Genomic DNA, 70,762 nt, shown 5'->3' with positions numbered 1-70,762 from the left:
GATACCCACTTCATCAACTGTCTGATTGGATTATTTAAGAGACCATTAAGATTATTGAAGATCCAATAAAACAAACTGGGATAGAAGGCCTACACATGAAACTCCACACATTGTCATGTAGCTATACATAGCTTTAGGATTTTACTATCAAATCATTTGACAATGATTCAAATGATTCAACATGGATGCAAGTGTGCGCCTACCATCCATACAAAATGCACCTGTGGATATTTCCGAGGTGTAGGCCTTTACTCCAGTAAATTACTTTGATCTAGTTTGGTCACAAATATAAATTTAGAGTTACATTTTTCCATTTATTTTATTGGGGAAGGGCACCTAAGTAAGCATTTCATGGTAAAGTCTATACCTGTTTGTTGTATACAGCACATGTGACAAATAACATTTGATTTGATAGTGCAAAACAATGGAAAATCCCATTTGATGATACTTTTGTGTATATAGTGTATGTGGACACCCATTCAAATTAGTGGATTTGGTTATTTCAGCCACACCCGTTGCTGACAGGTGTATAAAATCGAGTACACCGCCATGCAATCTCCATAGACAAACATTGACAGTAGAATTACTTTATTGAAGAGCTCAGTGACTGTCAACGTGGCACCGTCATAGGATGCAACCTTTTCAACAAGTCAGTTTGTAAAATTTCTGCCCTGATAGAGCTGCCCCGGTCAACTGTAAGTGTTGTCATTGTGAAGTGGAAACATCTAGGAGCAACAACGGCTCAGCTGTGAAGTGGTAGGCCACACAAGCTCACATAACTTGACCGGCGAGTGCTGAAGTGTGTAACGCATACAAATCATCTGTCCTCGGTTGCAACACTCACTACAGAGTTCCAAACTGCCTCTGGAAGCAACGTCAGCACAACAACTGTTCGTCAGGAGCATCATGAAATGAGTTTCCATGGACAAGCAGCCGCACACAAGCCTAAGATCATCATGCGCAATGCCAAGCGTCATCTGGAGTGGTGTAAAGCTTGCTGCCATTGGGCTCTGGAGCAGTAGAAACGTGTTCTCTGGAGTGATGAATCACGATTCACCATCTGGCACTCTGATGTACTATTTCTGGGTTTGGCGGATGCCAGGGGAACGCTACCTGTCTTCATGCATAGTGCCGTTTGGTGGAGTAACGTTTGGTGGAGGAGGAATAATGGTCTGGGGCTGGTTTTCATGGTTCGGGCCTGGCCCCTTAGTTCCAGTGAAGGGAAATCTTAACGCTACAGCATACAAAGATATCCTAGACGATTCTGTTCTTACAGCTTTGTGGCAACAGTTTGGGGAAGGCCCTTTCCTGTTTCAGCATGACAATGCCCCCGTGCACAAAGCGAGGTCCATACAGAAATGGTTTATCGAGATCAGTGTGGAAGAACTTGACTGGCCTGCACAGAGCCCTGACCTCAACACCCTCTTGAACACATTTGAGATTAATTGGAACGTTGACTGCATGCCAGGCCTAACTAATGCTCTTGTGGCTGAATGGAAGCAAGTCCCCGCAGCAATTTTTCAAAATGTAGTGGAAAGTCTTCCCAGAAGAATGCAGGCTGTAATAGCAGCAAAGGGAAAACCAACTCCATATTAATTCCCATGATTTTGGAATGAGAGGTTTGATGAGCAGGTGTCCATATACTTTTGGTAATGTAGTGTACATCGATCTAAATCAGGATTGAAATTTGAATGCATGGGGGAAGTTAACCATGCGGGGATTAACCAAAGATCCTTTGCATTTTGCACAAAGAGAAAATGGGGCTAATGTAGCTGATTACAGATGAGCAGCTATCAGTCTCACAAGGCAGGTGTCGTTGTTTTATGACAAGCTCGAATCGACTGTGTATAGGGCTAACCCACTATCAATGGGTAAGCGCAGTATTTCTAGTCCGTTAGGTTTGATCTGTCATGAAAATTAACAGTAAAGAGCAGTGGAGGTTATATGCTTGTGAAAATAAGATGCCCCCGCTGAGTGAGTGATGACAAGCCGTGGGGAGGCTGCTGACATTGACGATACAGCAGTGACTGACTAAAATGGGAGCGCGGCGAAGCAATGACAATCGAACCGTATCAATGGGGGAACCAGCGATCTGGTGCTGAGGAGAACGGAGCATCATCACCGACCAAAACACCAGCCTACAGCATCTCAACAGAATCCGACACATAACAAAGATGGCCATTTCAAGGTAAAACGTATATTCTCAGTGATATTTTTGTTGCTGTTTGGAAACAATGAAGAGCAGAAGATACACTATCAATTGCATGTCTACAATTGATTGTATGGGGACATCAGTGAGCAAGGAGGAACAATGGAAATTCGGAGGGGGTTGTTTGAATCCTTTACCTTCTTCATTTCAATTCGCCTATGTTTAAAATATATATTTATTTGCATTTAAAGTGGCGTATGTATTAATACTGTGTCTCGTGAAATTGTGGATTTTGGTCCGTGAGATCAGTAGCCTAATGTGTCTGGTGATTGCGTCTCAAATTGGCACAGGCAAACTCATTGTGATACTCTCTTTACATGTCTAATGCAGCAGTTACAAAGAACAATTGCCATAAAACAAATTATACAAACCACCCAAAAAATCAATATTAATTCCAGGTTGTAACAAAATAGGAAAAATGCCAAGGGGGGTGAATACTTTCACAAGCCACTGCATGTGTGCAATGGTCTTGCAGCTAAATGAATGAATTCAGTGTGAAATGAATCCGCCTCAACAGTGTAGTCCTTTAGAATTAGAGTGTGACATGTTATGATGTTTGAAAGCCCGTTTGAGCTTGTGCTTTTCTCTTCTCTGTCATCCTCTCCTTCAAGATGGAAATTCGACTGACAGATAAAAAGGACCTGTGAGACGTCGGGTGGAAACTGGGGACCCTGTCGGAGCTACAGCCACACATGCTGTCTCCCTCACCCCACCAGCCTCAGCATGCCCACTTCCGAGGCGCCCAGTGTGGGCAGTAACTCCAGCACCGTGCCCTGGGACCCTGGTTCCTCTGGTCCTCCTGGCCCCACAGATTGGCCGTCGGTGGCCAACAGCATAGTGAAGATGGTGCTGATCTCAGCCATTGTGTGTGTGTCTCTGTTTGGTAACGTGGTGGTGTTGTTGGTGTTCCAGAGGAAGCCTCAGCTCCTCCACGTGGCCAACCGCTTCGTGCTCAACCTCCTCCTGGCAGACCTGCTCCAGACCGTGCTGGTCATGCCCTTCGCCATCGCTGCCACTATGCCCGGCGTGTGGCCCCTGGACGCCCGCCTCTGCCAGGCCCTGGTGGTGCTCATGCACCTGTTTGCCTTTGCCGGGGTCAACACCATCATCGTGGTGTCGGTGGACCGTTACCTGGCTATCATCCACCCACTGTCCTACCCCACCCGTATGACCCCTCATCTGGGCACCAACCTCATCGCATGCACCTGGGTGCTCAGCCTGCTCCAGAGCACGCCACCCCTCTACGGCTGGGGGGCCATAGACTTTGACCGCAGGCATAACGTGTGTTCTGTGGTGTGGTCCTCTAGCCTGTCCTACTCAGCCCTGGTTGCCACGTTCTCCTTCTGGCTGCCTGTGCTCATCATGCTGGGCTGTTACTGGATGGTGTTCAGGGCAGCAAGGAGGCAGAACGCCCTGGTGCACCCCATCCAGACCCACTCTAAGTCCCAAACTAACCAGCCTCCGGACCCCCAGGCCCCCTGCATCGGCAGCCCTCAGCGCCTGCCCCAACAGCCACCCCCACCCTTGGACTCCTTCTCAGCCGGGGGGTACCCCATTCGGGGCAGGCACAGACGTTTCCATTACCACTGCAAGGCAGCCCGGGTGGTGTTTGTTATCATGGCATCGTACATCCTGAGCATGGGACCTTACAGTGTTCTCAACACGATGTCCATTCGCTCCAGTGCTGCTGTGCCTCCATGGCTGGCCTCCCTAGCCCTGGTGCTCTTCTTCTTGCAGTGCTGCCTCCACCCCTACATCTACGGCTACATGCACCGCAGTGTGAGGAAGGAGTTCCTGGCCCTACTGTGTGGTCCACTCTGCAGGCAGGGCCTTCTCTTCCACACCTCTGCACAGGACAGCTGCTTCACCGTGACCGACGGACGATCCACGCAGCCCCATCTGCCCAGCCTGGCTGCCCGCGTCTGCCACCTCCGCACCTGGGAGGAGGGCACCACCACGGAGGCTACCTCCTCCACCATGGATAGGAGGTCCAGGGACAGCCGCAAAGACACCACCTCCACCAGCCTGAGCTCTGAGAGAGAGCTCACCGTCCACACCACCACGTAGTAGACAAGTCTACAGCGAAACAGCCTGGGAGATGGGTTGAACTGTTTTTCGTGTGGCAGTTTTCCCCTCCAGTGAAGACATGGTTATTCAGCATGGCTAAACTTGAGCAGATTTGCCTTCTGGTCTACAGGGTTTTCCATTCTGACAATAGCTATGTTTCCATGAACTTGTCCAGTAATTTTTTTTGTTGACGTTTAGAAAGTTTGCATAGTGAGTTTCCATTTAAAACAAACTTATGTCGATAAAAACAGCTGTACGTAATGACGTCACAACGAATAAAACACGTTTTCGGGAAAAACCTATAGTGTCGAATAAAAATGAAGTGGTTGAAGTGCTTCCATGACCCGTTTAGGCAAATTGCGCATTAATAAATTGTCGACAGCCTAGAATAATTGGGTGGTGACACTTGCATCCAGCCAACCAGAAAATCTATGTGAAGCAATTCAGCCATTCTTGAAAGTCGGGCCAAGGATCCTGCAAAGAAACAATTTTTTTATAGTTAAAACATTGATTTAGCAGGCTGTAGGCATTTAGAATTCAAATGTGGAGTGGCGCTTCATAGTGCGTGTTGAAATCAAAAGTATTTGGCAATACATTTTTCAGAAAAACACAGTTTCTATCATCATTTTTTGCAATAAAGAAAGTTTGACAAAAGAAAACTCCACCCCTGTTGAATGGATAAAAAGGTTGTCGATCTGAAGAAAATGTCTCCTATATCTGCCGTTTCCATTACACATCACAATGAGACCTGTCCTGCAGTGTTTTCCTTGAAAAGCCATTGTTAGTTCTCCTACTGTTCAGTTATGGTTGATGCGTAATTTTGAGTGTTTTCTACCCTCAGAGAAAAATCTATGTCAAACATCCACGAAACAGATCAGTACTATCATATCAAATTGAAAGAACATGCCGCAAATGTATTTGACTGTTCTAACCGTTGTTACAGACCACAAACTCCTCATGGTGACAGCTAATTATGTTTGTCTCCTGTGAGGAGTATTACTACTCACCCTGCCTGTAGTGCAATAATATTGTAACTGTACTGTATAATATAACACATGATGTCAAGGAAGAGATGGCTGAGAGGGACCTAAATGACAGGTGATTCATGTAATTCATGAATCTGATTCACTAGTTTAGCAGCAGAATTATCACAACTAGCTACCTATCATATGCACAGTTGTCCTTCTGCATTTCCAGAATCTCATCTACTATCCCCATTTATCTCTGTGCCCCATTACTCAGTAAGATTATCTCTGTGCCCCATTACTCAGCAGTAAGATTCTCTGTGCCTCATTACTCAGTAAAATTATCCCTGTGCCCCATTACTCAGTAAGATTATCTCTGTGCCCCATTACTCAGTAAGATTATCTCTGTGCACCATTACTCAGTAAGATTATCCATGATTATCCCTGTGCCCCATTACTCAGTAAGATTATCCCTGTGCCCCATTACTCAGTAAGATTATCTCTGTGCCCCATTACTCAGTAAGATTCTCTGTGCCCCATTACTCAGAAAGATTATCTCTGATTATCCCTGTGCCCCATTACTCAGTAAGATTATCTCTGTGCCCCATTACTCAGTAAAATTCTCTGATTATCCCTGTGCCCCATTACTCAGTAAGATTATCTCTGATTATCCCTGTGCCCCATTACTCAGTAAGATTATCCCTGTGCCCCATTACTCAGTAAGATTCTCTGTGCCCCATTACTCAGAAAGATTATCTCTGATTATCCCTGTGCCCCATTACTCAGTAAGATTATCTGATTATCCCTGTGCCCCATTACTCAGTAAGATTATCTCTGTGCCCCATTACTCAGTAAAATTATCTCTGATTATCCCTGTGCCCCATTACTCAGTAAGATTATCTCTGTGCCCCATTACTCAGTAAGATTATCTCTGTGCCCCATTACTCAGTAAAATTATCTCTGATTATCCCTTTGCCCCATTACTCAGTAAGATTATCTATGTGCCCCATTACTCAGTAAGATTATCTCTGATTATCCCTGTGCCCCATTACTCAGTAAGATTATCCCTGTGCCCCATTACTCAGTAAGATTCTCTGTGCCCCATTACTCAGAAAGATTATCTCTGATTATCCCTGTGCCCCATTACTCAGTAAGATTATCTCTGATTATCCCTGTGCCCCATTACTCAGTAAGAGTATCTCTGTGCCCCATTACTCAGTAAAATTATCTCTGATTATCCCTGTGCCCCATTACTCAGTAAGATTATCTCTGTGCCCCATTACTCAGTAAGATTATCTCTGTTCCCCATTACTCAGTAAGATTATCTCTGTGCCCCATTACTCAGTAAGATTATCTCTGATTATCCCTGTGCCCCATTACTCAGTAAGATTATCTCTGATTATCCCTGTGCCCCATTACTCAGTAAGATTATCTCTGTGCCCCATTACTCAGTAAAATTATCTCTGATTATCACTGTGCCCCATTACTCAGTAAGATTCTCTGATTATCCCTGTGCCCCATTACTCAGTAAGATTATCTCTGTGCCCCATTACTCAGAAAGATTATCCCTGTGCCCCATTACTCAGTAAGATTATCCCTGTGCCCCATTACTCAGTAAGATTATCCCTGTGCCCCATTACTCAGTAAGATTATCTCTGTGCCCCATTACTCAGTAAGATTATGCCTGTGCCCCATTACTCAGTAAGATTAAGCAGCCTGCCAGTGTTGCCAATAAACTCAGGGTGTTATGGGGACTGTGGAGTGCCCATGCATGTCCTTGAAGCCTCTTGAGCCTGTGAACACCACTCTCTCTGCCCCTGTACCGTCTGGTTCCCTTTCAAAGCACCTCTTGTTACTGAGCTGTGCAGTGTCTCATTGACTGTTCCCATCCACTACCAAGGGAACTGCTCTAGACAGCCTTCTGAGAGGTACACTGTTCATGTTTGCCTTAGCCAGTTTGGCTCTCTCATCTCAGAGGTTCAAAGGAGGCCGGCTGAGAGCTCTAACAAAATCCCCATCTTGCCTGAATGCGGCCATGCGTCATGGTAGGGCTCCACTGACTCCATATTTGCCCACTTTGCAGCTTCTGTAAAGCGTAGATAGTATTAGTATACCATGTCAGTATTGGTGTTACTTTATCTTTGCACTTTAGCAGAGCATAGTGCATTAAGTATCCATCGATATGAAACAGGTTGCAATGTACTGTAAACCATTACCAGGGATTTTATTCATGTGTCGACCTCAAAATATTGGTTAAAATATTCAATACGGTAAAATGTACATAACTCATACAAATGTGTGCATATTGATTCGGAAATGTATTGCTCAAAGCCATGATGAATGTACAGTATATGTAGAGATCAGTCTCTGACCATGGTCTTGAGGAACCATAACGGTTGGTTTTCATAGTACCTCAAGTGAAATTGTTCAATCTAAAGCAAGCTCGTCACAGACCTGTTGGTTACCAAACTGGAGCATGGTGCTGATATTGTGTTACAGTAGTTCTTTTCAGCATTGGTTCTTCTCTGTTCTGAGTGGAAGTCCTTCAGCAAGTGTAATCTGTATGCATGTTGAGAGGCTGAAGTGTTACGTATGAGTGAAATAGACTCGAGTGCTGAGAACCTCAATTTTCAGCTATTTTGTTTAAAAGGTAGTTGACTTGGAGAGAGTTGACAATAGACACTATTGTAAAAAGTACTGTGTGATATGTTTCCTGTTGAATATGTCATAGTGAAACTAAAGTAAACAACATGTTTTATATGCAGTCCTTATTTAAAAACTAGAGATGTGTGGATTTCTATTGTGCTTTTTTTTTATAGTTCAGAATTTTCAACATGGTCCGAGGATGTGTTCATTTATAAAAATTAATAAAATGTGAGTTGACAACGCTGAACAGAACTCCTTTAATGCAATGTCAGTAAGAGTGATGCTTTTCCTTTAAAGAGGCAATCCGGCATTTGAAAAACAAAGAGGCAACCCAGTCAAGTGTTTGATTCTTGAAGAATATATGCCTGTATATCATTCATTTAAGTAAAAAAAAAAAAATGTATGTACCAATCCCGGGTTGCCTCTTTAAAAAGGTGGGAAAATGTTCAAATGACATCACCAATTCCATCTGAGTATAGAGAAAGTGAAAATGCAGTAGCTCTTGCCAATGAATCAAATGTATTTATTATTTGTAAAAACATTATCACCTTAGGCGATGACTCCACACTGCTAAAAAGAAAGAGCTGCAGTAGTTTTATACATATTAGTTACAGTAAGTTACCTAATAAGAAATACTGTAATGCATTTGCGTAAACTACCAACTTGCTTCCTCCTGTGCCGTGTGAGATATTTAAAAAAAAATATATATATATATATATGTCGATGAGTCATACGCTTGGGCTTACATTTCCACTGTTATAGCAAATTAATCTACCACGTGCTTCATAACCACGGTTGCTATTTATTCTTATTTTCATATAAACCAAAATAATAAGAGAACAAACAGATTATATCATGGCATGGTCATTTATACGGTAAACTATAATACAGGCCATTAATGGTTAGGATTCTATAGCCCCAATCAACACCTGTCCAAACAGATATAAAACAAACATTCAACATTTTATTTTTTAAAAAGGACAGTTCCATATAGGTCACATTTTTAAAGTATCAACATTTATATATTCTCATTACAGCAGAGTTTTTGAAAAACAAAACACGTAAATAGATGTTTGGGGTTCTGAGAATATAAAAGCAAAATAAAAGTACGTATTTGATTTAATTTAGAAAGGGAAAATAAAAGCATTCCAGCTCATCCTTCACCACCCACCCCTATGTAGTCGCCCGTTCAATTAGATGTTTGGAACTAACCTGGAGGATCACGGCGCAAGTCAAATCAAACATCACTTCATCTTAGGCAGACGGTAAAAGCAAAAAACAACGACAGCGACATATCAAGTTTCCAAGCTTAAAACAAAGGAAGGCCTTCTTCAGGTCTTTTCTGAGATATGGGATGGTTTCAAGTCAGAGTGTATTCAAAGGGCTTCCTTTCCTCATAACGGTCCACTGTAAAAGCGCTGCACTGGGAGAGCAGGGAGGCTGGCCTCCTTCCTTTAGTCCACCTTGACCACACTGTAGATTTTATTTACAAACCAGAAGCAGGCAAAGAAGCCAATGGTACCTGCGAAGAAAGGACAGGGTTTAATTTCTAGAGGGGAAAAATTGTCTTTAGACACACATTACTGCTGTATACAAATTACACAGTGTACATTACACGCAACATAATACATACAAAGGGTCACGTTAGGACACCGAACTTGAAAAGAAAAACATTGAATTTGTAATCTTGCCAGAACCCACATCAGCCTATTGAAACACCTGGGTAAGGCAGGGAGGTAAGGCGCGTGTGGCTTTTGAATGGGATGCGGTTTCATCGACACAGGGATGATTTTAGCAGTGAGACGTGGGGCGCCGTGGAGCGCAGGGAGGAGGGGAGCAGAAACGAATGAATAAAAACACAAAACTAATGAAAGCTCTCAGGGCGTGGCACTTTAGGAGCATATGCTCCCAAAATAACCCTGGCGTCACATCTTGTAGCCGCCCGGCTCGCTATCTCACTCAGCACCACCAAATTCTCCTCCTTTAAAAGACTGATCAATTCCGACTGAAAGAGGTGGCTGGAAAAAAGAAGATAAAGCCACAAGTCTGCCAAGGCAGTAGGCACCAACCAGCATTCCGTTTGGCAGAAAGAAATCAAGAGATAGCTCAGTTTGTTTCAGCTCCTCTCTGGAGAGAACCCAGTAGATAAAATGTTAATTGGGCAAAATCCCAGGAGATGAAGAATTCGTCAAACTCAAAGCCTGTATCTGACATCTCAATGGGGGCCGTACAAGAAACTCCCGGCTTTAGTTTTGATCAAAGTTTAGAGGAAGTGAAAAGAAATAAGAAACGTCTTTTCTTTTTAAAAAAAAGGCAATTAGAAATAGGGCAGATTAGGATTATTCAGATGAAGACCCTGAGCGGCCGGGGGAATGAAGATCTTTTTATTCGATTTATTTTCGGTAGCGATGATCAGCCCTTTCCAATACTGATTATCCCAGTCTTAAGATAGGGTCTGACACTGCTCCAGCAATACAGGCTACTTATTTGGCCTTAAAATGCCAAGTTCCTATGAGGATGTCATCATTAAACCATAGGCCGACTATGGAAAAAAAAAAAACGAATGGCTTCAGTAGTAGTTTTGTATCGACTTTCCTTACATGGTGTCCTATTTCACATACAGTGGGGCAAAAAAGTATTTAGTCAGCCAATTGTGCAAGTTCTCACACTTTAAAAGATGAGAGAAGCCTGTAATTTTGATCATAGGTACACTTCAACTATGACAGACAAAATGAGAAAAAAAAATCCAGAAAATCACATTGTAGGATTTTTTGATGAATTTATTTGCAAATTATGGTGGAAAATAAGTATTTGGTCAATAACAAAAGTTTATCAATACTTTGTTATATACCCTTTGTTGCCAATGACAGAGGTCAAACGTTTTCTGTAAGTCTTCACAAGGTTTTCACACACTGTTGCTGGTATTTTGGCCCATTCCTCCATGCAGATCTCCTCTAGAGCAGTGGTGTTTTGGGGCTGTTGCTGGGCAACACGGACTTTCAACTCCCTCCAAAGATTTTCTATGGGGTTGAGATCTGGAGACTGGCTAGGCCACTCCAGGACCTTGAAATGTTTCTTACGAAGCCACTCCGTTGCCCGGGCGGTGTGTTTGGGATCATTGTCATGCTGAAAGACCCAGCCACGTTTCATCTTCATTGCCCTTGCTGATGGAAGGAGGTTTTCACTCAAAATCTCACAATATATGGCCCCATTCATTCTTTCCTTTACACGGATCAGTCGTCCTGGTCCCTTTGCAGAAAAACAGCCCCAAAGCATGATGTTTCCACCCCATGCTTCACAGTAGGTATGGTGTTCTTTGTCCTCCAAATACGACGAGTTGAGTTTTTACCAAAAAGTTATATTTTGGTTTCATCTGACCATATGACATTCTCCTAATCTTCTTCTGGATCATCCAAATGCTCTCTAGCAAACTTCAGACGGGCCTGGACATGTACTGGCTTAAGCAGGGGGACACGTCTGGCACTGCAGGATTTGAGTCCCTGGCGGCGTAGTGTGTTACTGATGGTAGGCTTTGTTACTTTGGTTTTATTTGCAAATAAATTAATTAAAAATCCTACAATGTGATTTTCTGGATTTTTTTCCCTCATTTTGTCTGTCATAGTTGAAGTGTACCTATGATGAAAATTACAGGCCTCTCTCATCTTTTTAAGTGTGAGAACTTGCACAAATGGTGGCTGGCTAAATACTTTTTTGCCCCACTGTATTGGGTGTGTAAGACAAGGCGCCAAAGAGGGCTGTTACCATGTCAACCCTTTGTCCATTTCTAACTGTTCCACACCACAGTAAGGACTGAGGGAGGCAGCTCTGTTCATCACAGCATTGTTGTGTGTGGACACGAAGTAAACGCCCACATTGCTCTCATGGTACACAGCTATATATTTTGAGTGCCAGCGCGGGGAAGTTGCCATAACAGCCGTAGTCAGGGAGAATCCATGGCAACTGGTAAATTGGGCGCTGCCTCACATCAATTTCTAGGAGACGAAAGTCGCCATCTCTAAAATGAATACCTTTAGGATGATTAACCACAGATCAAGTACTACAAGCAGCAATGCCTAATACGTCCGTTACTTGTTTGCTGATGACCTAAAAAAAAAAAAAAAGAGGCGTGTGCTCCGTTTTAACAGTGCTGATAAAAGCTAAAGTCCAGTCAAATGTCTCACTGAGGAGACCAGGGGAGGGCCTGTTGATCTTGGCTAACATGTCAGGTCTGATGAACACTATATGTGCACATACTGTACGTTCGGAAAGTATTCAGAACCCTTTAATTTTTCCACATTTTGTTACACCCTTATTCTTAAATTGATTAAATTGTCCCCCCCTCTATAAAAAAAAATATATATTTATGGAAATATCACATTTACATAAGTTGGATGGGGAGTGTTGCTACACAACAATTTTCAGGTCTCACCAGAGATGTTAGATCGGGTTCAAAACTGGGCAACTCAAGGACATTCAGAGACATTCCAGATGGACAACCATCTCTGCAGCACTCCACCAAATCAGGCCTTTATGGTAGAGTGGCCAGACAGAAGCCACTCCTCAGTAAAAAGCACACGGTGGTCAGCTTGGAGTTTGCCAAAAGGCACCTAAAGGACTCTCAGACCACGAGAAACAAGATTCTCTGGGCTGATGAAACCAAGATTGAACTCTATGGCCTGAAAGCCAAGCGTCACGTCTGGAGGACACCTGGCACCACCCCTACGGTGAAGCATGGTGGTGGCAGCATCATGCTGTGGGGATGTTTTTTCAGCGGCATGGACTGGGAGACTAGTCAGGATTGTGGGAAAGATGAACGGATTAAAGTACAGAGAGATCGTTGATGAAAACCTGCTCCAGAGCGCTCAGGACCTCAGACTGGGGCGAAGGTTCGCATTCCAACGACCCGAAGCACACAGCCAAGACAACGCAGGAGTGGAACAAGTCACTGAATGGCTGGGCCACTCAAGGACACAGCCCAGACTTGAACCTGATCGAACATCTCTGGAGAGACCTGAAAATAGCTGTGCAGCGACGCTCCCAATCCAACCTGACAGAGCTCGAGAGGATCTGCAGAGATGAATGGGAGAAATTCCCCAAATACAGATGTGCCAAGCTTGTAGCGTCATACCCAAGACAAGGCTGTAATCGCTGCCTAAGGTGCTTCAACAGAGTACTGAGTAAAGGGTCTAAATACTTACATACATTTGGATTTGTTTTTTATTTTTAATGCATTTGCAAACATTTCTAAAAACCTGTTTTTGCTTTGTCATTATGGGGTAGTGTATGTAGATTGATGAGGGGGAAATGTCAAGGGAACTGAATACTTTCCGAATGCACTGTATAATGCACGAGCAGGAACATGGAGGTGACCAGAGAGCAGGGCTGAGTGCTGTTACGCCACAGCTCCTCTGACCAGTTCCCCCCCATACGGTTGAGTGAGAGGGGTTTACTGTGTAGAACAGTCAGTCTGGCCTTTCTAGACCTGACAGAGGGGAGCCTTGTCATGTCACCTCCCTTCTCTCAGCATATGCATGAGCTGCTCAGTGCCAGACTTGGCACAGGAACCAGGAAGAGGCAAAGTCACTAAATATAACCGATTCAAAACACTGGTCTGTTTCTCTGCAGTATAAATTACCACATTTATACTACATTTATACTACACACTATTCCTTTAACATTATGATCAACCATAAAAATGTCCTTTATTTAGTCTGTTTCAAGGATCCACTCCAGCATCAAAGACAACTTAAAGACGTTGCTGGAAATCAGAGACATCTGCAGTAAAAGTTTTAAAAGGTTACATTTAGCACAGTGTAGCTGTACCATGGCCTCATTTCTATTACAGCATATTGGATGACTGTCATTCATATTCCATTCACCCAGTTCAATGTAACATCGATATATTTAGGCTACTACATGATACTCAAAATGTCCCTATACCCATCATGAGGTTGCTACAACCTAGCCTATGAAAAGTTTACAACGTAGGTGCACAGGTCGATAGAAAAAAAATGTTTAGTAATCAAGGTTACAGTGACACAATACCGCTTTGCACACTATTGCCTGCATCTAGCTGATCTTGGGTGTAATCATTAGCCCAACTGTTGCAAACAAGAGTTTCTATTGCACAAATTTAGGTATGTTTATCCCCGTCTCATTCAGTTTGCTTCCATTTAATAAATGTTTATGTTTCGGCAGAATTAATACACCCCTGATCACAGTTCATTTTCATAGCATCCACATACAAACAGCATGATCCCTTTGATCGTTGTATAATTCCTTCTCGTGTCTACACGAGAGCGTGGCCAAGCACGCATGGGGGAAAAGGGAGTACAGGAGGGGGCTGAGCATGCACCCTTGTGAGGCCCCTGTGTTGAGGATCAGCGAAGTGGCGGTGTTGTTTCCTACCTTCACCACTTGGGGATGGCCCGTCAGGAAGTCCAGGACCCAGTTGCCCAGGGCGAGGTTCAGACCCTGAGCTTAATGATGAGCTTGGAGGGTACTACGGTGTTGAATGCTGAGCTATAGTCAATGAACAGCATTCTTACATAGGTATTCCTCGTCTAGATGGGATAGGGCGGAGTGCAGTGCGATGGCGATTGCATCGTCTGTGGATCTACTGGGGGTGGTAAGCAAATTGAAGTGGGTCTAGGGTGTCAGGTAAGGTAGAGTTGATATGAGCCTTGACTAGTCTCTCAAAGCACTTCATGCTGACAGATGTGAATGCTACATTTAGTTTTGTTATCTATGCTTTCTTGGTTACAGGAACAATGGTGGACGCAACACATCAGGTGTCTGACCAGGCAAAAAAAAAATTACCTTCATATCATAACTGCTAGCCTCTACACACAGCCTACATCGTTTTCCCCACATTAGCCAATGTCATAGTCAACATAACTACAAGAACAGTTACACCAAGGGGCCCCAGTGGCAATAAATTAATAAAACCAAAAGCTTACCTTGACTTGGAAGAGTTCCAGTGTTTGATAGCCATAGCCAGCTAGCTAACATAGATAGCATCCCTCTGAGTAGGCTAAACTAGCTGCATTCATTAGCTAAGTAACTGAAAACAAATATATACAAATATAGCTAGCTCCTCCATTTAAGAAATGAATGTTAAAAACTGTCAACTAAATCCCCCCATGCTAGCTGTACCTTATGCTTTCAGTACTAGATTCATTCTCCAATCCTGTGATTGGGTGGACAACATGTCAGTTCATGCTGAAAGTTTAGTATAGTTCTCTAAAAAGGATAACTTTAATGTCTCACTATTTAAAATGTTTCTGAAATTCACTGAGGATGTTCGCTCCTTCTTCCTCTGAGGAGCCTCAACTGAGCTGTACTGCCAGTAAAACCAGAGGAGTGACACCTGTCACGGGGGAGGGGGGGGGGTTGAACCAACAAAAGTGGCGCAACACTAGTGCATTCCTAGGTTTATGCCGTCACTGGAACAGGATACGAGTTCCTGCATCCTTGTAAATGTGTACATGAATGGGCCAAGCTGCCCCTTCTGACGTTAACCTACTGGGATTCTTCAGAAACTAACCAATTCCCATTCCCCATGCAGAAACATAAGATCAATAAAGTTCATATTCAGTTTAGAGTAATTAACACGTTGAGCCTATTTATACATTTGACCCTTTCTGTTATACACATGTTTTACAGTGTTCAGTTTGTGACCTGTCAATATGCAGGTTGATGGTCACTAAATTTGGAGCTGGCTGTTGGATGGACTGTTCTCATCTGTTGATAGTGAATGATGTGAACTGGAGGTACCGGGACAGAGAACACACAGATAGCTACTACAGAGGACCTGTCACTGTCATTCATAAAACTGCAAGCAGCAGCACTCTGACACCCAAGTAGTTGGTGTTGAAGGATGGCCAAGTTTATGCCTCTTAACCATAGTCCGTGAACAAACAATAGGACGGGTCTTTGCAACTTACACATGGTAAATGTTTCATTGAGGTGACGCCAACCTGTTTCAGTATCACAATCAAAACCTGGCTTACGCAGTGTTCCCAGTTCACTCACCTGTGAAGAGGAAGAATATGAGCACCATGATAGAGGTGTAGCCAAAGTAGAGGATGGTGCTGGCGGCTCCTACGATCTGCAGCTTGGAGAAGAAGTAGTGTACAGCGTAGACAAACAGGTAGACGGCCGTGAAGCCGCTGGTCAGGAAGGAGCGCCACCACCAGTGGTAGTCCTGCAGGAAACAGGGCTTAGGTTAGGCTACAGACAGTGGCAGTCTGACTGTAAACAGTCAAACACATTATCATTAGGTAAGTAGTAAGCCAGCAGTCGAAATTAAGTCATTGTGATGTCATTTCCACCCATTTCGCCCACTGGGAAGTCCCAGGAAACTCTACCCTGGAAAATGTTCGTAATGTTATTTCGTAGTACACCACAATCCACATCTCAGTAACTTAACACCTAAATGTTTCAGTAGACCGTTACTCTGAGAGAAAGACCCGTGAACAGTAGTTTCCTCTCACCTCTGCACACAAGTGGAAGTAGCACAGCAGGATGGTGGCCTCAGAGCAGGTGATGAGGAGGATGATGAAGACCAGGAAGAGGAAACCAAACATGTAGTACATCTGGTGAGACCTGGAACAGAAGATTACATAAAAATAAAAAAAACTTTATTACATCAATCAATCAAACAAGACTCCCAGCTAAGCAGGTGAGTTGCTTCAACCACAAAGATAAGACACACATGGTCGGACAGATGGCAGACACACAATTGTATTAGTTTTTTCCCCCCTACCAGATGCTGTTGAGGATGAAGAAGAGCTGGATGAAGATGCAGCCGAAGGGCAGGATGCCCCCCATGACGATGCCGGGGACAGGCTTGGTGAAGAAGGACTGTTCTGGGATCTGTCTGGGGATCTGGTTGGTTCTCACTGGCTGCTCAATGGCCTATAAAATGGAGCAAGACAGAGAGGTGTGATCACTCACCAAGACATGGAAAGTTGTACGCAATACAATTTTTTTTCTCCTATGGAACGTATTAATAATCCATCTTAAAGTAGGACTGCTGATCTAGGATCCGTTTTGTAATTGAGATTACATGGACAGAGGGGGAGGTCTGATTTTGGACTCACAGGTTTCTTGAAGCCGAAGTAGGCGCCGACGAAGGTGAGGGGCACGGAGATGCCAAACCACAGAGCTAAGATAGCCACTAGCGTGCCGAAGGGGATGGCAGCCGACGATCCCTCCACCCACAGGATCAAGTTCATCAGGAAGAAGTCTGCAAATACAATCCTGGGGCGGGGTCGAGAGAAAGAAAGGAGAGATGTTAACCTTCTGTACACATCTCCCTGTTAAAAGGAGGAGAGGGTGTCAAATGAATGCAGCTATGGATTCTACAGTATGAGTCCGTCATTGTAAATAAGAATTTGTTCTTAACCGACTTGCCTAGTTAAATGACTTTATTTTTAAAAAATGAGAACAGCCGACCTACCCTGGACACAACAGTGCTGTCAACAGGACATTGGTCTTCCATTTCTCACCACCGAAAGCTGAGGACACACAGGAAAACAAGGGTTCAAATTAGAAGCTGTAAACAGGGCATACAGAATACAGAGACTGTTCAGGCAGAACAGAAATACATATCTAACTGAATGGTTGGATGGAACGTCATGGTCCTGAACTGATAATGACCTGGCTTTAGCATTTATATCGTACCTTTCTAAAAACGCAAATCTCAATTTGTTCATTCACGTGTGGTACGCTGATGTGTGTGTGTGTGTGTGTGTGTGTCAACGAGGCTTACTCTTGTAGAGGCGTGACGACACGTATCCTGCAGGGGTCCCGAGAAGAACCCACAGCACCACAGAACAGGTCATCAGAGCCCCTCGGTTAGCTGGAGACAGGAACCCCAAGCAGGCCAGGACTAGAGGAGACAAACCTACATCACTACACAGAAAACTCATACTACAGTTTTACAACCACTATTACTCAAGTCAAATAAGAGACGGTAATAACTACTACACTAAAGAAAAACCATTCTGAAGACGCTGTAATGCATTGGGAGTGCACATTGCTTATTAAATCTGAGGAAGAGTTACTTACAGAGGGTGATGAAGGTCATGATGAAGATCTGGGTTCCCTGGCCGAGGAACACAGAAAGCAGCATGCCCTTCCTGGGAGGCCGGAACACATCCCCGTGCACCTGCTTCCACCCAGACTCCTCCTGGGCATCCTCCTATTGGGTTAGAGTGAATCACAACCAATCAGAACGGTCAAAGTTATGCACATATAAATTGCTTTGTTACGGATCAGCCAAATCACCAAGAGTGAGTCATTAGCCTATCTTCCAGCTTGTCTAACACATGCCAGTGCAGCAACAAAAAAAACACATCAAGACACATGACATTGCCACATTAGTCAATGGCTGTAAAATATGGTGTAGACATGAACTCTCAGCTTAGCAGACAAACATTGATGGAATCTTTTTTTTTTTTTTACTCAAATGACTTGGCAGCTGTAAAATGATGGCCTGCACTACACCATATTTTAAAAGGTTGAAGTTTTATGACGCCTCAAGAGATGGCTCCCAGAAATCACAACACCAATCCCCAGTTTGTGCTCAAATGGCTTTCGATAAGCTTACATAGGATATGGATTTTCCTTGTAGTGATGGAACCTTTATCAAGTCTCCCTGTGAATGTGAAATGTTACAAGGGTTTCATTCTTGTGGGTCGGTAAGAAGCAGAACACACATGAACTTTTGGCAGACAAATCCTCTGCCATGTCCGTCTCACCCATTCACTCTTGATGGATTCATTTGCGTACAATAGAATACAATTGAATAATCTGGTTTACCTGGTCCACCTGGTTATACCTGGCGATGTCCTTGTGCAGGGTCCTTAGCATTATCATAGCCACCATGCCAGACAGGAAGAGCACGATGACCAGAGAGTTCATAATGCTGGAAAGAACACAGGTCATACACAATTAACATGGCTAACAGCAGCAGAGGAGCACCATATTCTAATCTACTGTATAACAGCACTGGAATGGGAATATTTAACGTGACTAAAGTTCCTATCACATTTAGAGCGAGCAACAACATGTTTAGCATATTTAGAGTTTCTGTTAGACACATGAGTTCCAGTGTTCTGTTTGTGACATTTAAGATGTGGGTTGATGGTCACTAAACTTGATGCTGCGTGTTATGGATTAAACTGATATCTATTGATAGTGATTGACGTCAGACTGGAGGTACAAGGACAGAGGACTTACTGATTCTTATTGTATGAAACACTGATTTTGTAGCAGCAAACAAAGTCACTACCTTTTGTTTTGACTTCCTGCAAGCTTCTCGGGCTGGTGTTTACAGAACATGTGTCTGCCTATTAGGATATACGGGCTTTCTCAGAGAAGGCCTGTTAGACATTTTCTCTACTGTAAGATTTGGCCGGGGTAGACCATCATTGTAAATAAAAATTGGTTCTTAACTGACTTGCCTAATTAACAATTATAATAAAAAGTATCTTAGGAGGGCTGTCTTGAGAGACCTAACGGACCTGAACCACTGGATGTTGGTGTGAGGCATTGAGACCAAAATGTAGTCCCATCTGGAGGCCCACTTGATGTCATTGTTTTCCTGTGAATGGAGAAAGTATTATTCGTAAAAGAGAATACTTCAATTAACTATGCTGAGGACCACACAAATTCAAAAATGGTGTACTTATATGTGCAAAACAAATCACTGTGGTTAATCGTTCTATGGGTCTAACATACCTCGAAGGTGACAGAGTAGGTGTATGTGATCTTCAAGTCACTGTCAAACTCTCCAGGAACCTCCATAGGAAGGCCTTCACATGTTGGTTTTTCAGCATCAGCATTTTTGATACTGTCAATCAAACAAACATAAAAAAAACCTTATATCTGGGCAAGCGGAACAGTTAAGTGCCGTCGCTTATTTTTGAATTCAATTCAGAGCATGTCGGTGTGTGTTTGAGGCCATAGGTTGGAATTCTTCTGAAGAATCTGATATTTATCAGTTTGCCCTACTTTGACACTAGAAAATCACGAGCCAAATCACCAGAGCGCACAGGTGTTCCCAAAGCATATCCTTAATCCCACGTGGGGAAAAATAGCACATCTCAGTATGGCTGGAGCGTAGTTCATAAAGCATGAACCATCTCAGTGACAGGTACATAGCCTTTATATGCTACAGTAATAGGCCTACTATATCTGAATGATAAATGTATATTCATCTCCATCGACCACTGCGTATTATGGCTAGTTCTACAGCCGGTAGTTCCCGGGGGTCACCTATTTTTTATTATGTAGACTAAATAATATTGTTGTTTTTTTTAATTGCAGCTGCAGCTTTTTTTTTTTTAAAGGCCTATCATTCGAATATTGTCGCTTTAAATTGTTTTTATTGTTGCGCACGCGGTCACAGTCTCAATTCCATTCAATTCATGTTCAAGGTTTATATTAATGACCTAGATGTCAGATGTCCTACCTTTGTGGGCAGCAGTCCGTTTTCCTGAAATACCAATTTGAATCGATTGATCAAGTGGTTATAGCCTATTGTTATAACCTGGCATACAGATTGATGCCATATCCAAGTTTTTATACGGCATATTTTATTTTAAATCATTTGAATAGGCTTACAACATCTGTAAAACGTTTTGCTTAGGCCTATATAAAAGTGTCCTGTTGTTCTGAGATATGCAACGTCGCAGTTGCTTTTGTGACAAGTATGCCTAGCCAGGGCTCGAAATTAAGGGCGTCACAATTCTTCTTCTTCTATACATCAAAAACAGACTTCAGGACAGTTCTGGGACGATAGATGCAAAGTTCATACAACCACCGCAAATCCCAAAAGTTTAAAAACGACAAGACTGATGGAACAGACATTGTGCTTGTTAAAATGTTGATACATTATTATTTCTGCACATTGTAGGCTAATGCGCAGCAATGCACACATGGCAATACGCGCAAATGTTCCATAATGCAAGTAGGCCTAGCGGAAAACACCATTCTAATGCGCACTGCACATGATAGGGGTTTCCTTTTTAGAGGCAAATATTTGCATGTGAATTTGCGGCTCAGTTGACAGCCGCATTCATCTATTTTAGTACGGTTTCTATACTTAGCCTATTAAAATACATGTCCTACACAAATCAAGGAACCGTCATTGTTGTGTTCTCTCTCCCAGCTTCATGGTTTAAAAGAGGCACATAATTCCAGTCCATACGACAGGCCTACAGTATGCATAGCCGAATCACCCGGCCCTGACCCCTGACCCTTTTTATTTATTTATTTGGGGCCGGCACTGTTGTAACCTAGTGCATTGTATTTATAACCAGCTACAACACAAAACCCTTTAAAAAGTATTATAAAAGGAGGGTGCTTTCAGTGCTTCATATGCAGAGTTTCATGTGTATACAGACGATTGCTAAAACTTAATTCAAGCACACATATTCATGAATATGGTTTAATGGTTTATATAATTAGGTTTGGACATTTGGAAATCATGCCATAACAATAGAACTGCCAATTAATTTACCTAATGATACATGGTGAATTTACGCCTGCCAGATACAGCAGTGGAAAAAATATATAGATTTTATTTATTTTTATTTAAAGTAGGTGTTTCGGCCTCCTCTTGTGATATGTGGAAATGACACTGATCAACAATCAAATCAAACAAACGTGTGGCAAACAGTTTTTCAATGAGTATAGGACAGTGCATATTCATAGACACCTACTGAAGCGTCGGAGACAATAAGTTCAAGAGCTGCTATTGAAAAATGAATACATCTGCTTACACACACACACAATTTCCTCTGTCTGGGTCTTTCTGAAGTTCTTACCTCTTGGGCTCCAGTGTGGCAGCCACCAGACGAGCTCCTCTCCACCCCTCCCCCTCCCCATTGTGGTAGGTGATTTTGATGGCCACGTGGTTGAAGATGTAAAACGTATTCTTCTTGTTGAACTCCGACTGAAAGCGATAAAGATGCCAGTCAATTACCACCAGATTCCATAGTGCATACGTATACTAAACACAACCACGTACAAAACAGGTCATCATTAGAGCTATTCAAAAAACAGCATGTCTCAGTCAAGGTCCAAACGTATGATGGTGTTATTATATTACTATAACAACACAGCCTGGCTTGAACTACAATTGCCATAGCTTCAAATCTCTGGCATTATCAGATTGATATTGGGCAACCATCCTGTATGCGAGACAACGTAACAGTATGGCTCACATTGATGACACAGGCATCTTTAGCCCGGCCATCGGTGGTGACGAGGCAGCCAATGGGGAATCCAGGATTGCAGTATTTCTGGCTGTCTTCCACATCATAGCACCAGGTGACTGGCATGTTGTCAACAATCCTGAAAACACACACATTTTTTGTTAAATCTAATTAAAATACTCTAAATACACTGGGGGGGGGGGGGGGGGGGGGGTCACTTGCAGGGTTTTTAGTTTAAACAAATCTGTCTCCTGTTCATCGATCTCGGTCTAACCAAAAGCTGTGCAAAAAAACACAGTCTTAACCCGTTGTATAGGATTAGTGTCATGCTAAGAGGCCCTACTATGCTTGGGGTAAGTGGAATGCTTTCTGTAAAATTACATACAATTATCTCAACTTATTCATGAGAAAGATTAGCTCACCAATGGTGCTGGTAGTTCAACTGCATTCCTCGCTTAAGGAAGTCCAGCATGTTCTTATCCTCGGGTTTTCCCTTCGTATAGACTTTGGTGCACAATTCCTGGCATTTCACATCTTTTTTGAATGAGAACTGAGGGAAAATGGAGAAGAGAGAAAAAAAAATAACTTTGTAAGACCTACTGGGTATAACAGGAAGAACAGGGCAGACAAGATAGCGTGAATAGCCGGTCTTTCCAGGAGTGATTTGACAACACAAAACAATGCAATCCAATACCTGAAAGCTGAGCCCAGAAGACCTTTAGGGTAATTAAAGCCCAGTGGTAGATCAGACTATGAATGAAACCTGCAAGGAAGAGTCGCTGTTTGCAGATGGACCTGCAAACTGCATTGTTAGGGGATCTGAAAAACCACAAATCAATGACGGGAAATATCATTATACTCTTAGGTAAATTGTTTATTTTTAGAGCACTATCAGTAGAAATGCTACAAATAGGGAGGTTCACTGTAGTGAACATACATCCTTTGTATTGCAAAAGGAAATAGCAAAATTGTATAATACTGGGAAAGATGGGTTAATCTGTGGACATCGGCACAATGGAGATAAGGTTAGAATGAAAATGGTGGATTGGCTGCCTGTGGGTGGAAATCCAGCAATTGCAGAAAGAGGAAATTAGGAATATATGTGTAGCCTAATTAGTTAACTACATGTGAGTGAAAATAGCTCCAAGTAGCAGTATTGCTGTAAGTATTATTTTAACCACGTTTTCTCCCCATTCCTGCAACTCCCCTACGGACTCAGGAGAGGCGAAGGTTGAGAGCCATGTGACCTCCGAAACACGACCCTGCCAAGTCGCACTGCTTCTTGACACACTGCTCAATTAACCCGGAAGCCAATGTGACAGAGGAAACACCGTCCAGCTGGCGATTGAAGTCAGCTTGCAGGCACCCAGCCCTCCACGAGGAGTTGCCAGAGCGCAATGGGAAATGAAATCCCGGCCGGCTAAACCCTCCCCTAACCCGGACGACGCTTAGGCAATTGTGCACCGCCTCATGCGTCTCCCACACACAGCTCGGGATCGAACCCAGGTCTGTAGTGACGCCCCAAGCACAGTGATGCAGTGCCTTAGACCGCTGCGCCACTCGGGAGGTGCTGTTAGTTGACTTCAATCAAGCGGGGATTAGAACGTACTCAAACAATTAATAGAACCCAAAATATATCTGCAATATTTAAAAGTGATCTACTACACCCCCCCCCCCAAGGAAGACATATTATGATTGAGTTCCACCTTGTATGGTGACGTCTCAATTCTCTCGCCAAATAGCACTTGGCCCAGGTTCTCAGACGGTCTCCTCTCGTTATCATCTTTGCAGAAATCAAAGCTGTGAAAAAAAGAGATGACAATGACTGAGCAATGATCCAACAAAAATAAGAGAAAGTAAAGACGTATGTGCCAGTCAGAGCAACTACTTACACATCATATTCATATGGCAGAACTGATTCCACTGAGTCCAAGCGATTCACAAATAGCTGGATGAGAGTCTGTAAGGAAGGAGAGAGGGTCTGTAAATAGGCAGGCGACAGTACAATGTAAAGGGAAGACATGGATAATTATTGGGTTGTCAGTATTGGTATTGTTTCTAGCCATTTCAATCTGTATCTTTACACACACAGGGGCCTAACATTTCTACTTAAAGAAATTACAATATGTTTTCCAATCCTTATTCTAGCTACAAACTTTACTAGTTAGCTATAGCGTAACTTACAACCAGGCACGGATTACCAATCTGAACAGACTTGTTCGTCAACCTTATGAAAAGATAAGCATTGCATGACTCATGTTTTTCTAGCTAGGTAGCCAGCCACTGAGCAGCCAGCCAGCCGTGGGGCATAAGCTGCTAGAGAGTTAACGAGTTAATGATCTTGGCTAACTAAAAATCAAGTCTAGTTCTCTAACTAGTGAACAATAATTGGGACATCGTCAAATATCGTATAGACCACTTCAAATAATGATATCAAAGTACATTGGTCGCGTACACAGATGTTATTGCAGATGAAGTTAAATGCTTGTTTCTAGTTCCAACAGGGCAGTAATACCTAGCAATAAAAACACACAATCCATAAAAACAACAAAATGTCAGAATACGTTGCTCGTTCTGACATTTTGTTGTTTTTATGGATTGTGTGTGTATATATACACACACACACAGAACATACATATAAATGGTGTGTAAAGATACATGAATAGAAAAGGTGTGTACAGCAGTAGTTATATAGGATGAGCCATGACTAGAATACAGTATATACATATAAAGTGGTTAAACCGGCATGTAAAAACTATTAAAGTGACCAGTGTTATTACTATGTACATAGGGCAGCAGGGTAGAGTACCGGGTGTTAGCCGGCTAGAACAGTGACTGAGGTTCAGGGCAGGCTACTGGGCTGAGGCCGGCTAGTGGTGACCGTCTGATGGCCTGGAGATTGAAGCGGTTTCTCAGTCTCTCCCAGCTTAGATGCAACTGTATCATCTCCTAGATGGTAGCGGGATGAACAGGCAGTGGCTTGGGTGGCTGAGGTCCTTGATGATCTTCTTGATCTTCCTGTGACACTGGGTGCTGTAGATGTCCTAAAGGGCAGGCAGTTTGCCCCCGGTGATGTGTGACCGCACCACCCTCTGGAGAGCCCTGCAGTTGTGGGCGGTGCAATTGCCATGCCAGGCGGCGATACAGTCCGACAGGATGCCCTCAATGGTGCATCTGTAGAAGTTCAGAGGGTCTTTAAGGGCCAAGCCATATTTCTTCAGCCTTCTAAGGTTGAAAAGGAGCTGTTGCACCTTCACCACGCTGTCTGTGTGAAGGGAACATCATTGTAAGTGATGTGCATAATGAGGAACTTGAGGCGGTTGACCCTCTCCATGCTCTCTTTGTGGATGGGGGCGTGCGCTCTTTGCTGTCTACTGTAGTTCACTATCAGCACCTTCATTTGGTTGATGTTTAGGGAGAGGTTATTTTCCTGGCACCACTCTGGTGGTGGTAATCAGGCCTAGCACTGTGTCATCCGCAAACTTGATCGAGTTGGCGACGTGAATGGCCACGCATTCATGGGTGCACAGGGAGTACAGAAGTGGGTTGAGCACGTACCCCACTTGTTACGTCAACGTTTTGATAGTTTAGCTTGTGAAAAGCAATAATAATAGCTGATAACGCCACATCTGTGTGGCGATGCGTTTTGTCCGAGTGTACCTCCGACTAACTTACATCGAGACGGTAAACATGTACATTCTTTAATGCATTCCTTGTTGTACCTAACTATGTTTGTCCTGTGCAAATGCGTTATTTTTTGGGATGCTGCTCTCCGTAGTACTTCCAACTCATCACCACTTAACTCCATTGTATCGTGGAGTTGAATTCTCAGCTAACGTTAGTTACAATAATAACTTACTCCTGGTGTCACTTGACTAGTTAACATGTAGCTAACGTCAGCAACGAGCTAGCTAGCAGGAAGGAGATAAAGCACAAATGGAACATTTATAAACTTCAATCTGAAAACATGAATATTTCAAAGAACACCACCATCCGTGTTAATTTACCTGACAATCATCACCTCCTTTACCTTCTTCACAAAAGCTCACTGGTGCTAAACCCGGAAGGTAGAATCCTGAACAAGTACTGAAGGCAACTAACGTGAACACAAGTACAAAATCCATGTCTATCCGCGTCTTCATTGTCCCGGTTTTGTTGCTAACTTAAATTCACTCGATGTGTAGTTACGTGTTTAATTATGCAAGGAGAAGTAACGTTAGCTAGCCAACTTGTCAGCCACTACGAAGACGGCCAGTTGAGTTTAGATGGGTAGCTAGTTAGCGTCCAACACGTCGTTTGTGTGATTGTCGTGAGGAAGAGGGAGGGGCGATACGTTTGATTGGTCGGTCTGTCAGAATCTTCTTCTTTGGTTTTATTGGCGAACTACACGCAAAACGTGTATTATCGTCACCAACTGGACGGCGGTGAAGAAAAAAAATCACTAGAAAAGTTAATTCCACTACAGGGAAGAGAAAATGTACAGGGTGGGACCTGAGAGGGTGGGACCGCACGATTCATTAATCCATGTAGCGCCTCAGATGTTACATCTTCTAATCATAGAAATACCTCAGCTGCAGAAACAATGATGTCAATCTTTCTTGACATATTTTACATTTTGCGCTGTGCTGTTTACCATCATTGCTATAAAAGTAACACAGTCCACTTTCTTCACATGTAGCATGCCTGGATCCTGCTGATGACACTCAGCCCTCAGTGCATGTTCTTCCAGACTCTTGTCTTCTCTGTTATTTTATACATCATTGGTCTTCTCGGTAACATCATGTAATTTGAAATTTAGCAAACTACCTAAATTCTTATTCTTCCATGCTTTCAATGTTCTATATTTGTATGTCTTATTTAGAAAGTATGCTGAATATCCCATTACATTAGGAAAACATGACATGTACATAAGAAAAACACAAAACCATCTGGATCCTTACTATCTGGGGTCCTTGGGGCGGTATTACCACATTGAAGTTGACATTTAAAATTGTTATCGTTAGGAAAAGGGCTAGGAGGTTATCGAAAATGCTATCCTAGCCTGCTACGAAAATCACTTCTGGTCTGAACTGTATCGAAGTGGGGTGAAGTTAAGGCAATTCCACAAATTATAGATGGATGTCAATTCTTAGATAAAATGCAATAGCAAATTCTTAAGAACTACTCTTACTTCTGAGTGTTTCTCTTCAACTTTGAAACGGAAATATATACGACAAGATTTCACAATAATAAGAACCAGATACCTTTCTTTTCCTTTATCACCTAAAGCTAAATCAATTATGTTAATCTCAAAACAGTGAATGACATTTGCCCATGTAATGATTTCTTAAGACACATATTTAAACTTGACCACTGTCTTTTTTTGTAACTCTGCTATTCTACATTGTCGTCATTCAGCAGACGCTCTTATCCAGAGTGACTTGCAGTAGTGAGCGCATACATGTCATACTTTTTTCTTCTTCTCTGTAGTAGACCCCCGTGGGACTCGAATCCACAATTCTGGCGTTGCAAGCGAATTTTGGCAAGCGACATGCCAACTGAGCCACACGAAAAACATCAGAACATGTTTTCTTCACATGTCAACTCACTAAAACCTTTTGGGATGCATTTCAATATGGTTTACATATAATAATCTTATTAAACCCACTTTAATTTATAACAGTGCCAGATTTGGTTTCCTAATGTAGGATAGAAATTATGCATTTATTTACAATAATTTTATTATTATGGAAACATATTTCAAACACAAATGTTGTTTCTTAAAATCTACCCCTCAGTTTGTAGTATTTTTAAATGAGGTTACATGAAGTCTTTGAATTTAGTCCATTCTAAACAAGCCCTATGTCTTTATAGTAACTTTTGTATTCTGATGCTGCCGCACGGCAAGCGGTACCAGAGTGAGACTTCTTAACAGATCTACCCCCAAGCCATCTTAACAGCTCTAACCCCAAGCCATAAGACCCCTGAGCAGCTAATCAAAGGGCTACCCAGACCCCTATTTTACGCTGCTGCTACTCTCTGTTTGTAATCTACGCATAGCCACTTTAACTCTACCTACATGTACATAATTACCTCACTTACCTCAACTAACCGGTGCCCACGCACATTGACTCTATACCGGTGCCCCCTGTATATAGCCTCGCTGTTGTTATTTGACTGCTGCTGTTTAATTATTTGTTTCCTTTTATTTTCTATTTTTTACTTAACACTTTTTTTTCTTAAACGTATTAAAGCATTGCTGGTAAGGGCTTAAGAAAGCCTCCACATCTGTTCTATTCGGCGCATGTGACAAATACAATTTAATATGATCCCTGATTAGAAAACTTGGTCTTTGTTTTGTTTACTTCTTTGTTTCATTTTATGTTGTATTATTTATTCGTGATTTTTTCTAGTTGCTCGGTCTGGTAATTAGAACAAGTGTTTTTTGTATGTAAAAAGTGCCAATTTGATTGTGAACATTTTTTAATATTTTAGAATAATTTAACAAATGAAAAGGTTGGCAACTACTTCCGGGTGCGTGATACCACGTGATCAGTATACGTTTACCTTCGTCGTTTCGTATTTTCCTGGAGGAGGCTTCGAGCGTGTCGTGAAATTTTAAAAGGTAGGTTAGACACTGCTCACATTTGTGCACAATGCCTTGTCTGTTTTACAGATATTAAACGGCCAACACACTTTAATGTTTTATAAAAATCCGTTGAACGATACATTTATGCACGCACGTTTGTTTTATCGACCAACAGCTAGCCAACCAGTCGCCATTTTGAGCTTTGTTGAATGAATCCACAGTTTCGTCCTCTTTATTTTCTTGTTAATTTACTAATAATGCATTTGAACTGACAATGCCCCCACGTGGTTATTTTATTGTAAACTAACTAGCTAGTTTGTAACGTGGCTTACTTGTTTGGAAGCTATTTTAACTGGAAGGAGTAGCCACAAATGTTTGGAAATGCTAGTTAGCTTGTCATTCATTCCCCCTTTGACGCCATTTTGTGCTGTTAAAACGTACCATTCTAGTGGACAATGCTGTTGTTGGTAAACGTGGCATACTTCCAACAACTAACGTTAGCCACCGTATATTTGAATCTAATATTATGCTAGCCAGGATGGCTAGCTAGCTGCATGTTTCGAAACCGAGTTCGGGACAAGTTGTTTAATCAAATATGCCCTAGTCCAAACATGCTCATTTTGTTTTTCTCAAACGTTGATCTGGTGTCTCCATGAAATAACGACTATTCTCTTAATAGCTTAAACCGACCCAAATATGGCAGAGGCTGACCGACCAGGGAAGCTCTTCATCGGTGGCCTGGACACTGAAACTAACGAGAAGGCCCTTGAGAAGTACTTCAGCAAATATGGCAGAATAGTAGAAGGTAAAAATAAATGCGTTAACTCAATCATTTAAAATGGATTGCCCATGCATGGCTAATACTTATGTATGTGGACAGATTCAGCAGTACCAAGCTGCAGTCTTGATTCCTTTAATGGATAAACTTATGATTAAGCAAAGTGTGAGAAAGTAAGTTAATAACCAAATTGTTTTGATCAGCAATAGTTTTGAAAGAAACGCACAATACCCCTAAAAAGTTCTGAGTATCAGTTCGGATTAATATTTTGTAACCTAGTACAGTTCCTGTGTGAGCACTAAGTAGATATTTTTCCTTTCCAGTTCTGTTGATGAAAGACCGTGAAACAAACAAATCAAGAGGTTTTGCTTTTGTGACCTTTGAGAGTCCGGCAGATGCAAAGGATGCTGCGCGCGAGATGAATGGGAAGGTAAACAATTGCATTGTTTTTTATTTACATTTTTTAAATGACCCCTAACTTATGTAGATTGTATACATTTATAATTTTAACGTTAGAATCTATTTACTTCTCAGTCACTTGATGGTAAGCCAATAAAGGTTGAACAAGCAACAAAACCTCAGTTTGAGTCAGCGGGCAGACGTGGCCCACCCCCCATGCGTGGCCGCGGTCCCCCTAGAGGTCCTAGAGGATCTAGAGGAGCACCAATGAGGGGTCCACCATCCAGAGGTACCTTTACAGAAGTACTCACATGGGTTGTGGTATTGGGCATTTATGCAAAGTATAAGTTCTGAGCTTGCCATTAATATTTGCATTTCTTGTCTGCCGAAAGACTACTATGATAACGTAGGGATTGTAGAACCCTTTTTCAAAGGGATTTCGTCCAGAGGCCCTCCACCACTGAAAAGGGGACCTCCGATTCGTAATGGAGGCCCCCCACCCAAGAGACATGCTCCTTCTCCGATGGGCAGACGTACGTGTGAGGACCTCTCGACTTTATCACTATGAGGACTGACTAAGCATGTAGTGCCACAAAGACATGATGATTACATGGGATCTTGTTTTCTTTAGCTTCCATGTCTAGGGACAGGGACCCCTATGGCCCACCCCCTCCCCGCAGGGACTCAATGTCCAGAAGGGATGATTACCCATCACCAAGAGATGAATATTACAGCACAAAGGACAGGTGGGTGTTCCCGTGCAAAAAATCTCTCACTACCCATTTGTGGTTGGTTCCACATTCTGAATGAAACTTCTTTAGAAATTTCACATTGCTTATTTACACATCTGGCATGTTTTCCCATTTGACAGCTATTCTAGCCGGGAATATGTGAGTTCCAGGGATACACGGGACTACGCACCAACGCCACGGGACTATCCGCCAAGGGATTATCCCCAATCCAGTTCCCGCGAAGAATATGGGTCAATGTCAAGGGGCTACAGGTATGGTTGACTTGTGAGTCTAAAGATTGTGTAGGTTTCCGTTGGCATCAAAGTGAAGTAATGTTACACCATTTCTTTCACCAGTGATGGTTATGGTGGAGGCCGGGAACCCAAAAGCTATATGGAGCGCCCTAGTGCAGCCTCTTATCGAGAGCCCTACGATGGTTACGGTAAGATTGACCACTTAAGTGTAATGGCAACAAGTTGCTCTAGTCTCGCAACCTGCTCAATGTGGCCCTGGGATGTGGTGACCGTATACGCATCACGAGTCCATGGAAACGCCCAACAAAGCTTCTTGACCAATCGTTGTTCGTTCAACAGTGTCGCAAAGTAATCCCTCAAGGAGTCATGCACACAAGTCTGTTTTTTGGGGGTAAAACGACCCTCACAAAACCACCAAGACCTCACTGAAAAAAAACGTGTGACCAATGTGCAACTCGAACAACTGGAATTCTAAAAGGAAAAAAACAGCTACTCAACAAAACATGGCATGCTGAAAGGGGTTTCATTGCGTATTTTATGTTCTGCCAAGCTTGGATAAATAATCTGCCAAAGCACCTAAATGTTCAGTGTAAATTTTTGTTCAGATCCCTAGCATATTGGAGATTTAAACGTGTAGTTGCTATTGATTGTCATTAAGAAATACTCACGGAAAAGATTGGCTCATAACAATTCAACAAAGTGTGTGAAGTGAAACTTGCCAATTACCTGACCCATTGACCCTGCAGGTAACTCACGCAGCGCCCCACCCTCAAGGGGCCCCCAACCATCCTACAATGGCAGTGGCGGAAGCAGTCGCTATGACGACTATGGAAGCAGTTCCCGGGATGGCTATGGCAGTCGTGAAAGTTACCCCAGCAGTCGGAGTGAACCATACCCTCCTAGCCGTGGTGAGCGAATGGGCAAGCAGGAGCGGGGGCCAGCACCCCCAATCGAGAGAGGCTATCCCCGTGAAGCATACAGTGGCTCAAGTCGCGGGGCGCCCCGTGGTGGCCGCGGAGGCAGCAGAGTCGATAGAGGAATTGCCCGCAGCAGATACTGAGATGGATATGACATCAGAGCGATCGTTACACAATGCCTGCTCATTCACTACTTGTATAGTGAGGGGAAAAAACTAGGGATGTCAAATTCCATGGACAAGCTTAGGTTTTGAGCTGTTTATCCTCAGCCTGTCAATTTCTTTTTGTTTTAAGTGTTAAAATTACTTGTTTTATATTTCCCCGGCCCATGTGATACCATTGCCAAGTGATGAGTGTTTATTTTTTGTACATTTAGTGCTGTTATGTCCTGCTATAGTCTTGGATATGGCTTTCATACACTAATAAAGTTTTTAACCAAAGAACTTTCGCAACGCAAATGGATGTTCAGAAAGAGACCAGAAACTGACATGAATGTACACCCATATCCCAGCGCACATCTACAAGTTCTGTCCACTAGAGATCAGTTGAGATGCAGGTAACTGAAGCTTGTAGATTACACTTAACAGTCCTGTACTTTCAGTCAACCAACCGGTTGTCTGAGGACAAAGCAAATGTCACTTTCCAAACTCTTCATCGGTGTAGTTTTCTCTGGATATGGCTCCTTCACCATAGAGCCAAACAATGGTGGCTTGCAACGACCTAACCAAAGAAAGACCCCAACAACCAAACGCAAGAGTCTTTTCAACACGACTGATAGTGTCAACAGCTGGTAAGCAAAGCAAACATTTTTGTTTCTCGTCTGTGAAATTAATTTCATGCCCGTAAATTAGTCTGCTCAAATGGTTGGTGTGCGAGCCACTGGGTGCACCAGGAAATGAAATTAAACAATGGCGTTCAATTTAAATTGTCATATTTCGTCAACCAAATTGATATCAGCAACAAGGAGTTATATTTCGCTTGATAAATGATGACTTTGCCACTAAACCTAGGTTATGGTTCAACATGTAACTTGTCAACAATGTGCAGAATCACGAGATCACCTTTGCCGGAGACTTTTTTTTTTTTTTTTTCTCTCCAACTTAAGTATGGCAAATTAGTTTATTTTACTAAGGTGCAATATTCATAAGGTGTCTTTGTTTTTGTGTACCGTGGATTTAATTTTCTTTTTTTAGTAAGTGGTGTAGTCAGCTCATCTTGTCACAAGCATGCCAACTCACAAATGGAGACAACTCGGAAGACCAGCCATGTCCTAACAACCAAACTGGGAAGTGAATGGGAGCGAGAAAATCACATCGGACCATTGACTTATTTTCAAGGGAAACTGGCGGGTTGGGTTATCAACTTTCTGTAATACAAAATCAAAGAAATGGCAGGACACTCATTTATATTTTCTTGTTTCAGGGTGAGCTCTAATGGAGCAATCTTCTGGAACTATTGCTGATTCAAGCCTTCCTGTTGGTTGATGTTGGACCATCGCACAGAGAACCGAACAGGTATGTTCAGCGCCAATTCAGTGATCAAAGAACAGTTTTAATAACCCTTAAACACATTTGAAGAATACCTGTGGACAGCTACATGCCCCATGTTAACTTTGTGAAAGACCATCTTTTCTTCACTGTTTCAGGTACCTGTGCTGGCACTGCTCCCAATTACATCTAATAGTGGCAGGTGCCTGCATGGAAACAACCAACATCATTTACCCAAACCAGGTAGAGAAATGAGACTCCAAAAGGAAGGTCATTCTAATGCCTGGTCTCAAAAAATAACCTTCGAACAGCGAAAATTATACTGTTCCCAAAAGCACAACCATTCATTGCTGGAGTTAAGCAACTTCATTATGATGGTACACTAGAATTGGAATGCAGATTGTTTGGTTTGCTGAGCCACATTTGTGATAGGCATCTCTTACAGACATCTAGATTATAGAATGTTTCCTTGCCAGTTATGGTGGAGCCCATCAGATAACACAATTGTCTGTTTCCTGATATTGCAGTGGAATTGGAAGCACACAACCATTGCTTAGAATTCTCCAGTCTCTCCCAGGTGTGGACAGAAGAACAGTTATTACAAAGAATCGAAAGCCCAATTAACCCCTGTGTAGTGTTCTTGTTATTCACCCAATGTCCGTGGGTCTGATGGACTCACAACATTGTTGGGTTAAAACAATACAGCCATAACAATAGATGTTGAATCAATTACACAAAATATAGACGGCATACATGGTTAATAATTGTTATTTACCTCTGCTACATCACATTTATCAATAAAACCGCTATTTGTTTTCTGTGATTTTTTTGCAAACCAAAAATCTATAACCAAGACATTGGTGGAATAAATCATGTTTATCTTGAACAAATATAAGTGAAACAAGGTTTTTATCACTATTGATGTTTATTGCTTTGAACTGAACAAATTGGAAGGACACATTTTACATACAGTATTTTACAGAAATGATAAATGAGCCCCACTGAACATAAGTAATTAAAGCTGGTCTGCACACCAAGAGGGACAATTTTACTGTGTGTGTGTTGCAAATGTATTTCTTGCACTTGATGCATCTGTACTGTGTCTTCCTGTCCTTGTGTCCACACACACCGCAGCGCAGATTCTTAGTGCTATAGTTATAACATATAGTTAGTTACAACATCACTTACTCTTCTGGTAGTGGAGTTGTTGGTGCCAGCATCCTCCTGAATCCTCATGATGGCTACAGAACCTGGGGACCTTGGGATATCTTGCCTCTGGATTTAAGGTCTTACCCAGCTCCTTGAGAAAGAGCCATCTCTTCTGGAGCTTCCCTCTGCTCCAGATGACAAATGCGTTGTATGCCAAAATGTTGAAGAATGTCACAAGTGGCCAGTGTAGGGTTATTTTACAGCTGGAGCCATGCACCAGCTTGTTTAAATTATCCACCCCTCCTTTTGTGGCATTGTAATCCATTATTAATTGTTTTTTTGATGTTCCTGGACACATTTTTGCCTTTCTTTGGCACTTAGGAGACTAGGGATGTGTTGGCCATGAACACAAACTTAGCAGAATCTATTGGTCTGTTCTGTGTAGTCAAAAGCTGAGGTGGGAGCTCTGGCTTGTTTTTTTTTTTTTTGTACTGTTCCTACCATTGTCAGCTTTGTCTTGAGCTTGTCCGAAGTAAAAAAAAAAAGTTATTGCATGTGATGTGGCCAAGGAGTCCCTGTGTCTTGTCCAGGACGACCTGCCTCCCTTGGTTCTTCTCAGGGGCTTCTTCTGGCTTCCCCTTGTAAGTTCCACGCATATGATGAAGCAGTGTCATAGGTAGCCCAGATCTTGATTCCATATTTTGCGGGTTTAAACGGTATGTACTGCCTGAAGGGGCAGCGGCCCCTAAATGGCATAAGCTGCTCATCAACAGTAACATTGGGCCCAGGGTTGGAAAACGGGAAGGCGGTCCACCCATTAGTCCCACGCTGACCTGATTGCAGCTAGCTTGACTCTCTGCTGCAGAGCTGGTCTGGTGTCTCGGTTACCGAGGCAGATAATACTGGAAAGAATGTGGAAGATTTCCAGAGACATTGGTACACAGAAAAGTTCTCTGCCAGTTTCTGTATCCTACAGGAATTCTGTGGACTCCCCATTGGATCTGAAAACACCAGCAAGGATAAGAACACCAAAGTATGCATGTAAATTAGTTTGGTCCATCTACTTCCATCTCTCTCCCAAAACACCCTACAAATTAGTGCAGTCCAGAATGATTTTCTGGGTGGTTTCTGGGAGGAACAGTTCAAAAGAAGACTTTATGTCCTGCACATGAGTAACCGCCATCCAAGTCGGCCCTGGTTGCATCCTTATCACATTGGGATCCAAGCGAGGTGGCTCATTCCTAGGGCAAGAAGACCATTCAATCCCAACAAAAATTGGACATCCATATTTCTCCTCTTGCAGGTTGCTGATGAGCTGGTTGCTGACGGGCTTTTCCTGTGGCTGGCTGAGGGTCAAACTTATCCTCTTCTTCCAACTCACTGTCAGACTCCGAATTGACAGAGACAAAAATAATTTCTAAGGCCCTCTGAGCAGAGATTATTTTTGTCATATTGATTGATTGTGGTAAGGAGCCACACATGCAAAGCTATTTATTTGTTGTGTCCCTCCCCCAATTTGCACCTGGCTGGGGTAGAGTGTGGGAAAATACTGATGTATTAAAGTAATGTATTGTAATAGCATTGTGCAGGTTCCCACAAGACATTGTGTAGTTTCACACAATATAAAGGCTAAAGAGTGCAAGAAAACCGGGAAACAGGGAGGTTCTTGGTGCTATGTTGGAACAGCAGGACAAGTCAGAAGTTTGGACACACCTACTCATTCAAGGGTTTTTCTTAATTTTTACTATTTTCTACATTGTAGAATAATAGTGAAGACTTCAAAACTTAAATAACACGTGGAATCATGTAGTAACGAAAAAGTGTTAAATCAAAATATATTTTATACTTGAAATTCTTCAAAGTAGCCACCCTTTGCCTTGATGCCAGCTTTGCACACTCTTGGCATTATCTCAACCAGCTTCACTTGGAATGCTTTTCCAACAGTCTTGAAGGAGTTCCCACATTTTCTGAGCACTTGTCTGCTGCTTTTCCTTCACTCTGCGGTCCAACTCATTCCAAACCACCTCAATTGTGTTGAGGTTGGGTGTTTGTGGAGGCCATTTAATTTGATGCAGCACTCCAACACTCCTTCTTGGTCAAATAGCCCTTACACAGCCTGGAGGTGTGTTGGGTCATTGTGCTGATGAAAAACAAGTGATTGTCTCACTAAGTGCAAACCAGATGGGATGGTCTATCACTGCAGAATGGTGTGTTAGCCATGCTGGTTAAGTGTGCCTTGAATTCTAAATCAATCACAGACAGTGTCACGAGCAAAACACCATCACACCTCCTACTCCATGCTTCACGGTGGGAACCACACATGCGGAGATCATCCGTTCACCTGCTCTGTGTCTCACAAAGACACGGCGGTTGGAACCAAAAATCTGAAATTTGGACTCATCAAACCAAAGGACAGATTTCCACTTGTTTAATGTCCATTGCTCATGTTTCTTGGCCCAAGCAAGTCCCTTCTTCTTGTGATGTCCTTTAGTAGTGGTTTCTTTGCAGAAATTTGACCATGAAGGCCTGATTCACACAGTATCCTCTGAACAGTTGATGTTGAGATGTGTCTGTTACTTTAACTCTGTGAAGCATGTATTTGGGTTGCAATCTAAGGTGCAGTTAACTCTAATGAACTTATCCTCTGCAGCAGTGGTAACTCTGGGTCTTCCTTTCCTGTGGCGGTCCCCATGAGAGCTAGTTTTGATGTTGATGGTTTGTGCGACTGAACATGAAGAAACTTTCAAAGTTCTAGACATTTTCCAGATTACCCCCCGACACACATCTTGTCACAACACAACTGATTGGCTCAAACGTGTGAAGAAGGAGAGAGAAATTCCAAAAAATAAACTTTTAACAAGGCACACCTGTTAATTGAAATGCATTCCAGGTGACTACCTCATGAATCTGGTTGAAAGAATGCCACGAGTGTGCAAAGCTGTCATCAAGGCAAAGGGTGGCTCCTTTGAAGAATCTCAAATGTAAAATATAAAACACTTTTTTGGTTACTACATGTGTTATTTCATAGTTTTGATGTCTTCACTACAATGTAGAAATGCGTTTTTTTTTTAAATAAGAAAACCCCTTGATTGAGTAGGTGTGTCCAAACTTTTGACTGGTACTGTACATAATAGAAATGAAAATGTGTTCTTTTACATGTTTTTCACAGAAAATTAGCCAAGGCCAATAAGTTAAAAAAAAGTTGAAAAAATAATTAATTGTATCATTTTTTTTAAGGTAAACATTGAAAATGGATCCCTTAGACCCAAACGCCACACAAGGGTTAATGGCTATATGTCTTTGTACAGTGCTTGTTATTAACCAGTAGGGCTACCCCCATACTAGTGCTAACGGAGTTTTTACAAGCAGAAGTGTGATACGGATGTGGGTAACAACATTTTGATACAGAGTTCTGGAACTTTGCGCCTTCGTTGGGGATGCATAATAAGGAGGGTAAATTGGAGATATGAACCCAGAAGAGCAGACGGTTACGTGGCTGATATCATTAGGGGTACTTAATTCACCCAAGAAGAACATAGCTGACCCAGAGGAATTTCTGAAAACATCTCTGAAAGATGGGGTCGTCCTGTGCAAACTTATCGAGCGGCTCGTGCCCGGCTCTGTTCCAAAGGTAAGCGCAGCATTGTAAATGCACTGTTATAAGTGCAACATAACAGTGAGTGATAACGGGAAAAGTCATTTACAAAGTCATAACGCTTTTCAAATGCGAGGGGAAAAAAACACTGGCAGCGTCTCTGGAGAGGAAGGGAGGGGTAGAATGATCAAATTGCTCATCTCCATTCGAGAAATGTAATGTAACATGTCTTAGTTAAAACATTTGGAATAAATGAATGTGCCACATGCAACTTTACGATGAGCCATATATCAATAATGTAAAATATTGTTACATTTGTATAGGATAACTTGCTGACTTCCTGTGAAGTGAAAAAAGTGTTCCGCATTCTGAAGTTCACTAACGACTCGGAAAGAGTTTAGTTATTGTTCTGTGGTTTAGTCTTAAAAGTAACTATAACGTTCCAAAACACATTAAGTCACCAAATATCCTTATATATTCAAACTGATGCACATTCTGCTATCCAATGCTTTTTCCCACCTGTGCTAGATGCATTTGCATCTGTTGTTTATGTTGAAGTCATATCACATGAAAGACTATCTAGGGTACAATTTTAGAATGATGTGATGGCTACAAGTTAAACTTAGAATATATCACTTTTATTAATTGTGGTCTTATGAATGTATAGTAGTTCCACGTGCATTTTGTGATACAAAAAGTAGGCTCCGAGACAGAATGACAAACAATCAACATGCACGCATATCGATATGCAGCGTTGCACTTTTAGCAGGTTGATTTTATGGGGTACCAGACATTCACTGTAATGTATTTTGTACAGGCCAACTGAATGCAGTCCGTAAAACAAAGGAAAACATACATGATTCATTTAGCATACATCGGCTGTAGGCACTCTAATAAATTAATTTCATCCTATTTAAACGGATGATTGTCACTGACTAGACAAAAAAATAAGACGCAACGCAGCGGAGAAGTGAGAGGTCATCTGCACGTCACTTCCTCCTCAAAGGCTCGCTTCCTGATGCGACTGCCCCCTTGAGCGAGTTTGAGCGAGAGGTGGGTTTATGACCTGGTGGGTTTATGTATACATGAATGAGACAGGCGTAGGAAGAATCCACAGTTACTTTGTAAACTGTAAGATATACCAACATTCTAAAGGATACAGTGGATTGTTACTTTGTTTCTTTTCCCATCTTGAGTTGTCATTTGCGTCAACGCCTATAATTAAACCAAATTAACCCGTTATCTTTATCTCCAAGGTAGGCTATGTTTTTATATATTTGTTTCGTGTCTCTTTTTAGTACTGTCAGGATCCGAGAAACGAAGCCGACTGCATCGCTAATATCAAGGAGTTTTTGAGAGGATGTACATCCTTGAAAGTAGAGGTAAGTCATTTCAAATATATTTTGTTTGTGGTGGTTGTTTAATCTATTTTATGTTGCAATGTTTTGCTTTCTTCTATCACATTTTAATGGTCGCATACACATTTCGCGGGGGTGTAGTGAAATGCTTTTCGAACATCTTATATGATAATGTGTTTGTTTTTGTTGGACATTTTGACTTGAGTTGGTTGCCGAATTCTTGTTTCTATTCTCCAGTAAATGGTTAACTACAAACTTATTTGAGGATTGGTGTCATAGCTGAGAAATGTGAAGCCATGGTTAGAAAAGAATACTGCATGACTGTGGCAATATATTCAACACAGGTTACAGTCTTAACTTGCCTAGAACTGGTTTTCTGTTATTTCAGCACAGGTTGTTTTCTTCTGCATGTAGAATGTTTTTGGCACATGTCTCTTGCTTGCCTTGTGGAATGGGGCTACCCTCTTAAGTAGGCATGCTTTCAGTCACTCCCACAGAACACACAGACAGACAGCGGCTTGTTGATGGGTCTCAACTGAGACTACTTCTGTCTTGAATAAGGCTCCACTGTCCACTGTTTGAGCAGTGTACATTGAGCAACAATGCAATTCAACAGAAATCTAGCTGTACTCTCTACCTTTCAAGTGAAAATGACCCCCCCCCCCCCCCCTTTAGCCACAATAAGAAGTCACATTGATATTTATGTCTGCATGTAGCATATTCAGCAGAATCCGCACTAAACTAGTCTCTCCCTCAGGCCTAACATATTTCCAGCACAATGAATGGTGATGCAGATAATAAGAGGGTGGTGGAAGTCCTTTCCTTCCCTATGCAGTATAGGGACTGCCGTGTTGGACAGTCGTGCCTCTCACTCCTCAACCTTTTATAAATAGTCCTTTCTGGTCTTGAACCACATAAGTTGGTTTGTTAAAAAAAAGTAATTGAATCAGCCAGGCTCGCTGCTGCAAGTCAAGTGGTTGAGGAAGAGAAACGCTGGCTGGCCTGTTTTTGTTTTGGGAGGTCCCTTCTGCTTTCATGCAGCGATCCCACTTCTCCTCCATAATTAGAGCCTTTGCGGCAGTGCAGTAGCTCACAACCGTAAGGATTTGGAGAGTCCCAGTAAAATGTCATCTTGACTTTTTTTTTTTTTCGGACCATTGCAGTTCGGCCCTTCCCTTGCTCTGGTCAGTGATGTGATGCTGAAACCCTCTCTTTTTCTTAACCACAGACAAACTAGGCACGTGGGGCTGTCATGTGACGAGAGAAAGCGAGCAGTCACTCTCTCAACTTTTCCTTTCTGCGCAGAGATGCAGAAAGGGGAAGCAGCAGCAACGGATTGAGGGCCAACTTGACCAGTTCTAGTCGACTACAGTATAGTTGAATATATATATACAGCCTGAGCCTGCAGTATCTTTTTTTTCATAGACATCTACAGTAATATACAGTTATAACATATGTGAGTCACATACTACCCAGCCCCTGCTCAAGGCTTTTTGACAAAGACGGACAAGTGAGTTTCATATGTCATATTTTAGCCTCCGATGCCAGATTGTTTAGCTTTTAAGTAACTGTGTTTTGATCCATGCTTCGGTTCTCTGTGGATGTTGTCAAAAATGAACAAGCAACAGATTAACATATGTCAGTATTACAAGCTGCCCCAGTAGTCTTTCACCTTGACATGGTTAACAGTGAGTCAAATGTGTTGTGATAGTCTTACCAAAGCTGAAGCGTGGCTTATGCACTACCACTGAGTCACAGTAGCTTTGGCTCTGAAGGGCTAGATAGTCAACTGATTCCTCATGCCCTGCTACCCAAACTCTATATCTAAGATGTTTTATTTAAAATGTGAAACTATAGCTGCTAGAGGAAAGTGGATAGCTGACTGTCTGTGAGGCCGGGAGACAGAGAGCGAGCGAGTGCTTAGTGTGCATCGAATGGCAAATGAGGAGGGAACCGCCTGTTTCGTTACCAAAACCGCTATGCCACTAAAAATATGGTTCACATTCAACATGTCTCTGTCTTGTTGTGTGCAAGTCGTATTCCATTGTGTGTTGTTGCTGGGCTGCAGTCAGGCTTCTCAGTGTGATAGTTAGCAAGGCAGCATCTCCTACTTCTTTGTTATCAGTGAAAAGCCTCTCTGATGCTAATGATTTTTGACCTACTTCTCTTCCTCTGCTGTTTTTAGTCCGTCATATGAGCAGCTAGGCATTTTGCTTCTGAATTGAAAGTGTCTTCTTTGTGTCTTTTCTCCTCTCCTGCCAGGGATTTGAACCAGAGTGCCTGTACACTGGGGAGAACTTTAACAAAGTGCTGACCACTCTGCTGGGAGTCAACTTTGCCACCCAAGGTCAGTCTGATGACTGTATTGATCTGCTCTGGGCCTTATTCGGGAGGATGCAAAGCTACAACACATTCAGATAGAAATGCACTGTGTAAAACGGGCATGATTCTCACTCTATACAACTAGCTTATACTTCTATCTTCAAGGTTGTAAACTTTGCACCCCACTGAATAAAGACCATAATGTTTTTTTTTTAAGGCTGAGACTGAAATAATATATACTCGCCTTCATTGTCATGCAAAGTAACGTTGTAATCATTGATGTGTATGCTACTAAAGATAATACACATGTATGCCACATGACTAATCTGCCCTCTCTAAAAGAGGAGCCAAGTGGAGTGAATCATTTTACAGCTACTTGTTAGCGTGTGCACTGCCGAGACTCCTAATGACCACGTGTAGCGTTGTCGTTTCTAACGCACTCTGCCATGTCTGTGAGGGTGTAAACATGCTTGTCATGTTTTTGTTTTGTTGCCTGGATTGGTCCCAGAAGGCCTGGTGAATCATGAAAGGTGTCTTGTTCACAGGCAGCTAGCATCGCTGTGTCTCGCTGTTTTTATGGGCCTCCTGCAGAGTACCATATTTACTATGATGACTACCGTGTCTTTGGCTCTCGTCCTACTGAACACGCCTGGCTCTTTTCTGTCACATTGCATTCGTAAGACACCTGGCTGAGCTTGAATAAGGCTTTATTCGTTGCAGCAAGTTCAGTGGTATGAGTGGAATTTACTTGGTGGATACAGTGTTTCATTGTCAATATGAGGAAATTGTATTTTAAGTCAAAGCAACGGTGCAGCTTGGCTCTAAGACATGCACATGCTTAAATGGCAACCCGATACTGTCACTCCAATCGAACCAGTGTTTGTCTTTTTTGCTAGTGCGAAGCTATTGCTGCGAAGTCTAAAAGCTTTCAATGTCTTCAAAGCCATCAGTTCACTGTATCTGTTACAGTCTCGTTATCAGTTTGAAGTTGTCTTAGCGCCAGTCCTCATCAGAGAGCATGGATAGTACAGGCCACAGCATGAAAACTGGACCAAAAGCTCTCGCTCTGCCCTCTCTCCTCTCAGTGATGTGATCAGCTTGATATGCAAATCATCTAATGGCGTCTGAGAGGACCAGAAGCTATTTGCCAATCTTCAAAACATCTAGTGCTGTTCATTTGGGCTGAATTAGTCACATGCGCTTTAATGTGATCAAGAAGAGGCATCTCTCTGTGTTTCTGCTGCCTGTGATTTTCTGGCAAGCCTCCCTCCGCACAGTGTCCTCTCTCTGTCGCTGTCTCTCTGTGTGCTTGTGCACAATCTGACAGTGCAGCTGCAAGAAGCAGTGGTTGCCAGGCCACAAGGAGGGGGCTGCTGACTACAGGGCTTGTCTGGGCGTCTCACTGCATGTGCTGAGGCATGTGGAATCCGTGTGATAACCCCCCTCCCCACACACACACACACACACACAGCACTAAGAGAAACACAACAACTTCTACTATACTGGCCTGTTGTTTTTGCTCTTTTGGCCCATCTGCAGCTGCAAAATGATGAGGAATGGGAGTGAGGTCAAGATTGGCTTTGACTCTTGGCGGTGCCCTAGAAATTGTTGGCTGAACCAACATGGATATACAGTACGTAGGCCTAATGCTGATGGGAGTGCCCTCAATTGTAAAAGGGGAACTCAGAACCCCGGAGGCACCTTTTGTAGTTTGATACCTGGATGGGTCTTTCCTGTAGCATACATGGCCAGGTCTCCAATGGATTTGTTTTTATCAGGTCCAAAAGGTTGAATAAAAACATGATCGGGCTGTTTTTCCCTCCAGAGTCATGTCCAGACTGTAGCAATATGGTAAATAACATGACTCACTGATCAGTGTCAGAGATACCGGCTTTGCCAATCTCTCTTTATAAATTCTCATTACAATGGTCTCCGTCTGTATAGCTAAGAGGATATCTGGCTAATCCTGTCTTCCAGATGGTTGGCTCTCTATCAAAACATGTCTAAATAGCTTAGCGATGATACACTCCTATAATGAAAGGAGATTAGACAAAGGTGTTACTCCGGGACACTGTCCCTCCTTGGAAAGTGGATTTAGACTCCTTACCAGCCAACAAGGATGCACATGTATCATGTAAAGTCATGTGTTAGCTCATTAAAAGAGGATTTGCTGTCACTTCCCGACACCGATACAAGTATAGATATAATACTGTGTTGGCTAAGTTGTAAAGGATGGCTATGGGTCTATATTTGGCTTTGTTTTAGCAGCTTGCATTGGGAAAGAGTGTGGCTGTGGCAGAGACATGCCCAGGTCTGTTGGTACTGCTGTGGCTGGATGGCTGTTTGTCTTATCTCTATGTGAATCATAAAGAGCTGATGCATCACTGCGCCTTCAAGGGAATCCTCTCACATGATGGCTGCCAGGTGTTTTCCAGTATTAGTCTGGTAGTCCTACAAGGTTTTCCTCCTGTCTGAGAATGCGGAGAGTTTGTTAGTCAGCTCTTTGAAGATGATTTTGTTAATGTCCAAATCAACCTACAATACATGATTTACTATTCATTTCTATTGGGCACAACATAATCTGAAACGCAACCAAAACAAACTGCAAATGCATCCAACAAGTTTGTAGGAATATGGGACCAAATATGATACTTTTGACTACTTTAATACACTATAAGTGAATTTGTTCAAATAATGATGATGCCTTCAAATGGAGGTACTAGATGCATAAAGTGCTTTAATTTCTAAACAGAGAGTACCAGTCAAGTTTATTTTTACAATTTTTCTACATTGTAAAATAATAGTGACGACATTGAAATTATGAAATAACACATATTTTTAACATTATTTTTGAGAGAGCTAGGTTTAATATGCGCAAACAGGAGCAGGGTGAAACCACCGACAGTTTTATCACAGCTGTTCACAAACTAGCAGAACATTGTCAGTTTGGCGCGCTCAGGGAAGAGCTGATCCGAGATCGGATTGTAGTCGGAATAAGGAATATATCACTTTCTGAAAAATTACAGTTGGATTCCCAGCTTACCTTGTCCAAAGCTGTAAACCAGGTTAGGCAGAGTGGGACAGTAAAAAGACAGCAGACGATACTGCGCGACAACGAGGTTCTAGCTTCAGCCTGTTTATTAACCTAACCCTTGCATGTCCTACCTAGGTACGGATGCCCCCAAGGGACATCCTACTACAGCAGCCACCCTTTGCCTTGATGACAGCTTTGCATTTTCTCAACCAGCTTCATGGGGTAGTCATCTGGAATGCTTTTCCAACAGTCTTGAAGGAGTTCCCACATATAATGAGTAGAGGTCGACCGATTAATTAGTGCCGATTGTTATGAAAACTTGAAAATCTGCATTTTTGGACATCAATTATGGCTGATTACATTGCACTCCACGAGGACACCGTGGCAGGCTTGACTACCTGTTATGTGAGTGCAGCAAGGAGCCACGGTAAGTTGCTAGCTAGCATTAAACTTATGAAAAATAATAAATCTTAACATAATCACTAGTTAACTACACATGGTTGATGATATTGCTAGTTTATCTAGCCTGTCCTGTATTGCATATAATCGATGCGGTGCCTGTTAATTTATCACCGAATCACAGCCTACTTCGCCAAACGTGTGATTTAACAAGCGCATTCGTGAAAAAAGCACTGTCGTTGCACCAATGTGTACCTAACCATAAACATCAATGCCTTTCTTAAAATCAATACACAAGTATATATTTTTAAACCTGCATATTTAGTTAAAATTGCCTGCTAACATGAATTTCTTTTAACTAGGGAAATTGTGTAAGTTCTCTTGCGTTCTATGCAAGATGAGTCAGGAAATATGCAGCAGTTAGGCTGCCTGGCTCGTTGTGAACTGTGTGAAGACCATTTCTTCCTAACAAAGACCGTAATTAATTTGCCAGAATTGTACATAATTATGACATAACATTGAAGGTTGTGCAATGTAACAGCAATATTTACACTTAGTGATGCCACCCATTAGATAAAATACGGAACGGTTCCGTATTTCACTGAAAGAGATTAGGCTGTAAATACTATAGTGCCTATAAGAACATCCAATAGTCAAAGGTATATGAAATACAAATGTATAGAGAAATAGTCCTATAATTCCTTATCTTCTTGTGACTCCCAAACCCGCATGCGGGAGCGTAATCATCGGCTGAAACTAATTAGCATAACGCAACGGACATAAATATCCCTAGAAAAAAATCCTATTCATGAAAATCACAAATGAAATATATTGAGACACAGCTTAGCCTTTTGTTAATCACCCTGTCATCTCAGATTTTCAAAAAATGCTTTACAGCCAAAGCTAGACAAGCATTTGTGTAAGTTTATCGATAGCCTAGCATAGCATTATGTCTTGCTAGCAGCAGGCAACCTTGTCACAAATCAGAAAAGCCATCAAATTAAATCGTTTACCTTTGAACTTCGGATGTTTTCACTCACGAGACTCCCAGGTAAATAGCCAAAGTTCATTTTTTTCCCAAAATATTATTTTTGTAGGCGAAATAGCTCTGTTTGGCTGAGAAATCGCCCGGAAATTGCAGTCATGAAAACTGCGAAAAATATTCCAAATTAGCTCCATAATATTGACAGAAACATGGCTAACGTTGTTTATAATCAATCCTCAAGGTTTTTTTCTAATATCTATTCGATAATATATCCATCGGGACAATTCGTTTTTCAGTAGGACCGATTGGAGTAATGGCTACCTCTGTATTTTACGCAATAATCTCTCTCGGAGCCATCATGTGACCACTTACGCAATGTGGCCGCCTACGGCTATTCTTCAACATAAATGCGTAAAACTACGTCACAAGGCTGTAGACACCTTGGGGAATAAGTAGAAAGCGCAAGCTCGTTGATGGCACATTCACAGCTCAATAGGGACTCATTGGAACGCAGCACTTTCCAAAACCTGGGGCACTTCCGGATTGGATTTTTCTCAGGCTTTCGCCTGCAACATCAGTTCTGTAATACTCACAGACAATATCTTTACAGTTTTGGAAACGTTAGTGTTTTCTATCCAAAGCTGTCAATTATATGCATATTCTAGCATCTTGTCCTGACAAAATATCCCGTTTAAAACGGGAACGTTTTTTTTTCCAAAAATGAAAATACTGCCCCCTAGTTCCAACAGGATAACTACAACCTAAAACGTCATACCTGGGAACATTGAAGACTCATGTTAAAAGGAACCACCAGCTTTCATATTAAGTTAGCTTTTTTACATGGCAAATATTGCACTTTTACTTTCTTCTCCAACAGTTTGTTTTTGTAATATTTCAACCAAATTGAACATGTTTCATTATTTATGTGAGACTAAATGTATTTTATTAAGTTAAAATAAGTGTTTATTCAGTATTGTTATAATTGTCATTATTTAATCGGTATCGGCTTTTTTTGGTCGGTGTTGAAAAATCATAATCGGTTGACCTCTAATACTGAACACTTGTTGGCTGCTTTTCCTTCACTCTGCGGTCCAACTCATTGCAAACCATCTCAGTTGGGTTGAGGTTGGGTGATTGTGGAGGCCAGGTCATCTGATGCAGCACTCCATCACTCTCCTTCTTTGTCAAATAGCACTTACACAGCCTGGAGATGTGTTTTGGGTCATTGTCCTGTGGAAAAACAACTGATAGTCCCACTAATCACAAACCAGATGGGATGCTGTATTGCTGCAGAATGCTGAGGTAGCCATGCTGGTTAAGTGTGCTTTGAATTCTAAATATATCACAGACCGTGTCACCAGCAAAGCACCATCACACCTCCTCCATGCTTCACGGTGGGAACCACATATGCAGAGATAATCCGTTCACCTACTCTGCGTCTCACAGACATGCCGATTGGAACCAAAAATGTCAAATTTGGACTAATCAGACCAAAGGATAGATTTCCACCAGTCTAATGTCCATTGCTCGTGTTTCTTGGCCCAAGCAAGTCTCTTCTTCTTCTTGTTTGTGTCCTTTAGTGGTTTCTTTGTAGCAATTTGACCATGAAGGCCTGATTCACGCAGTCTCTGAACTGTTGATGTGTTTGCTACTTGAACTCTGAAGCATTTATTTGGGTTGCAATCTGAGGTGCAGTTAACTCTAATGAACTTATCCTCCGCAGCAGAGGTAACTCTGGGTCTTCCTTTCCTGTGGCGGTTCTCATGAGAGCCAGTTTCATCATAGCTCTTGATGGTTTTTGCTACTGTACTTGAAGAGACTTTCAAAGTTCTTGACATTTGTCGGATTGACTGACCATGTGTTAAAGTAATGATGGACTGTCGTTTCTCTTTGCTTATTTGATATGTTCTTGCCATAATAATATGGACTTGGTCTTTTACCAAATAGGGCTATCTTCTGTATACCACCCCTACCTTGTCACACAACACAAGTGATTGGCACAAACACACTAAGAAGGAAAGAAATTCCACAAATTAACTTTTAGCAAGGCACACCTGTTAATTGAAATACATTCCAGGTACCTCATCAAGCTGGATGAGAGAATGCCAAGAGTGTGCAAAGCTCTCATCAAGGCAAAGGTTGGCTTCTGAAGAATCTCAAATACATTTCGATTTTGTTTAACACTTTTTGGGGGTTACTACACGATTCTATATGTGTTATATTATAGTTTTGATGTCTTCACTATTATTCTACAATGTAGAAAATAGTAAAAATAAAGAAAAACCCTTGATTGAGTAGGTGTGTCCAAACGTTTGACTGATACTGTATGTATGAAAATACCCTCAAATAAGTACATTCTGTACTGTCGCTTCATATAAAACACAACTAATCCAAAATGTTGTAGAACCGAAATAAATGTTTTAGCTTCAACATCCAAATAAATATGAGTGTAAGCACATTAGAGGTATGAATCTTTAGGCCTTTGCCCTCTGATGTTTGTCATTGATAATGTACAACAAGGTCTCTGGGCTTGTCTGTGTTAGATGGCTGCTCTGAGCTGGCCGGGGATCAATTCTAGCTAGCAGAGTTGAGGTGATTCTGTCAAGCGCAGCAGAGCCAACAGCCTGCACTGAAACACCTTCTCATCAACAAGCTGCTACCACTGTGCAGTACACAGCCCAATGCTGTTTAACCTAACTACTGAAGCAGCACTGACGTGTATGAGAGAGCGAGATGTTTGTGTCATCTCATCTGTTATGAGTAATTGTATAAATGTGACAGGGATTTTTGTACTTGATTATAAGAATGATGTAAGTTGTTGTATTCACGACTGACTGACAAACATCTATATAACCTAAGTTATTTGAGTCCTTGCACTGACAATGTCTTTTTTTTTTTTTTGTGGATCATAATGAAATATTCAAAAGTCTCGGTCTGTGTTTTTGCTCCAGACTGTGGCACTGAGAGGTCATGTCCCCAGTCCGGCACATCCGCTCCTAGTCAGTCCACCTCTTCCCACACACTATCCTCATCCAAGTCCCTGCGCAGACCATCCAAACCAGTGGTAGGGTCACACAAACACACGCACAGCTCACAGAGTTCATGTCAATTCCATCTCAAGAATGTATTTTTTTATGTCCTGAATTGGCTGCATTGAAATGGAATGGACCCCAATACTGGTCGTTGCGGTTGTTTACCACTCAGTAAACTGACACGCATTCTACCCAACCAGGAGATGTCGGAGAACGGCGGGGGCGGGCTGCTGCTGGTGAAGGCGCGCTTCCAATTCAAGCAGAATAACGAGGATGAGCTGTCCTTCAACAAGGGAGACCTGATCGGTGTGTCGCGCCAGGAGGAGGGCGGCTGGTGGGAGGGCACGCTTAACGGCAAGACGGGCTGGTTCCCCAGCAACTATGTCCGCGAGGTCAAGCCCTGCGGTGGGTCGGGTTGGGGACAAGTCTATGTAGTACCTGGAATGGATTTAGACTAGATCATTTTGCATGTCACTTGCTGCTCCGAAACTCGGGTTCTAATTCCTTTATGCCCTGCAGATAAGCCTGTGTCTCCTAAAGCCACTCAACTTACCAAGAACTACTACAGTGTGGTGAGTGGGCCCTCTCCCATTGGATCTCCCTTTTCTACAGCTCCGTATGCGCTGGGCCATGACAGCTTTGCTTAGGGGAACTGTATAGGCTGTAACACCATGGATGTGGGATGTGGCTTATTTCAATTATCTTTCTCAGGTGGTGCAAGACATCCAGGAGCATGAGCGGGAGTTTGTCAAGGAGCTGCAGACAGTCTTGAGCTCTTACCTACGACCTCTACTGGCAAGCGACAAGTAAGCTTCAAGAACAAGGATGGAGGATTCATTCAGATGTTTATTCATCTTAAAATACCAATTACTTAAGAACTTTGTCATTGTGAATCTCTCTTAGAATGACCTAGAGTGGGGCAAAAAAGTATTTAGTCAGCCACCAATTGTGCAAGTTCTCCCACTTAAAATGATGAGGCCTGTAATTTTCATCATAGGTACACTTCAACTATGACAGACAAAATATATATATATATATATATATATATATATTAAAAAATCCTACAATGTGATTTTCTGGATTTTTTTTCCTCATTTTGTCTGTCATAGTTGAAGTGTACCTATGATGCAAATTACAGGCCTCTCATCTTTTTAAGTGGGAGAACTTGCACAATTGGTGGCTGACTAAATACTTTTTTGTCCCACTGTATGTACCTTGTTTAACATATTTTTTTAATGAGTATTCATTCTACTCATTATAATTCTATGTTCTCTGTTGTGTGGTGTCCAGGCTGAGTGTTACAGACAGTGGCATTCTGGGTGCTAACCTGGAGGAGATCCTCACCTTCCAGCAGGGCCTGGTTCTGGCTCTGGAGGAGTGTACCAAGTAAGCGTCTGAGAGTGTTAATGGCTGTGGTGGAGGCACTGCTAATTTGAGGCAACTGAATCAAACCACATTACCCTAACCGCATGTCAAATCTGCCACTAGACTTTTTACATGCCGGACTGTTTCTACCAGATATTCTGTTGAGATGTTGATCTAGATTGGATGGCCTCGGACGACGTGCACCCCCTAGTGACCGATATCTGAAACCAAAGATACAGGAACAACCCAACTGTTGTCCTACCAACTAACTCACCCACTTCTCTCTGTGTGTGTTGCAGGGTTCCAGAGAGCCAGCAGCGAGTGGCTGCCTGCTACCTCAACCTGATTGGCCAGATCAGGATGCTGTACCTGTCCTACTGCTCCAGTCACCCTTCAGCTGTCTGCGTACTCACTGACCACAGGTCAGGCCTTATTGGCGTCTCAGTTCTGCATTACATTAATCTAAATTTTATTCACATTTCATTGAATTCAACAGTCAGTATAACAATGCAAGGAAAATGGCATGTTTTTGTGGATAACTTTGGAATTAGTTGGTGTTTCTCTTTCACCCACTAGGTGTCATACTTTCTCTCTCTAAATGTAGAGGTGTAACCAATGATGTGTATATATAAACCCTGGATGACTGACAGGGAGGGAGGGGGCTTGTGTTGAAGCCACCTCGCAGCCATCTTGGTACTCCTCCTGTGTTGTAAAAAAAAAAAAAAAGATTTTGGAAGTTATGGAGATACTAATAAATGCGTCTGCATTTGTTTTTCTATTACAGACTCCTTAATGCATACTTTAAATTATATCTGAGCTAAACATAAAAAGAAGAAAAAAAATATATATAAACATTTTCCTTTTAAAGTATTTTTTTGTGCGTGCTAATGTTACTGTCCCCAGTACAACAACAAAAAATACTTATATTTTGTCCTTGAAACATTTTAATTTAAATACTGTAGAATTTCATTCATTCCTATGGAGGACTCCTACTTGGGAGTGCCAAAATGGCCGACCAGTGGCTTCAATGCCTCTCAATGGCCAATGCATATCGTTACAAATCCAGGGTTTATATACATTATTGGACACGACAGAGGGGTTTCTCGCTTATCAGTTGTAACTATGAATGAGTGACCTTCAGTGTGTAGCCAACCGTCATCATATCCTCACTGTGTCATTCACTGCAATCAGCCCGGAGCCTCTGTGCACCTCTTAATGGATCCTCTGCGGTCCTTCACACACGGTAGTGGTAATTAAAACCAAGAAATGAATCAAGCGGTTGTGTAATTATTATGTTAGTTTAGCAAATTAATCATGTATGCTATTTTGCAACAATTGTTTATTTCCCTCGTCTCTTGCTGCACAGTTAATGTGAAAAGATGCACTGCAGAGAAAAGAACACACACGTACAGGAAGCTGCACACAGGATATCTATAGTTGTGGTTGTTGTTCGAGACAGATGAGGCACTTTCGATTTCACACTAAACTAATTAGCATCTTTCATACTGTGGGATCTTTTTAAGTTTTGTCCTTTCACTATCAAACAAATTCAACATTGACTTAATTGATTGTTCACTCCAAAATCAAAGTCTTTTTTGGGGGGAATCTTGGTAGAATCTTTCCCCTTTATCTCTTTACATCGTAAGCCTGGTGTGTGTGTGTGTGTGTGTGTGGGGGTGTGTTTGTTTTGTAGTGAGGAGCTGGGTACGTTTATGGAGAGCCAGGGGGCCAGTACGCCAGGCATCCTGACCCTGACCACCAGCCTGAGTAAACCCTTCATGAGGCTGGACAAGTACCCTGTCCTGCTGCAGGAGCTGGAGAGACACGTGGAGGTACAGTAGGCCTCATCTAGAGCCAACATGGAGGGCAGTTGCTTAACTCTCTATAGGCCCATCTATAGAACCATATGCAACTGAAATTTAACTCGCCTCTGCTGTCCCAGATGGCACTCCGCTTCAATGCTCAAATACCATTGCTATACCATGTTTTGATATCCCTCCCAAACATCTTAATGTAGTTGGATTATTTACATTTTATTTTTTTTACGTCCACCTTTATTCAGGGGTGAAAGTATATTTAATTTCTTACTGGTACGGTACTCCGTGTGTGCGTGTAATAGCCTAGGTGTAATCATAGAATTACATATAGAATCCCTATTAATTTCTTATGATCTCTGTAGGCTTAGTAATGAATTGTCACAACATTTGGCATGTATTACATTTCAATGTGGCATTAACACAACCAGTCATGATGTCTTCATCTGATTGTCGAACAATCACTTGAAAAAGGTTCTCCTGTAAGCTACCCGTGTGTGCACGTTCGTCCACTCACAAAATAATTCCAGCGTCCGAACATTGCTCTGTGCGCCCACCATTTGATGAATGGAAACGGCCTTCAGTTACGAAACCCCTAAACGTGTATTGTAACTACATTCTGCGATGGTCATTAGACCACACGATGGATGCGTCCACTGCTGTCTGCGCACGTCTCTGTCTCTGCCACTCGTCTCTGTCTCGGCCACTCGTCTCTCTCTCGGCCACTCGTCTCTGTCTCGGCCACTCGTCTCTGTCTCGGCCACTCGTCTCTGTCTCGGCCACTCGTCTCTGTCTCGGCCACTCGTCTCTGTCTCGGCCACTCGTCTCTGTCTCGGCCACTCGTCTCTGTCTCGGCCACTCGTCTCTGTCTCGGCCACTCGTCTCTGTCTCGGCCACTCGTCTCTGTCTCGGCCACTCGTCTCTGTCTCGGCCACTCGTCTCTGTCTCGGCCACTCGTCTCTGTCTCGGCCACTCGTCTCTGTCTCGGCCACTCGTCTCTGTCTCGGCCACTCGTCTCTGTCTCGGCCACTCGTCTCTGTCTCGGCCACTCGTCTCTGTCTCGGCCACTCGTCTCTGTCTCGGCCACTCGTCTCTGTTTCGGCCACTCGTCTCTGTCTCGGCCACTCGTCTCTGTCTCGGCCACTCGTCTCCGCCTCGGCCACTCGTCTCCGCCTTGGCCACTCGTCTCCGCCTTGGCCACTCGTCTCCGCCTTGGCCACTCGTCTCCGCCTTGGCCACTCGTCTCCGCCTTGGCCACTCGTCTCCGCCTTGGCCACTCGTCTCCGCCTCGGCCACTCGTCTCCGCCTCGGCCACTCGTCTCCGCCTCGGCCACTCGTCTCCGCCTCGGCCACTCGTCTCCGCCTCGGCCACTCGTCTCCGCCTCGGCAACTCGTCTCCGCCTTGGCAAACTGGAAGTGTTCTCATCAAACCACTATGTAACCCACTTATTATTTTCCATTGACTCTACCGGCTTACTTTCAACCCTGCCTTTTTATAAGGTGGTGTGTATAAAATCTAAGTTATTTAACAGGTTTTTGGTGTTGTTGTTGACTGTCTTGCAGGAGGCCCACCCGGACTACAGTGACATCTTGAAGGCAACGGTGGCCTTCAAGAGCTTGGTGGTAGGTACAGAACCCCTGTGCATTGTAGAATCTTACTAGTCTATAGTAGCGTCATCTATTCTATATTACTAACACACTACAGAGAGAAAGACAAGTCACTGAAAACTATCAGTGAGTACATTTACATACAATAGTCCTTTAATATTAAACTGATTATGGCTGTAGGCAAATTATGAAATAGTCATGTAAACAGGGTACAATGTTTATCCTAATCGGCGTAAGGTCAAAATCGAATAAAGCACATGCCGATTTAAAACGCCTGGGTTTCTGCGCAATCTTTTGAATGATTAGGACATGTAAACAGCTTGATCAGCACTCCAGCGGTGTATTTGATCTGTGCATGTGCCAGGACCAGTAGGTCAGAGCCTTCCTCTAACGCGCGCGAGTGAAGTGAGTTCTGAAAATATGCTTCTTATAAATAGTTTTCACATACAAACGTTATATGTCTGAACTCCAAATCAAAAAGCTTTCGTAAAAATAACATGGTCACTGTGGCAGGTTTTATTTTGATTGGCGATTTTCTGCATTTACCAAAAGTCCCATCAGGTAGCCTGATTTCAGATGTGTCCATGTAAACAGGATTATTATGGAAATCGTTCTTCTTCCCAAGCATGTGCAAGTTTTAAACAAACTATTATATTAACCTTACTATCCACAATAATCGCATTATTGTGTGCAAATAACCGCGCTCAGTGTCTTCATGAAAGCACATTTTCATTGTATGAAATTAATAAAGGCTTATCTGAAGATGGGTCAATGTTTTCTGTATCTAGTTCTTATGTTGCCAAACTGAGCGGGAGGAGCATCACATAAAAAAGGTCAAATAGGGGGTGCTTATATTAACCTGTGTGAAAGGGCATTGATACGCCCATCTCAGCAGTTTTTTAATAGATAAAATATATTGCTTCCTGTGTAATATGTCCTCAGTGAAAAGTTTTTTCCTACGGTGGGTTGCTACTGAAATAGCAGCACAGATTTTGAAGACGAGCGTTAGATGAGAGTCAATACAAGGTGTCTGTTGGAGAAATGGTTTGAGAGGCAGTTTCCACTGTGGCTGAGAGTACTGTAGTCTCTTGAGGTGTCTGTGTGTGAGATGTGTGCTGAGGGCGTGTGTTTGTGCTTCCCAAAGGTTAACTTGTTCTTTTGGGTCCGCCAGGCCTATTTACATACGCTCCTGCTCTTTATTTCTGAGTCAGAACTTGGTGGATGTTGCTTTGTCATTTTGTCTTTGTGAGAGGGGGAATCACCCTTCTGGTCCCGTAAACTGTTCTCTGTAACTCGTTATACCTGTTGCAGTAATGCCGTATCATGGACATTTTATATTATATTAACCCAGGCTTAAAATGGCTGTCTTATTGTCTGTCTGTTTCCACCACACACTAACAGTGTCTCATATGCACTATACATTAATTGGCACCTCTCCCTCTCATTTCAGACCCAGTGTCAGGACCTGCGGAAGCGTAAGAACCTGGAACTACAGATCCTGTCAGAGCCAGTGAGAGGCTGGGAGGGAGACGGAATTAAGTCTCTGGGTCACGTGGCCTACATGTCTCAGGTGCACATGCAGAATGGGACCAATGAGGTGAGAGCAACAGATACGGGTGTCCTTATATGCTGAACTAAGATGAGTCTACCAATGGTTAATGTTAGGATTGGGGCGGTAACCTAATCATAGATCTGTGTGTATCGGCAACTATCCAGACGGAGCGCTACAGGTAACCTCCGAGAAGGTCAAAGTTCAAATGAACGACTCCAATGGCTCCTTTCACAGCCATGTGGTTGAATGGATATTAATGTTTTGAGCAGCATGCATGTGTGCTTAGGCAAAGCAAATAACGGGAAAAGTGAGGTGGACCAGTTACTTTTTATGCTTGACAAACAGGAAGTAAAATTGTTGCTTGTTTGTTCACTCACAGGCTTCGAATCGATCCAAGGACTTATTTCCCCTTTCAGAATTGTAATATTTCAGCACCTGACGACTTTATTCAGAGCAGATCAGTTTGTTTCCGTCCAACACGTTCTGAATATGAGTCCTGTATTGTGATCGCCACCGCCTCTCCCACATTAAGCCAATATTATTCAAATATTTGAATTCATTATGAATCAGAAACCACAGACTGTAGAGTGAAAAGTCATCCCCCCCCTGTAGTGTGGTTTCTGTGTAGGGGTCGAATATGAGGATCTGAGGGCTGAGGGGAACAAATGTCTGGCTTTGTTTTGGTCTTATTGAAGCACCAACCAACATCTATCTAACACCTTTCAAACAGAACCTGTTTTCTTTACCTTTTTAAAGCTGCAATATGTAACTTTTTGGGAGACCTGACAATATTCACATAGAAATGTGAGTTACAAATCTTTCATTCTCATTGAAAGCAATTCTAAGAAGTGGTAGATCTGTTCTATGTGCGCTTTTTATAGGCTTCCCTTTTTTAATGTTTAGTTTTTGTATCTTACTTTCGGTTTTGTAAACTAGCTTCAAACAGCTGAAAATACAATATTTTTGATTGTGGGCAAAATACTGTATTTCACAGCGGTTTAGATGGTACAATGATTTTCTACACTATTCACTTGCTCTGTCACATAAACTGAAATTTGGCGAATTATTTATAATTTTAGCAACCGGGAAATGGCAGAGCAATTTCTTTATAGTGCATCTTTAACTTAGCTGAAATATTATGATTTGTGGATTCATAATCTACGATATTGCTCCCCAAATATCATCGACGCAACTGATTTTCACGTCCCGTTGCCAGAGTTTTCAGACACTCATGTCTGTCTGTGGGTGTCAATGTGTGTATTTGACACACAGCCATGTCGGATTCGTTCATGCTGCATCTGTGTTAATGTGTGTTCTCCATAGGAGAAAGAGGAGCGCTATCTCATGATGTTTCCCAGTGTGCTCGTCATGCTGTCTGCTAGTCCGCGGATGAGCGGCTTCATATACCAGGTAACCAACAAGCACCAGATGTGTCCCAGGTGTTTCCCAAGTATCTGTGGCAGTGTGTCACCCCCCTCCTCTCTCCTTTCCAACAGGGAAGGCTGCCACTGACGGGCTCCACGGTCTCCAGACAGACAGACGACACAGAGAACGGCCACTATGCCTTTGATATCACAGGTACAGTAAATTCATCTCAGAGGAGATGGAGAAAGACCGGAATACTCTATAATCTGCGGCACAATTATTGAAAGGGCCGTGTCATACACAGGTCCTGTTGAGTAGATTGGAGGTCACTGGTCCGTTATCATATTCCTGTTACATCAGTGGGTTGTAGGCTATTAATGGCCATTTGCGTCTCATTTAAGTGAACCAATGGAGTTTTTTTTTTTTATATAGCATTCCTTTGATAAAATAATATCAAGCTGCTTTGGCAGTCATTCTTATTCCAGTCCCTTCAGTACAAACTCTGGCTGTGTAAACCGTGATTAATGTCTGGTTAAATGATTTAAGACTTATGATATTCACTGAGGGGGGAAAGGAAGCGATACTAAGTGAGTTATGTGAACTATGAATCATAGTGTTTATGTAATGCTATCATTTAACATGACAAGACTGCTGGGAGAACCACTCATCAGAGTTGTCTTATTTACTTGCCACTTGACACATGCTATGATATATGCCGAGTTCAAAACAACTGGGAACTCTGAAATAAACAAGCTCAGACTGGGGAAAATTTGATTTGAACGGTCTTCCAACTCGGAATTCCAACTCTGGAACTTGGGCCTTTTTCTAAGAGCTCTAACTTTCCGACCTGAAGATCGCTGACGTCATGATTTGACCTCGTATTTTTCAGTTGCCAGTGGTTTTGTACTGAGGCTTACTTGTTTTGTAACCATGACGCCATGATCCAGTTTGTCATCCAGTTACGACACTGTGCCATGGTGGGCGTTTATGATTCATGTCAGACTTGTGGGCTTTAACGAAACAGCTCACTAACAAAGTGTTACCCGTACCTAACTTTAGGTAGCTTAGCCTGGAACTTCCCAGCAAAGTGCAACCCACTGAAGTGTGTGTGTGTGTGTGTGTTGCAGGGAGCATGTTTGATCGTGTCACAGTGATCTGCAGTAACCCCCAGGAACTGCAGGACTGGCTGGACCATCTCAATACCTACACCAAAGGTGGAAGCCCTGTGGGCACCATAATCAGGGTAAAGACATGACACACACACACACACACACACGTTCATACACTGCATTATTTATTGTTTCAAAGCTACAGGAAGTGCTGTTGTGCACTCAACAAAATGGTGTATTTCCCTTTAGACATGGCCAGTGATGTGACAACGTGCACACCACTCCACACGTAGCTAGAACTCGCATTGCACTGAACTATGAACTACCACTGAACTTCACACATGGCTGGCACTTGCATTAAACATTGAACCTCACACATCCCCTCTTTCTGACTGTGGCTTACCTCTGTGTATGGATGATATAGAACGAGGGGGGGAAACCGCTCAGTATGGTGGGCACTCCCACTCACCAGTCCCACCTGCCCATCTTCATCACCCCCAGCCAGGCCAACCGGGGACCACTGGAGCCCCCCAAGACCACCAAACCCTGGTCCCTGAGCTGCCTGCGTCCTGCCCCGCCCCTCAAGCCCTCTGCTGCACTGGGCTACAAGGAGGTAGGCCAACCCAGATTTATATTCCATCTATCTCTGGTTTCTTCACTCTTGATTCTGGAGAGCTGCACCGTGCGCAGCTCTCTAGCCCAGCACTAACCCTCTAGATTGTTCTTATCAAGGTCTGGAAGAATAGTTGATTACTTGAATCAGGATGTTGTGCTGGGCTAGGACAAACGCCTGCATGCGCTAAGTTTCTTCAGGAGCTGGGGTACAGAACACTGCTTTACACTGCTTTACGTCTCACAGTAACTTGACTCTAATAGGACTATGGAAAAACCCTCTGGGATATAGCTCTGTTTGTGTGGGCAGAGCGCTTAGCAGATGAGTAGGCAAACGGTGCTCCCGGAAGCTATAGGATGACCATGTAGTTCCTGTTAAGTAACCACGTTAGTTCTGGTAAAGACTTGTGTTTGACCTGGTGGTCGGCTGCACTAGATACAGCTGTGGTCATTGTGATTAGGGTGAGCTAGAATGATCAGGTGTTAATGTTCTCTCTAGTTCATTCAATTTCCATTTTGTTTTTTGCCAGAATAGTCCTTTTTAAAAATGGCTATAGTTTTGCGAGTCCTGAAATCCATTTTTAAAAAAGCAGACAAACGACGTTACATACATGCAATAACCAAAAATGGGTTGTGGTAGTTCATCACTGAGAATTACGCACCATGCTCTCTGCCCCCAGAGTTAAAGCAGCTAATAACTGGGACTCCTTCTCTACCCTTTTGTATAATGCATCCATCTCCCCCTTTAACTCTCTCCCCTACCATGTTATATTTTCATCACTGTTTTCTTCACACTACAGGATGGGGGGGGGGGGGGCACTGAAATGTTCACTGTTAATCTACTTCTATCAAAATTCTCAAAGAAAATTCTCTCTCTCTCTCTCTCTCTCTCTCTCCAAACTGGCTTCTATAGAGAATGTCTTATATATTGAAGGTAAGGCTAGATCTATCTCTCTCTTACTGTGTGGATATGTGTGTGTGTGTGCTTGTGTGCGCCCTTGTGCTGAAGTGGCAACCCATTGCTCTGTTTTCCTCTGCTGTAAGCTGTCGGTTTCCTGTGTTCTCTGCTGCCTTGTCTGTCTTTTATCCCCCGTAGTCACCCAAAACCTCTGGCAGACGGTCTACCTGAGATCTCTATCTGTTTTCTAGGTAACAACAAAGCCCGATTTCTAGATAACAGAAAGCCATACTTGTACAAGTGGAATTTGGTGCAGAAACACTCATTCCCTTTCCAGGTTTTAAAATAGAATCGTTTACAAATAGAATACAAATGAAAGGATGACATTGAATTATTCATTGTTTCAATTAGGATCTTCATCTTTGGCTCATGAATGGTGAAGGATATCCATTTTAGCTGACATGATGACATCATAGGCCACACAGTTTGCTCCAAGTGTGTGACGTGTGTGCTGGAAATCACATAATTAATGACTCAGAAGACAATTTAGTTTATTTTAAAGTAAACTGTTTAAAATGATACCAGGGTCATGTTCATTAGCCACCAAAGGGAAGAAACCTGACAGAGAGGGAGTGACTACTTAGACCTGTTCAATAAGAAACAACAATTTTCTTTTCATGTTGCGTGTCCTACTGAACATGACCCAGGTTTCTTTGGTTATTACCGTCTCATGCTTATGCAAGACTTTGTAAGACTTTGTCGACCTTGTTTGTTTTTGTCCATGGTGGCGATGTGTGTTACTGTAGGCCTGCAGTTACCGTGTTTTTTTTTGGCTTGACGACGTTTGTCACTGTGTACTCTACCCTGCTAACACTTCTCCCCGACTCCTACAGGACTCCGGTAAAAGTCCGAGGCCCATTAAGAAGTTCCTCCCGAAACGCAAAACGGAACGAAAACCTTCTGACGATGAGTTCCTCCTGCGGAAAAGTAGGTTTGATCATTACACACTATTATGTAGAATTTCCTAGTGTCCAAATGTGTTGCCACCAAGGAAAGCACAGATTCACACTCTGTGTGACAAATTCCACCCGCCGCCTAACCAATGACCAATTTCTAGCTCTGTGAATCAACACAATGTAATTCTCTGCATATTAGCTCAAACGTGTATCTCACGTGGTTGACGGTAACTCGCAGTCTGTGCGCCTTCTCAAGGTGAGAGTGAGTCAGTTACTCATCAAACACATCCCGCTGCATCTTATTAGTGTTTAAAGTTGAACTCGTACCCAAATAATGTTGTTGACTCGTCCTATACTCGTATTTGTGGCCAAAGTGTAAATTAGAGGGGGGGAGGGGACACCACCTTGTATCTCAAACAGACTGTTTCAAAAATGCTTTCTCTTTCCTCGTTTAACATGACGTAACATTGGTTCGTTGGCTGAGCTGGCCAATCAGCTGTTTACTTGTTGTCATTAATATATTTTTTATGACCGGCATTAACAAAACTGTTGTTGGGGTACGCCCACACCGTTCCAACACAGAAAAGCTGCTTTATAATATTCTTAATTGCCATTTCTTGGAAGGAAAATTATTTTGCTCATGTTATAATGAAATAAAGGTCATATTTCATAGACATCTGGAAACACTGGACTGTTACTTTAAATTGCATGGAACGATGAGAGGGAAATGGACCATCGGTAGCATAAACCCATAGAGATGCTGCAGCTAAATCTGTTGGACCTGACTGTCAGCGGAATGTTGAAGGTTTGAATATAAAGTTAGTTGTTGTGGATCAGAAGCCGCCTGACCCATTGTTTTTCCCCTGCGTGCCTTTGATTGACAGGTACAGCTGCTCTGGAGGAGGATGCACAGATTCTGAAGGTGATCGAGTCCTACTGCACAGGGGCCAGCCTGCATCAGAACAACACGGGTGAGGCGAAGGATTGTGTGTGTGTGTGTGTGTGTGTGTGCGCACACGCCACCGCGTTTGTATGTGTCTGTGTGATTGTCTGTTTTCAACCTGTCAATCAAAAATATATATAGTTGAAGTCGGAAGATTACATACACTTCGGTTGGAGTCATTAAAACTAGTTTTTCAACCACTCCACACATTTCTTGTTAACAAACTATAGTTTTGGAAAGTCTGTTAGGACATCTACTTTGTGCGTGACACAAGTAATTTTTCTAACATTTGTTAACAGACAGATTATTTCACTTATAATTCACTGAATCACAATTCCAGTGGGTCAGAAGTTTAAATGCACTAAGTTGACTGCCTTTTATACAGCTTGGAAAATTCCAGAAAATTATGTCATGTCTTTAGAAGCTTCTGATAGGCTAATTGACATAATTTGAGTCAATTGGAGGTGTACCTGCGGATGTATTTCAAGGCCTACCTTCAAACTCAGTGCCTCTTTGCTTGACATCATGGGAAAATCAAAAGAAATCAGCCAAAATAATTGTAGACCTCCACAAGTCTGGTTCAGGCGTTTGGAAATTGCTCCCAAGGATGAAGGCCATGGGACACCATGGGAGCATGGAGCCGTCATACCGCTCCGGAAGGAGACTCATTCGGTCTCCAAGAGATGAACGTACTTTGGTGCGAAAAGTGCAAATCAATCCCAGAACAACAGTATCTATATCCACAGTAAAACGAGTCCTATATCGACATAACCTGAAAGGCCGCTCAGCAAGGAAGAAGCCACTGCTCCAAATCCGCAATAAAAAAGCCAGACTATGGTTTGAAACTGCACATGGGGACAAAGATCGTACTTTTTGTAGAAATGTCCTCTGGTCTGATGAAACAAATAGAACTGTTTGGCCATAATGACCATTGTTATGTTTGGAGGAAAAAGGGGGAGGCTTGCAAGCCAAAGAACACCATCCCAACCGTGAAGCACTTGGGTGGCAGCATCATTAGGTCGGAGTGCTTTGCTGCAGGAGGGACTGGTGCACATCACAAAATAGATGTCATCATGAGGTAGGAAATGTATGTGGATATATTGTAGCAACATCTCTAGACATCAGTCAGTAAGTTAAAGCTTGGTCGCAAATGGGTCTTCCAAATGGACAATGACCCCAAGCATACTTCCAAAGTTGTGGCAAAATGGCTTAAGGACTAAGTCAAGGTATTGAAGTGGCCATCACAAAGCCCTGACCTCAATCCTAAAGAAATTTTGTGGGCAGAACTTAAAAAGCTTGTGTGAGCCAGGAGGCCAACAAACCTGACACAGTTACACCAGCTCTGTCAGGAGGAATGGGCCAAAATTCTTCTTGTGGAAGGTTACCCAAAACGTTTGACCCAAGTTAAACAATTTGAAGACAATGCTACCAATTACTAATTGAGTGTATGTAAACTTCTGATCCACTGGGAATGTCATGAAATAAATAAAAGCTGAATTAAATCATTCTCTCTACTGTTATTCTGACATTTCACATTCTTAAAATGAAGTGATCATCCTAACTGACCTAAGACGGGGAATTTTTACTTTGATTAAATGTCAGGATTTGTTAAACTGAATTTAAATGTATTTGGTACCGAGTCGACGTGTTGGGGGTACAGGTTAGTCGAGGTAATTTGTACATGTAGGTAAGGGGGTAACGTGACTATGCATAGATAATAAACAGCGAGCAGCAGCTGTGTAAAAACAAATGGCGCGTTAATGTAAATAGTCTGATTTGATTAATTGTTCAGCAGTATTATAGCTTGGGGGTAGAAGCTGTTAAGGAGCATTTTGGACATAGACTTGGTGCTCTGGTACCGCTTGCTGTAAAGTAGCAGAGAAGTCTATGACCTGGGTGACTGGAGTTTTTGACAATAGTTTATAGGTCCTGGATGGTAGGAAGATTGGCCCCAGTGATGTATTGGGCCGTTTGAACTACCCTCTAGCACCTTACGGTTGGATGCCGAGCAGTTGCCATACCAGGCGGTGATACAACCGGTCAGAATGCTCTCGATGGTGCAGCTGTATCATTTTTTGAGGATCTGGGGACCCATGCCAAATCTCTCTTGAGGGAGAAAAGGCGTTGTCGGGCCCTCTTCACGACTGTCTTGATGTGTTTGGACCGTGATAGTTTGTTGGTGATATGGACACCAAGGACCTGCTCCACTACAGGACCTGCTCCACTACAGCCCCGTCGATGTGAATGGGCGTGTGTTTGGCCCTCCTTTTCCTGTGTTTCACGATCAGCTCCTTTGTCTTGCTCATGTTGAGGGAGAGGTTGTTGTCCTGGTACCACACTGCCAGGTCTCTGACCTCTTCCCTATAGGCTGTTTCATCGTTGTCGGTGATCAGGCCTACCACTGTTGTCGTCAGCAAACTTAATGATGGTGTTGGAGTCGTGCTTGGCCACGCAGTCATAGATGTACAGGCGGGGACTAAGCACGCACCCCTAAGTGGCCCCTGTGTTAAAGATCAGCGTGGCAGATGTGTTGTTGCCTACCCTTGTCACCTGGGGGGCGGCCCATCATGGAAGTTCAGGATCCAGTTGCAGAGGGAGGTGTTTAGTCCCAGCGTCCTTAGTTTAGTGATGAGCTTTGTGGGAACTATGGTGTTGGACACTGAGCTGTAGTCAATGAACAGCATTCTCACATAGGTGTTCCTCAGGTTTAGGTAGGTTACTTTCTAAATGTAATCCGTTACTAGTTACCTGTCCAAAATTGTAATCAGTAACGTAACTTTTGGATTACCCGAACTCAGTAACGTAATCTGATTACGTTCAGTTACTTTACTTTCCCCTTGAGGCATTAGAAGACAATGTATGTTACCAATTGAACAACATCTATTGCAGGATAAAACAATGTTAAAGTTTACATAGCTGGCCATATATGTGCTTCTATACCTGCATTGCTTGCTGTTTGGGGTTTTAGGCTGGGTTTCTGTACGGCACTTTGAGATATCAGCTGATGTACAAAGGGCTATATAAATAAATTTGATTTGATATGGATGTTAAATTTTACTTTATGGGTTGGTTATGTAGGCTTCTTCTAACCCATTGCCTTCTACTACATATAGTAATACGATTAAGTTAGACTTTGATTTTTAATGTAAAGATCTATCAGAATTCCAGTCATTCCAATAAATGTTATACCCCTTGATCTTCATGAATAGAACTTGGAAATATGGAAGTATAGATTACCCAAAGTTTTTGGGTTATGCTGAGGTAAAACGATAAGGAGTTCGATCTATCAAACACATTTGGTGTGTCATCATAGTGGTCTCTGACTTGTGGTCAGACACGCTCAGGTGGAACAAACTTAAACTTGCGCCTTTTTTCAATGTTGATATCAAATCAAATTATTTATATAGCCCTTCGTACATCAGCTGATATCTCAAAGTGCTGTACAGAAACCCAGCCTAAAACCCCAAACAGCAAGCAATGCAGGTGTAGAAGCACGGTGGCTAGGAAAAACTCCCTAGAAAGGCCAAAACCTAGGAAGAAACCTAGAGAGGAACCAGGCTATGTGGGGTGGCCAGTCCTCTTCTGGCTGTGCCGGGTGGAGATTATAACAGAACATGGCCACGATGTTCAAATGTTCATAAATGACCAGCATGGTCGAATAATAATAATAAGGCAGAACAGTTGAAACTGGAGCAGCAGCACGGCCAGGTGGACTGGGGACAGCAAGGAGTCATCATGTCAGGTAGTCCTGGGGCATGGTCCTAGGGCTCAGGTCCTCCGAGAGAGAGAAAGAAAGAGAGAAGGAGAGAATTAGAGAGCGCACACTTAGATTCACACAGGACACTGAATAGGACAGGAGAAGTACTCCAGATATAACAAACTGACCCTAGCCCCCCGACACATAAACTACTGCAGCATAAATACTGGAGGCTGAGACAGGATTTTAATATAATTGAGAAAACAGAGAAGTGTCAAATATTTTTTTTTCAAACATCCTTTCTAAATTTAAAAGTAATCCTCAAAGTAATCTAGTTTTTCAAAAGTATCTAATCTGATTACAACTTTTTTTCTGGTAATGTAACGGTTTCTGTTTTTTTTTTTTTTGTAATCCCTTATATGTAACAGATTACAGATTGTGTAATCAGTTACTCTTCAACCCTGGTGTTCCTTTTGTCCAGGTGGGAAAGGCCAGTGTGGAGTGCGATTTAAATTGCTTCATCTGTGGATCTGTTGGGGTGGTATGTGAATTGGAGTGGGTCCAGGGTTTCCGGAATGATGGTGTTAATGTGAGCCATAACCAGCCTTTCAAAGCACTTCATGACTACCGACGTGAGTGCTATATGGCGTTAGTCATTTAGGCAGGTTACCTTCGCTTTCTTGGGCACATGGACTATGGAGGTCTGCTTGAAACATGTAGGTATTACAGACTCTGTCAGGGAGAGGTTGAAAACGTCAGTGAAGACACTTCCCAGTTGGTCTGCGCATGCTCTGATTACACATCCTGGTAATCCGTCTGGCCTCGCGGCCTTGTGAATGTTGACCTGTTTAAAGGTCTTGCTCACATCGGCTACGTAGAGCATGATCACACAGTCGTCCAGAACAGCTGGTGCACTCATGCATGCTTCAGTGTTTCAGTAACTTGCCTCGAAGCGAGCATAAAAGGCATTTAGCTAGTTTGGTAGGCTTGCGTAATAAATGTGTGTGTGTGTGTGTTTATATAGACAAATAGTTTTCTTCAACACGTCCAAGATGTGTGTGTACCACACCTTTTAATGGCCCATAGACACGGCAATAACAAAGGCTTACTCGCGTGTGTGTTATTGTGTGTATCTGCAGCGGTGAGGAAAGATTCTGTCCCTCAGGTCCTGCTGCCGGAGGAAGAGAAGATGATGGTGGAAGAGATGAAGAACAACGGTCAGACCATCATAGAGGAGAAGTAAGACTGCCATCACTCAGGAGAATAGACTTTCATTAGGCCATTACATTACTGTGTATACACATGCATCTGCAGTTAGTTATCGTTCAGCCGGACGTTTCAACACGTCTAATCCAAAGCTTTTTCACGGATACTGTAGGACACTAGTATTTTATTTATCAGTTCATGTCTTTACATGATGACCTTGAAGCGTTGGCAAAACAGGGGTTTTGTCTTGAACGTTGAATAGCAAGAAATTGGGGTCAACATTGAAAAGCGTAAAATTGGGACTTTAATATTTGTGAAATTGTTATGTTCAACTACCTCGACCACTCATTCCAAAGCCTTTATCATATTATACATATTGTAACATGACAACAATATGCTATTGTCCGGCTTTTCTGATAACCTTTTGTTTCTTGACTTGCAGGAGTCTGGTTGATGCGGTGTACGCTTTAAAGGATGAGGTCCATGAATTAAAGAAGGTAAAATAACTGTTGATCTAAAACTCACTCTGACACATTTAAAGTCTGGCAAGCCGTTTTGTTCAGGAGTGTCGGTGTTGTGGTTTATGTGGGTGCGTGCTTGTCTATCTGCAGGTACATGTTTTGTGATTGTGGGTTCCTGCTTGTAGGTGTGTTCTCACGTCTTTGCTGAGTTTCAATGGATATTTGTGTATGTGTCTCGCCAGGAGAGTAAGTGGATCAAGCAATGTCTGGAGGATGAGCAGAAGTCTCGTAAGGAGCTGGAGAGAGTGGTCAGGAAGCTGGCCAAGCAGAAGAACGACTGTGCCTGGGAGGATGGAGACCACTGAACAACCCCACACACCTATCCATTTACCTATCCCGCATATGTGTGTGTGAGTGAGTAAGTGAGCAGTGTGTGACTGTGTGCAGTGTGTCCATGCTTCCATCTCTACAACACAGAAGGGTTGGATTAATTTAGCTGGACTCTGGTTTGAACAACTCTCTGTTCTGATGCTTGGCCTCACATGCTGAACTATTCATTATCTGTCTTCCTGATCCAACCCTGTTGGAGGATTTTCAAGTCATAACCATGGGTCTTACTCAAGCACCCGGAAAAGCTAACTGAGACCAATGGGAGGGGAATTAACCAGAATCGAAAATTCTGATTGGTTGCATCCCTTCTGCTGCCACTGTAATTGGTCAACTCTGATGGAACCATTTTGGACAAAGGATAAATAACTAGTACTGCAGTGTCACCAGCTGCATCGCCACTCTGGACTACTGTGTCTACATTTCAATAGGAAATCTAATGGGTGCGAGAAGCCTTCTTTAGGTACAATGGGTGTTTTCTTGCATGCACTTGTTTCAGCGGGAGAGCGACTCCTTCCACCATAACTAGGGCTCATCTGTCCCACTCTACATCTGTTACAGCATTGTTTGGCGTTTGTTTGGTGTTGAGGACACCCCCGCGGCCTTGTCGGGGAAGAGAGAAGCTTGCATCGAGCTTCAGTGAACACGATTGGCATTTTGCGATTGCACATTCTAGACGTGAGACTCTGCATCTCCAAGATATTTTGTAGGCTTTAGCTTTTCATTTCAGATAGGTGAGACCTTTCCATAGACTATCAAAACGGTCTTCTAGCTCATGGAGAGTGGATTTCAATACTGTTCCGAGCTGGTATTAATTTTATCGAAAAAGGTCCTTGACTGTGTACCTTACAATCTGCATGGGTGTACAGTGTTTCTAAGATAGTATTACGCATTAGACATGCTAATCAATATATAGTCCAAAGCTATCAGGGATATAGATATTTATAAACTGGGTGGTCCGAGCCCTGAAGTGCTGATTGGCTGACAGCCGTGGTATATCAGACCGTATATCACGGGTATGAGAACATTTATTTTTACTGCTCTAATTACGTTGGTAGTCAGTTTATAATAGCAATAAGGCACATTTGGGGTTTGTGGTATATGGCCAATATACAACGGCTAAGGGCTGTATCCAGGCACTCCGCGTTGCGTCGTGCTAAGAACAGCTATTAGCCATGGTATATTGGCCATACACCCCATCCCCTCGTGCCTTATTTCTTAAAAGTGTATTGTGTATAGAATACACACATACTTTCTTACCAAGACAATATACAAATAACAATTCAATACATGTACTAATAATTCATAGCTTTGCTTTATTCTGGGGTTAAATAATATATATTGCTTATTTATTTTCCATTAAAACATTTAATTGTGTAGAAAAGTGTATGTATATGGTACTGGGAACCCACTTGGGGCGGTCGTTATGGGTTTCTGCCTTTTTTTAAACTGGGCTGGAATTCAATCCAACCCGCACTGCAGGAAACCACCTCTACAGAATGTTAATCTTGTTCTGGTGCTAAGGGGGAAAAGTTTTTAAGTGGTCTTATTTATTGGACATTGTCCATTGGGGAAGACAAAACAACTCAGTTTAATTTTTAGTATTTGGTACAACAGAAACATTCTTATTTGTATGTAGTAGGCTATGTCCCACATTTTGAGTTTGGTATAAATTCCAAGAAAGTGTCATTACATTTAACATCAGTGTTCTGGGCCTGTATTCACAAAGCATCATAGAGTAGGAGTGCTGATCTATAATCAAGCCCCTCCTGTCCATATGATCACTTTTAATTATGGTCTAAAAAGGAATAAATGATCCTAGATCAGCACTTCTATTCTCAGACCCTTTAGGAATACCGTCCCTCGTCTCATAGTCATTATTATGCTTCCTTCCCATATTGGAACTAATCCAGGCAGAGGGAAAGATCTCCCCACTTTGATTGTGTTGTTGGAGAGTGTATAGTGTGAGTAGTGTAGGAGAAGAAGTGAGCAAGTGCCTCCTGATCCACTTTACGAGGAGGGATATATTAAGTGACAGGGATTAAATGGGTTTTCTAGCAAATTGGCCAGGTTGGTTTTTATGTCATGTTTTCACATTTCAGTGCGTTTGATGGCAATGGTTAGATGTTCATGGGGAGAGGTAAGGGTATTATAACAATTCAGTGTGGATTCGGGCTTTGGTGCCTTATGTCAGGGATTTCCAAACTCCCAAACTCCCTCCTTTTTAAGTGGTCTTATTTATTGGACATTGTCCATTGGGGAAGACAAAACAACTCAGTTTAATTTTTAGTATTTGGTACAACAGAAACATTCTTATTTGTATGTAGTAGGCTATGTCCCACATTTTGAGTTTGGTATAAATTCCAAGAAAGTGTCATTACATTTAACATCAGTGTTCTGGGCCTGTATTCACAAAGCATCATAGAGTAGGAGTGCTGATCTATAATCAAGCCCCTCCTGTCCATATGATCACTTTTAATTATGGTCTAAAAAGGAATAAATGATCCTAGATCAGCACTTCTATTCTCAGACCCTTTAGGAATACCGTCCCTCGTCTCATAGTCATTATTATGCTTCCTTCCCATATTGGAACTAATCCAGGCAGAGGGAAAGATCTCCCCACTTTGATTGTGTTGTTGGAGAGTGTATAGTGTGAGTAGTGTAGGAGAAGAAGTGAGCAAGTGCCTCCTGATCCACTTTACGAGGAGGGATATATTAAGTGACAGGGATTAAATGGGTTTTCTAGCAAATTGGCCAGGTTGGTTTTTATGTCATGTTTTCACATTTCAGTGCGTTTGATGGCAATGGTTAGATGTTCATGGGGAGAGGTAAGGGTATTATAACAATTCAGTGTGGATTCGGGCTTTGGTGCCTTATGTCAGGGATTTCCAAACTCCCAAACTCGGTCCTAGGCCCCCCCCCCCCCCCCCCCCCCCCGGGTGCACGTTTTGTTTTTTTACCCGAGCACGACACAGCTAATTCAAATAACCATTTGATTATTTGAATCCGCTGTGTAGTGCTAGGGCAAAAACCGAAACGGGCCCAGGACCGAGGACCGAGTTTGGGAATCCCTGCCTTATGTCAAGGCCTTAGGTGAGAAATGATTCATTGCAATCACAGCACTTCATCCCAGGATTATATGTAGTGCATACACTGTAACACCTGATGCCAACCTCCTACTGCACTGCAGAGCAATAGTAACAGTAAAATGCTTGCACTAAGTGACTGCTTCAGTTTGACTGTTTTACGTTACAGCAGGGTTCCCCAACTGGCGGTTATTTTGGCCCCCCAAGTATTTTTTTATTTGTTATTATTAGAATTTTTGTTGTTGGACATAAGACTGTAAAAACAGCATGAAATCAGCACCAATTGATAAACATTTCACATATCTGTTCCCAAGTATTCTCACGCATAATAGAGACCTGTGATCGTATACAAATGTAAGGTTTTAAATTATGTTTTAGTCAAATATTATATCTGTTTGAGCTTCTTGCAGTCTAAACATTATTTGTAAGTAAGTTCAGGCCCCCCAACCAGACACTCAAGAAAAAAAAATCAGCCTGTGGCTTTAAAGTGTCACTCTGAAACGGTCAGTTGGGCAAAGTAGACCCAGGATGTATAAAGAAATCATGTGCAGTGATGAATCCTCCTTTGCCCCTTAACCAA

At 42.6% G+C, this 70,762-nt stretch overlaps 4 protein-coding genes across 14 annotated transcripts; 3 read left to right on the top strand and 1 right to left on the bottom strand.

Annotated features, from left to right (window-relative positions):
- Window positions 1-1,824: 1,824 nt before the first annotated feature.
- Window positions 1,825-8,589, top strand: LOC110488750 (probable G-protein coupled receptor 101). Its single transcript, XM_021561096.2, has 2 exons — window positions 1,825-2,188; window positions 2,821-8,589. The coding sequence occupies exon 2, from the start codon at window positions 2,933-2,935 to the stop codon at window positions 4,274-4,276; it is 1,344 nt and encodes a 447-aa protein (XP_021416771.1). The 5' UTR covers window positions 1,825-2,188; window positions 2,821-2,932; the 3' UTR covers window positions 4,277-8,589.
- LOC110488749 (transmembrane 9 superfamily member 2) lies at window positions 8,393-26,452 on the bottom strand. Of its 2 annotated transcripts, XM_021561093.2 has the most exons (18): window positions 26,123-26,452; window positions 24,008-24,075; window positions 23,822-23,915; window positions 22,538-22,665; window positions 22,125-22,254; window positions 21,726-21,853; window positions 19,636-19,747; window positions 19,419-19,498; window positions 18,715-18,820; window positions 18,503-18,550; window positions 17,962-18,094; window positions 17,663-17,782; window positions 17,351-17,408; window positions 16,992-17,151; window positions 16,655-16,806; window positions 16,383-16,494; window positions 15,922-16,093; window positions 8,393-9,409 (listed from the first exon to the last, which is right to left on the bottom strand). In XM_021561093.2, the coding sequence occupies exons 1-18, from the start codon at window positions 26,255-26,257 to the stop codon at window positions 9,342-9,344; spliced, it is 2,004 nt and encodes a 667-aa protein (XP_021416768.1). In that variant the 5' UTR covers window positions 26,258-26,452; the 3' UTR covers window positions 8,393-9,341. The 2 variants fall into 2 exon arrangements, with proteins under 2 accessions (XP_021416768.1, XP_021416769.1); XM_021561094.2 differs by lacking the exon at window positions 18,503-18,550 and having other exon boundaries at window positions 8,394-9,409.
- Window positions 26,453-28,570: 2,118 nt separating this feature from the next.
- LOC110488748 (RNA-binding motif protein, X chromosome) lies at window positions 28,571-34,300 on the top strand. Of its 7 annotated transcripts, XR_002468478.2 has the most exons (10): window positions 28,571-28,719; window positions 29,363-29,488; window positions 29,785-29,891; window positions 29,996-30,149; window positions 30,253-30,393; window positions 30,492-30,606; window positions 30,732-30,863; window positions 30,948-31,033; window positions 33,185-33,276; window positions 33,408-34,300. XR_002468478.2 is itself a non-coding variant. In XM_021561089.2 (9 exons), exons 2-9 carry the CDS (start codon window positions 29,380-29,382, stop codon window positions 31,903-31,905), a joined length of 1,137 nt encoding a protein of 378 aa, XP_021416764.1. In that variant the 5' UTR covers window positions 28,571-28,719; window positions 29,363-29,379; the 3' UTR covers window positions 31,906-32,205. The 7 variants fall into 7 exon arrangements, 6 of the variants coding, with proteins under 6 accessions (XP_021416764.1, XP_021416763.1, XP_021416762.1 ...); XM_021561089.2 differs by lacking the exons at window positions 33,185-33,276; window positions 33,408-34,300 and adding an exon at window positions 31,592-32,205 and having other exon boundaries at window positions 30,280-30,399; XM_021561088.2 differs by lacking the exons at window positions 33,185-33,276; window positions 33,408-34,300 and adding an exon at window positions 31,592-32,205.
- Window positions 34,301-37,711: 3,411 nt separating this feature from the next.
- On the top strand, window positions 37,712-69,321 carry LOC110488746 (rho guanine nucleotide exchange factor 6). 4 transcript variants are annotated; one of them, XM_036942891.1, is made up of 22 exons: window positions 37,712-38,029; window positions 39,292-39,375; window positions 41,614-41,698; window positions 49,043-49,155; window positions 49,324-49,528; window positions 49,643-49,695; window positions 49,835-49,929; window positions 50,414-50,509; window positions 50,788-50,910; window positions 52,182-52,320; window positions 53,866-53,925; window positions 55,361-55,507; window positions 56,786-56,872; window positions 56,959-57,040; window positions 57,955-58,070; window positions 58,361-58,549; window positions 59,462-59,482; window positions 60,340-60,433; window positions 61,287-61,373; window positions 66,182-66,281; window positions 66,691-66,745; window positions 66,952-69,321. In XM_036942891.1, the coding sequence occupies exons 1-22, from the start codon at window positions 37,865-37,867 to the stop codon at window positions 67,072-67,074; spliced, it is 2,319 nt and encodes a 772-aa protein (XP_036798786.1). In that variant the 5' UTR covers window positions 37,712-37,864; the 3' UTR covers window positions 67,075-69,321. The 4 variants fall into 4 exon arrangements, with proteins under 4 accessions (XP_036798786.1, XP_021416758.1, XP_036798787.1 ...); XM_036942892.1 differs by lacking the exon at window positions 37,712-38,029 and adding an exon at window positions 38,839-39,046; XM_036942893.1 differs by lacking the exon at window positions 37,712-38,029 and adding an exon at window positions 39,001-39,124.
- Window positions 69,322-70,762: the final 1,441 nt, after the last annotated feature.

The sequence above is a fragment of the Oncorhynchus mykiss genome, chromosome 14 (assembly GCF_013265735.2).
Source record: "Oncorhynchus mykiss isolate Arlee chromosome 14, USDA_OmykA_1.1, whole genome shotgun sequence".
Taxonomy (NCBI): domain Eukaryota; kingdom Metazoa; phylum Chordata; class Actinopteri; order Salmoniformes; family Salmonidae; genus Oncorhynchus; species Oncorhynchus mykiss.
Note: the sequence above shows the minus strand (reverse complement) of the source record. Positions and strands in the feature narration are given on the sequence as shown.

What these genes read in the sequence shown, in the direction of transcription:
- LOC110488750 (XM_021561096.2), top strand. Translation starts at nt 2,933, where the DNA reads ATGCCCACTTCCGAGGCGCCCAGTGTGGGCAGTAACTCCAGCACCGTG.
- LOC110488749 (XM_021561093.2), bottom strand. Translation starts at nt 26,257, where the DNA reads ATGAAGACGCGGATAGACATGGATTTTGTACTTGTGTTCACGTTAGTT. An exon ending in CTGCCATATGAATATGATGT is followed by an intron (nt 23,916 to 24,007) that starts GTAAGTAGTTGC and finishes TTTTTTTCACAG; the next exon opens with CTTTGATTTCTGCAAAGATG. An exon ending in AAGATGCCTGTGTCATCAAT is followed by an intron (nt 21,854 to 22,124) that starts GTGAGCCATACT and finishes TATCGCTTTCAG; the next exon opens with TCGGAGTTCAACAAGAAGAA.
- LOC110488748 (XM_021561087.2), top strand. Translation starts at nt 29,380, where the DNA reads ATGGCAGAGGCTGACCGACCAGGGAAGCTCTTCATCGGTGGCCTGGAC. An exon ending in ATATGGCAGAATAGTAGAAG is followed by an intron (nt 29,489 to 29,784) that starts GTAAAAATAAAT and finishes TTTCCTTTCCAG; the next exon opens with TTCTGTTGATGAAAGACCGT. An exon ending in TATTACAGCACAAAGGACAG is followed by an intron (nt 30,607 to 30,731) that starts GTGGGTGTTCCC and finishes CCCATTTGACAG; the next exon opens with CTATTCTAGCCGGGAATATG.
- LOC110488746 (XM_036942891.1), top strand. Translation starts at nt 37,865, where the DNA reads ATGAACCCAGAAGAGCAGACGGTTACGTGGCTGATATCATTAGGGGTA. An exon ending in AGCTGGAGAGACACGTGGAG is followed by an intron (nt 52,321 to 53,865) that starts GTACAGTAGGCC and finishes ACTGTCTTGCAG; the next exon opens with GAGGCCCACCCGGACTACAG. An exon ending in TGCAGAATGGGACCAATGAG is followed by an intron (nt 55,508 to 56,785) that starts GTGAGAGCAACA and finishes TGTTCTCCATAG; the next exon opens with GAGAAAGAGGAGCGCTATCT.